Source organism: Cervus elaphus, chromosome 5 (genome assembly GCF_910594005.1).
Source record: "Cervus elaphus chromosome 5, mCerEla1.1, whole genome shotgun sequence".
Taxonomy (NCBI): Eukaryota; Metazoa; Chordata; class Mammalia; order Artiodactyla; family Cervidae; genus Cervus; species Cervus elaphus.
Window position 1 is genome coordinate 48144659 of NC_057819.1, and position 72089 is coordinate 48216747.

Here is a 72089-nt window from a genome sequence, read left to right on the forward strand (position 1 = left end):
AAATATCTTTTTATTTTCTATTACTGTATGAGACAAGTACATGCTCAACCAAAACAGTCCTTTGGGTTAAGTAAGTCTCCTCGAGTGATTTTTATCTTCTTAGTTATACACTGAGTCACACCATAAATAAGGTCCAGATAAAGAAATTTACCTAAACAACTTCCATTTACTCTCTATTTTAATGATCTAAAATAAATATATTAAATAATGAACCTGAATATTTTTTCTTTTGTATGACATCTTTACATAGTCTTAAAAATGTACATTTTTTGGATATTATTTATGTAAATGTTATTATTTATGTAAATATTTACATATTTACATTTACATATTATTTATGTAAATGTTATTTACATTTTTGGATATTAATATTCTGAAAAAGTATGTACTTTTCAGAAACACAAGTCAATTACAAAGCTAAAAGGTGTCAAACAATAGTAGTAATGAAATACGCTCTTTCCTATAGCCGATTTTTTTCTATCCTCTGAAAAGTAATTATGCAAAAAAAGTTTTTTTTGAATCACTGATTAAAGTAAAACAGATTGTAAGAGATTTATCTGACTTGAAAATAATTTTAGTGAAAAATTAACATTACTTTAAAATATAGATTAATAGAGGGGAACAATATGGAAGAGAAGTAGATGGACATAGAGTACATCTCTCTCCATGGATACATTAGGAATACACCTTCAGACATAGAAGCTCTTGCATAACACCAGCGGAGGCTGGGCAAGAGTACCTGAACACCAGAAAAGAATATACAGAACCACACAAAACCCGTGCTGTTTACAATGGCCAAGACATGGAAGCAATATAAATGTCCACCGACAGATGAATGGATGAAGAAGATGTAGTACATACATACAATAGAATATTACTCAACTATTAAAAAGAATGAAATAATGCCATTTGCAGCAACACGGATGAACCTAGAGATGCTCATACTAAGTCAGTTAGACAGAGAAAGACAAATATCATGTGATGTTGCTTATATGTGGAATCTGAAAAAAAAAAAAGGTGGAAGTGAATTTATTTATAAAGTGGAAACAGACTCACAGACTTAGAGAAAATCTTGCGGTTACCGGTGGGGGAAGGGTGATTCGGGGAGGGATAGATTGTGAGTTTGGGATCGACAAAAACACACAGCTATATTTAAAAGGGATAACCAACAAGGACCTACTGTATAGCACAGGGAATACTGCTCAATATTATGCAACAATCTAAATGTAAAAGAACTTGAAAAATAGATACATATATCCATAACTAATGCAACATTGTTAATCAACTATACTGAAATATAAAATAAAAATAATATCTGCCAAATAAAACAAAGAAATATATAGATTAACACAATGACAGCAGTATATCACATGAGTGTGCGTGTTAGTTGCTCAGTCATATCCAACTCTTTGTGACCCCATGGACTGACTGCGACCTCTGTTACAGCCTACATGGACAGGCTCCTCTGTCCATGGGGTTTTCCAAGAACACTGGAGTAGGTTGCCATTTCCTTCTCTAGGGCATCTTCCCAACCCAAGGACTGAACCTGGGTCTCCTGCATTGTAGGCAGATTCTTTACCATCTGAACCACCAGGGAAGCCCAGTGTATCACACATACGAACACAAAATACTTTTGTTTTCTTTATTATCACAGTTCATTAACTACATGTATTTGTTTTAATAATATATTTACTTTGAAATTCCATGATAAAGCTAATTTGAAATGCTCTGGAACTATAGTTAACACTTCCAATATACTTTATTGAATAACCAATAAATTACTTGATTATATCATACAATCAAATAACAACTATAATGTCTTAATGAAAGACATTTTCTAATTTCATCATTTTTCCACATGAAATAAACTTACAGTCATCACTTTCTATCTAAAGAGAGCACCTGTGGTTTGAAATCTGAAATGATACATTGAATTTCAATTGCTACTTTAATTTATTGTTTTTTCTTTTCAAAGCATGAAATACAAAGCATCAATACAGTATTCATACTGAGCTAAGATCCAATCATTCCAGGCTCAAGTAAGGGTCTCATCACGTTATCACAAGACTGCAAACAGCTTATCAGGCACTAGAGCAGTATGGACACTTTTTTAAAAAAAGCTTTTAAATGGTAACCATGCTGAGCTCAAATGAGACAATTATGGATTTAAGCAGATCTTAGTAGGAATAAGAAAATTATGAATATGACAAACAGTGAAACCAAAAAGGCTTTCAAAGGATTGAATATGAGAAGTGTGTATTTTACTGCTAATACATTTATATACTTTAGTCTTTCTCATATTAGAATTAGAAATTATTTGATAGGTTATTTCTCAAATATGGATAAACAAATGCATAACAATATTTTAAAGAGAATGTGAGAAAACATGTATTGTTGACTTATTGCTTGTTCTTCTTGGAATTTGAGTATTTTGCATTTAATGATATAGTTTATATATCTGTGATCTCCTATGTATGAACAGATTTTTCATTACTTACTTTACTAGCATGGTGAAAATATTCAAGCCTCTATATAGAAGGCTAGAGTTTGGGTTTCTCAACAGAGGAAAATGGGTTCCTTTGATGCTCATGAATTTTTCAGTTTTCCACTGTTTGGTCATATTGCATAGAATTTAATTACTGTTTTCTGAAACATGACCTTCAGAATGCTACACATTTTTAAAGTATGTTTTCTAATGAAGTTGACCTATAGGATATTCATTTCTTTTTAATTTAAAATGATTGAACAAGACTGGACTTTTTCTGACTTTTCTTACTAGAGTAACTAACATAAAAATTAGTTACTCTATCAGAGGAAATATAATTCAACTTTGGGCTCTTCTTCCTAACTTCTGTTTATTTCCTGTCTCTATTAAGTGTTTATCACAACAAACTATGGAAAATACTTAAAGAGAGGCAAATACCAGACCACCTGATCTGCCTCTTGAGAAACCTGTATGCAGGTCAGGAAGCAACAGTTAGAACTGGACTTGGAACAACAGACCGGTTCCAAATCAGGAAAGGAGTACATCAAGGCTGTATATTATCACCCTGCTTATTTAACTTACATGTGGAGTACATCGTGAGAAATGCTGGGCTGGATGAAGCACAAGCTGGAATCTAGATTTCTGGGAGAAATATCAATAACCTCACATATATAGATGACACCACCCTTATGGCAGAAAGTGAAGAACTAAAGAGCTTCTTGATGAAAGTGAAAGAGGAGAGTGAAAAAGTTGGCTTAAAACTCAACATTAAGAAAACTAAGATCATGGCATTTTAGTTTTCATCTTGGTGATCATCCTATCACTTCATGGCAAATAAATGGGGAAACAATGGAAACAGTGAGAGACTTTCTTTTCTTGGGCTCCAAAATCACTGCAGATGGCGATTGCAGCCATGAAATTAAAAGATGCTTACTCCTTGGAAGATAAGCTATGACCAACCTAGATAGCATATTAAAAAACAGAGACATTACTTAGCCAACAAAGGTCCATCTAGTCAAAGCTATGGTTTTTCCAGTAGTCATGTATGGATGTGAGAGTTGAACCATAAAGAAAGCTGAGTGCCAAATAATTGATGCTTCTGAACTGTGGTGTTGGAAGATACTCGAGAGTCCCATGGACTGCAAGGCGATTCAACCAAAGGAGATCAGTCCTGGGTGTTCTTTGGAAGGACTGATGCTGAAGCTGAAACTCCAATACTCTGGCCATCTGATGCAAAGAACTGACTCATTGGAAAAGACCCTGATGCTGGGAAAGATTGAAGGTGGGAGAACGGGATGACAGAGGATGAGATGGTTGGATGTCATCACCGACTCAATGGACATGAGTTTGAGTAAACTCTGGGAGTTGGTGATGGACAGGGAGGCCTGGTGTGCTGCAGTCCATGGGGTTGCAAAGGGCCGGAAACTATTGAGCGCCTGGACTGAACTGAATTAAGTGCTTCCCTGGAGGCTCAGACAGTAAAGAATCTGCCTACAAGGTGGAGAACTGAGTTCAATCCCCTGGGGAAAGGTATGGAGATTTTCATGGACCGAGGCACCTGGTGAGTGACAGTCCATGGGCTCAGAAAGAATCGGACATGAATGAGTGATTAAGTGCATATGAACTGTGAGCATTTCATAAAAGTCACTAGGGAAATTCAATACTTACGAGCAGATAAAATGCACTGGGGAGATTTGGGAAAGGGGGGAAAAATATGGTGCTTTGGTGTTTCTCAGCTAAAGAGAAGAGGAGATTCTGGAAAGGCTGAGGAGTTGTTGGCCCACTCATGTCTTGGGTCACTAGCAGGAGATTTATGGGCAGACGGGTTTCAGCAAGCTGTAGCATAGTTAATGTGACCAGAGAGAAAAGCAGATTATTTGTTCGTTTCGTTCTGCTTCAGGCCCTGTGTGCCCCAGATTGTACGTGGTGAGCCAACAGACCCTATCTCCAGTGAACAAAACAAGCAGAGCAGGAGCCTAAGCTAAATGTAAAAGGAGAAGGCTATGCTTCTGAAAGTGTTTCAAGTACCACTGGCTCTCTGAGCATCAAATGAAATGCTAACTTCTGAAACAGAGGTTGTAGTGTGTATAAAACTGCAATAATGCCACTTATGAATCATTTCTTAACTAAAAGTTATAGTCAGAGAGAATGACCCTGGAAGCCCCAATGTGCTGAATAGTCATTGCATTAATTAGTTAAGCAAGGAAAAATGTTGATTATGCTAGGAGTAGAACTGCCTAGGAATGACCCAGGTAGTCTGGACAACATGACATTTCCCAGCTATGGCTCATTTATGCAGGGATGCTAAGATGGATGGGCTGTGACATTCCCTGGGCAACCTGGATCTAGTTCTTCAGATGTACTATAGCTGGTGTTCCCAGGTAACTCCTATAAATAGCAAGAAATCCACACTAAATACCACCAAGCGGCCACATAGGCCATCTTTTTTTTTTTTTTCACACTCTAAAAATTAGACTCAGAGAGTGACAGGGTTTTTCCATGGCCAGTTGTAGCTGAGAATGTGGCCTTGGCACACTGCACCCTTCTTTGTCTTGCTGATTCTGTACTTGTGATTTTCTCCTATTTCAAAAAGTTCTACTCCTTAACCTATGTTTCTGACTTTGCAGAAGTCTTTCTGACTCCTGGTCCTAGCAGCAGCTCTTAAGGGACATGCTGAGAACAACACATTTTAAATCCCAACTAATAAAAGAAGTTTCTCTAAGTAGATGAATTACTGTTTCGGCCACTGAATTTTGCAAAAATCTATTTGAAGAACATTTTTTTGCAACTTTGCATCTGTTAGGGCTTATTAAAAAAGCAGAAGACTTTTAGAAAAGAGAAGAATTACGAGAGAAGAATTTTTAAAATTAGTTAATTCTACATTTCATTCTTTTCATTGTGTAGCAGTGTTTTGTAAAGAAAATACCCCACGAGGTAATTACTGACTAGTGGAAAGGCATATGTCAAAATGAACTTCACATTTATAAAATGTAGGCAAAACCACACACTGAGAGAACACATGCATGATAACAGACATAAAATAAACAATGTCCACCCAACTTTCCCCCTCTTTTTAAATATAACCTTTCTCCATATGCATTTGAATTTACAGGTTCCACACTTAAGAACAACATACCTTTCAGCAGTTGTTTTTACATAAGAAATAAGACATTTTAGCTAGGAAAAAAACCACATTATGTCCACAAATTAACCCTATGCTATCTACATACCTAAACCATTATTATATCAGTTAAAAAGTTTAGGTCTGTAAATTACAAGGATTAATGGAAAAAGCCTGAGGAATTAAAGTTTTATTCAGGATATTTTAAGCCTTTTAAGTTAGGCACATTTCTCTATTCCAGAAATGGCCTGAGCTTTTAGTGAAAGATGTGGTGTATTTAGATTTTTCTGATGGGAGTCAGGATAGAATAACATTATTTATGGTGTTCTCATGAGAAGGAAATGGCAACCCACTCCAGTGTTCTTGCCTGAAGAATCCCAGGGATGGGGGAGCCTGGTGGGCTGCCTTCTATGGGGTCACACAGTCGGACACGACTGAAGTGACTTAGCAGCATGATAACTACTCATCAGTATCTTATTTCAGTCCTTCTGGTATCTAATCATATTTTTTAGGATCACATAAAACACCTACAGAGCTCATATCATAAAGAGTAATTGCAGGTTACTTTAAAGATATTATCTATGTAAGTAACCATTACTTACATATATATATAATCTGACTTGTTTAGGGAGAAACTGATAGTGAAAATATGTGATGGAGAACTCTTTCTTTATAGCTTATTTTTGAAACATCAAAAATAAAACAAGGTAAAATAGGGTGAGTCTTAAAAATAATGTTAAATCACTTTATTTCATTTCAGTAACCCAATTTAACTGTGTTTCAAGACTAATTTTTAAAATTTAATTATTTTCAGGTCATACTATTAGATTTCCCACTTTAATATGTGTAAGATTAAAAATCAAGATTATGAATAGGAAAATACCTTTTTGACTATGACATTTGGAAAATAAGCAGTATTGTACAGTGACAGAAAAAGTGAATATTGACAGAAAAAGTGAATATTTTTCAATAAACAATACAATGTTTTTAAAAACAAAATAAAGCATAGGGTTGGTGCAAAAGTAATTGCAATTTTTGCACTGTTGAGATTTGCCATTTGGTATTAAAATACAGTCTAAATAAATGTTATGTTATACATCATTTTAATGCACATTTCTTGCTGTATGTTTTTTTGACAATGACATTATCTGCTGTATATATTTTAGACTTACGGAAATGGTGTTAGACAAAAAGCAAATCTGACCTATCTTTTTGAGTTCAAAATAGGTTGTAAAGTAGAGGAGACAACTGAAACATCAACAACACATTTGGACCAGGAACCGCTAATGAACAGTGCAGTACAGTGGTGGTTCAAGAAGTTTTGCAAAGAAGATGAGAGCCCTGAAGATGAGGAGTGCATCTGGAAGTTGACAACAATTGAGAGCCATCATCAAAGCTGATCCTCTTACAACTATCCTGAGAAGTTGCCAAAAAACTCACCGTCAACCACTCTATGGTCATTTGGCATTTGAAGCAAATTGGAAAGGTTCAGTAACTGGATGCTTCATGAGTTGACTGGAAATCAAAAATACTGTCATTTTGAAGTGACGTCTTCTCTTATTCTACGCAACAACAATGAACCATTTCCTTATATGACTGTGATGTGTAACAAAAAGTGGGTTTTATACAATTGGTGACAATCAATTCAGTGGTTGGCCCCAGAAGAAGCTCCAAAGCACTTCTCAAAGCCAAACCTGCACCAAAAAATGGTCATGGTCACTGTCTGGTGGTCTGCTGCCCGTCTATCCACTACAGCTTTCTGAATCCCAGTGAAACCATTACATCTGAGAAGTATGCTTAGGAAATCAATGAGATGCACTGAAAACTACAATGCCTGCAGCCAGCACTGGTCAACAGAAAGGGCCCAAATCCTTTCCAGGACAATGACCACACATTGTATATCAACACTTCAAAAGTTGAACAAACTGGGCTATGAAGTTTTGCCTCAGCCATCATATTCACCTCACCTCTCGCCAAATGACAACCACTTCTTCAAGCATCTCAGCAACTTTTTGCAAGGAAAATGCTTCCACACCCAGTAGGAGGCAGAAAATGCTTTCCAAGAGTTCATCGAATCCTGAAGCACTGATTTTCATGCTACAGAAATAAACACACTTATTTTGGTTGGCCAAAATGTGTTAATTGTAATGGTTCCTATTTTGATTAATAAAGATGTGTTTGAGCCTAGTTATAATGATTTAAAATTCACAGTCTGATACCGTAATTACATTTGCACCAACCTATTCAAGTTACAATTATTATATAATTATTGCTTACTTCAAGCTTATTACAGGATTAAACAAACAGCAATGAAGCAAAATCTCATCAAACTGTATTTATTTGTTTATCTACTTAATAAATAATATACTAATCAATACAGACAAGAGCATGTTTAGAGACAGTTATAGCGTCAAATTCAAAGAAAAATAAATCTCAAAAAGAAAATGAAACTTTGTTATACAAAGCATACATAGTAAATTTGATTTCATTACTATGTATAATTCACTGGAAATCCAAATCAGGTAATAAATAAATTATACATTTTCCACAAAATTTTTGAATATTTATTTTCTGATGCATTCAAACAAACAAGGCTTGGTGATGCCAAAATTATTTACTGATATTCTGCTGTGCAGAGCTTTTACTCCGTTAAAGTGAGCTTCATTCAGTTGGAAAATGCCTGTCAGCACTGTGTTTTGTGACACACAGTAATTACAAAGTTAATTTTGCAAATCTCATAAGCTTAGCGCTTTAAAGATTCATTTGAGTTCTTTAAATGATATGCCTAATAATATTTTGAGCATTTTAAACAACTTTATGAAAGTCAAGTAAAATATCATATTAAATAAAAATAACATTGAGGTTCTTTCAAGTCAATTTCTCCTTCTGTCATGATTCAAATGACAAATCTCTAATTTTAAAGGGAAGGTTTTAAAGGGAGGGTAAAATCTTAAAAGATCAGTAAAAAGAAAAAAATATTGTAACAGTCTAATTTCAAAAATGTATTCTTAAGTTTAGTGTTAGCCATCTTTCTTTAAAGATTGGATAATTTTCAGAGTCAATAGCTAATGTACAAAAGACCACTTTTTAAAAAAATTTTATCAATATCACTAGTGGTCTTTTAAAACTAGTTCACTATGGTAGTCATATACTCTCTAATATTATATTGTAATATCAATATTTTGAGGAAATAAAATTGCTTAAATGACTTTCAGGTAAGCAATTCCATTGATCATTGTTGTCACAATATTCTTGAGAGAAATAAAAACATATTAATGAACTATTGATGAGTAAGAAAGTGTTTCTTAAGACAAATTTGTTGACATAAGGAGTAAGGCTAATTTTGGAAATAAAAAATATATAATATAGATACTATGTATAATATACAAATATGTATTATGTCATATAGTCAAAAGAGTAACAAGCTATTGTTTTAGAAGATAAGGTTAAATAGATAAAATAACCTTAATTTTCTATAATTTCCATTTGCTATCAATTTAAAATATAGCACAAATAAGCCTTCTCAGTTTGTTTCAGGTCAGTTTAGTTGCTCAGTGGTGTCCAACTCTTTGCGAGCCCATGGACTGCAGCATACTAACCCTCCCTGTCCATACCAACTCCCTGAGCCTACTCAAACTCATGTCCATTGCATCGGTGATGGTATCCAACCATCTCATCCCCTTCTCCTCTCATCTTCAATCTTTCCCAGCATCAGGGTTTTTTTTTTTCCAATGAGTCAGTTCTTTGCAACAGGTGGCCAAAGTATGGAGTCTCAGTTTCAGCATCAGTCCTTCTAATAAACACCCAGGACTGATCTCCCTCAGGATGGACTATTTGTATCACCTTGCAGTCCAATGGACTCAAGAGTCTCCTCCAACACCACGTGTTCAAAAGCATCAATTCTTCAGTGCTCAGCTTTCTTTATAGTCCAGCTCTCACATACATACATGAATACAAGAAAAAAAATATCTTTGACTAGACAGACCTTTGTTGGCAAAGTAACGTCTCTGCTTTTTAATATGCTGTCTAGGTTTGTCATAGCTTTTCTTACAAGGACCAAGTATTTTTTAATTTCATGGCTGCAGTCACCATCTGCAGTGATTTTGGAGCCCAAAAAATAAAGTCTGACACCGTTTCCACTGTTCCCCCATCTATGTCCCATGAAGTGATGGAACCAGATGCCATGATCTTAGTTTTCTGAATGTTGAACTTTAAGCCAACTTTTTCACTCTCCTCTTTTACTTTCATCAAGAGGCTCTTTAGTTCTTCTTCACTTTCTGCCATAAGGGCGGTGTCATCTGTATATTTGAGGTTATTGATATTTCTCACAGCAATCTTGATTCCAGCTTGTGCTTCATCCAACCCGGCATTTCGCATGATGTACTCTGCATATAAGTTAAATAAGCAGGGTGACAATATACAGCCTTGATGTACCCCTTTCCCAATTTGGAACCAGTCTGTTGTTCCATGTCCAGTTCTGTTGCTTCCTGGCCTGCATACAGATTTCTCAGGAGGCAGGTCAGGTGATCTGGTATTCCCATCTCTTTCAGAATTTTCCAAAGTTTGATGTGATCCACACAATCAAAAGCTTTGGCATAGTCAAGACAGCAAAAGTAGACATTTTTCTGGAACTCTCTTGCTTTTTCGATGATCCAGTGGATGCTGGCAATTTAATCTCTGGTTCCTCTGCCTTTTCTAAATCCAGCTTGAATATCAGGCATTTCACAGGTAAGGTACTGTTGAAGCCGCACTTTGAGAATTTTGAGCATTACTTTGCCAGCGTGTGAGATGATTGCAATCGTGTGGTAGTTTGAACATTCTTTGGCATCGTCTTTCTTGGGATTGGGATGAAAACTGACCTTTTCCAGTCCTGTGGCCACTGCTTAGTTTTCCAGATTTGCTGGCATATTGACTGTAGCACTTTCACAGCATCATCTTTTAGAATTTGAAATAGCTCAAGTGGAATTATATCACCTCCACTAGCTTTGTTTGTAGTGATGCTTCCTAAGGCCCACTGACTTCACATTCCAGGATGTCTGGCTCTAGGTGAGTGATCACACTATTGTGGTTATCTGTGTCATGATCTTTTTTGTACAGTTCTTCCGTGTATTCTTGCCACCTCTTCTTAATATCTTCTGCTTCTGTTAGGTCCATAGCATTTCTGTCCTTTATTGTGCCCACCCTTGCATGAAATATTCCCTTGATATCTCTAATTTTCTTGAAGAAATCTATAGTCTTTCCCATTCTATTGTTTTCCTCTATTTTTCTGCATTGATCACTGAGGAAGGCTTTCTTATCTCTCCTTGCCATTCTTTGGAACTCTGCATTCAAATGGGTATATCTTTCCTTTTCTCCTTTGTCTTTTGCTTCTCTTCTTTTCTCAGCTATTTGTAAGGCCTCCTCAGACAACCATTTTGCCTTTTTGCATTTCTTTTTCTTGGGGATGGTCTTGATCACTGCCTCATGTACAATGTCACAAACCTCTGTCCATAGTTCTTCAGGCACTCTGTCTACCTGATCTAATCCTTCGAATCTATTTGCCACTTCCACTGTATAATCATAAGGCATTTGATTTAGGTCATACCTGAATGGTCTAGTGGTTTTCCCTACTTTCTTCAATTTAAGTCTGGATTTGGCAATAAAAAGTTCATGATTTGAACCACAGTAAGCTCTCGGTACTGTTTTTGCTTAATGTATAGAACTTCTCCATCTTTGGCTGCAAAGAACATAATACATCTGATTTCAGTGTTGACCATCTGGTGATGTCCATATGTAGAATCATCTCTTGTGCTGAATTTGAATAATCATGGTAAATTAGGTACTCATTCAGTTCAGTTCAGTTCAGTCGCTCAGTCGTGTCTGACTTTTTGCGACCCCATGAATCGCAGCATGCCAGGCCTCCCTGTCCATCACCAACTCCTGAAGTTTACTCAAACTCATGTCCATCGAGTCAGTGATGCCATCCAGCCATCTCATCCTCTGTTGGCCCCTTCTCCACCTGCCCCCAATCCCTCCCAGCATCAGGGTCTTTTCCAATGAGTCAACTCTTCACATGAGGTGGCCAAAGTATTGGAGTTTCAGCTTCAGCATCAGTCCTTCCAAAGAACACCCAGGACTGATCTCCTTAAGGATGGACTGGGTGGATCTCCTTGAAGTCCAAGGGACTCTCAAGAGTCTTCTCCAACACCACAGTTCAAAAGCATCAATTTTTCGGCGCTCAGCATTCTTCACAGTCCAACTCTCACATCCATACATGACCACTGGAAAAACCATAGTCTCGACTAGATGGACCTTTGTTGGCAAAGTAATGTCTCTGCTTTTTAATATGCTATCTAGGTTGCTCATCACTTTCCTTCCAAGGAGTAAGCGTCTCTTAATTTCATGGCTGCAATCACCATCTGTAGTGATTCTGGAGCCCAAAAAATAAAGTCTGACACTGTTTCCACTGTCTCCCCATCTATTTCCCATGAGGTGATGGGACCAGATGCCATGATTACATTTTATTAATTTTTCACATTTTATACATTACTAGTGACTACAAAATTGAAAGGGTTATTCATCCATTATTATTACTGGTGTTTATCAAAGGACCTTAGTCAGACATTGGATATCTGGAACATAGTGACATCATTAACTCCAGCATTTCCAATGATTTTGTTTGTGAGCTAAAGGCCTCTAAAACTGCAAGTTTTAGCATTTTCTAAGAAAGTTATTTTTCTTAGCATAGCACAGTGCAATCATTTTGTTCTCTGGTTATTTTTATCTTATATAGACTTTACTCTTTCAAGGAAAGCATTAAGTTCACAATAAAATTGGGCGGAAGCAGTGATTTTCCACATATTTCCTATTCTGCACACATGTACAACCTCTCCCATTATCAACATCGCTCACCAGAATAGTAAATTTTTTACACAAATAGGCCAACATTGACAGATTAGAAACATCCAAAGTCCATAGTTTACAATAGAGCTAACTCAATGTTTTATGGGTTTGGACAAATGTATAATGATATATAGCTATCACTGTAATATCATATGCAGTATTTTCAACTGCCCTTAAAGTTGACTGCTCTATGTATCCTAACCACCGCCTTCAATCTCTGGAACAACTGATCTTTTTACTGCCTTTTTAGTTTTGCCTTTTCCATTATGTCATATAGTTGAAACCATACAGTATGCAGATTTTTCAGACTGGCTTCTTTCACATAGGACTATGTATTTACAGTTCCTCTATGTCTTTTCATTTGTGAGATAGCTAATTTTTCTTTGTATTCAATAATATCCCATTGTCTGGTTGTACCACAATGTATACACTGACTGAATGACATCTTAATTACTTCCAGGCTTTGTCAATTATGAATATAACTGCTTTCAATATCTGTGTGCAGATTTTGTGTGGACAGAAGTATTCAATTTCTATGTATACATGCAATGGAGTGTGGTTGCTAGATCTTTCAGTAAGAGTATGACTAGTTTTTAAGAAAAGACCAAACTGTCTTCCAAAGTGGATACACTATTTTGTCTTCTCAACAGCAGTTCTTATTGCTCTATATCCTTGCCAGTACTTGGGTGTTGTCAGCATTCTGGATTTTAGCCATTCTAATGAAGGTTTAGCACTATCTTGGTGTTAGTCGCTCAGTCGTGTCTAACTCTTTGTGACCCCATGGACTGTAGCCTACCAGAGGCCTCTGTCCATGAGATTCTCCAGGCAAGAGTACTGGAGTGAGCTGCCATGCCCTTCACCAAGTGGTATCTTATTATTGTTTTAATTTGCATTTTAATGACACATGATGTAGAACATCTTTACATATGATTATTTGTCTTTAAATATTCTTCTATGCGGTATTTGTTAGTCTTTCGTCCATTTTTAAATGAGCTCTTTCTTATTTTGCAATTGAAGTATTCACTATTTTGAATAATGGTCTTTTATTAAATCTGTCTTTTGCAAATACTTTTTCCTCAACTTGTGGCTTATATTCTCTCGTTAATGTTTCTTGAAGAGTGGAAGTTACCAATTTCAGTTAAATATAGCTTATCAATTAATTATTTCATGGAGCATCCTTTTGGTATTGTATGTATTAACCCCTTTTGTAGGTTTGAAATAGTTTTGGTTTAAAAAAAATCGTATTTTCCCAACAGCTAACGATATTAAATATGTTTTTGTGTGTTTATTTACCATCCATGGATGGTCTTTGTTGAAATGTCTGTTCAAACCTTTTCCCCATTCTTTTATTTAGTTATCTGTATTTGAGTTAGGAGGGTTCTTTTTATATTATGGAAACAATTGTTTTCCCAGATACACATTCTGTAAATAATCTCAGTCTGTGGTTTGTATTTACATTTTCTTACCAGTGTCAGTTGAAGAGCAGCTTTGAATTTTGATTATGTCCAGTATGTATCATTTTTATGACATGCGTTTGGTGTCATATCTAAGAAATTATAACCTAAAGCAACAAAAATTTTGACAGATATTTTGAAATATATAAGTTCTGTATTTAACATTTGGGTCTATTATCAATTTGGGGGTATGTATCAAGGTTTTTAACATATTAAAGTCAAATAAATACAGCATCACTTTTAGAAAAGATTATTCTTTCTGTATTGAATTGCCTTTACGATTTTGTTGAGAATCAATTTACCATATATGTTTGGGTTCTATTTTTAAATGATATAGCCACATTTTATTGGTCACAGAAACCTTTTAAAAACTGTGTAAATCAGGTGGTTAGAATCCTCTAACTTTGTTACTTTCCAAAAACTATGGATGCATTTAGTTCTTTTAAATCTCTTAATTTGTTTTACTTTTTAAAAAACTTTTGATGTAATTTTAGAACTTACTTGTCTACTTCTAAAAGCAAAACCTGGGATGGCTATTGTAACTGCCTGCATCTACAGATCAATTTGAGAAGAATTAGCATCTTAACTATATTATGTCTTTCAATTACATCTGGGCATTTTTTATATTATGCTGAATTTGTTTTATCACTATTTATAAGTTTCTTTTTTCTTTTCACACATCTTTCACTTATTTTGTTAGATGTATACCTATTGATAAGTGTAAGTAGATTTCCTCTGAGTTCTGTGAGCCATTCTAGCAAATTATTGAACTCAAGGAAGGAGTTGTGGGAACACAGATTTAGCTAGTCAGTGAAAATTATAAGTGACAACCTAAGATTGTGACTGGCATCTGAAGTGGGGTTAGTGTCGTAGAACTGAACCCTTCCTTAACTTGTGGGATCTGATGCTAACTGCAGGTGGATAATGTCAGAACCAAAATAAATTGTAGGAGACCCAGATGGTATTAGAGAATTGGTCAGTATGGGGGAAAAAAACCAAAACCTACATCTGTTGATTTAGCTGCTTAAGAAGGAGAATTGACCAACTTCTGGTCAGAGACTCAAAACTATATACCAGAATGTATAATAAATAAATGTATACGTGTATATATATATATATATATATATATATATATATATATATGATGTTTTTTCTAAAAAAATTCATACATTGGAGGATTAGACTATTGATCTGACACTGTTATTCTCTTCTAAAATAAATACAGAGTGCTATGTATTGAGTGTTCAAGTTTTAGAATTCAAAATATATTATAATTTCCCCTGTGATTTTTTTCTTTTATTCATAAATATTTAAAAGTATGTCATTAGGTTTCCAAATATTTAAAGAATTTTCAGAATCTGATTATTATTAACATCTATACTAATTCTGTTATAACTAGAGAACATTGTATTATTTTTAAATAAATATTATTTTTGGAATGATTTTAGATTTACACAAAATGTGACTATAATAGAGTTTTCCTGTTTTGCACACTAATTTCTTCTATTATTAACATCTTGCATGAGGAAAGATAGTTTTTTACAATTGCTGAAATAATGTAGATACATTATTATTAACTTAAAGTGAAAGTGGCTCAGTCATGTCCAACTGTTTGTGACCCAAGAACATGATAAAACCTAATCTCCTTCAGGTAAATTGGGTACTTAAAGGATGTGTTCTAAGACCCCATCTGCGATGACGTATTATATTTATCATGAATTTTTAGGCAAGCAATTGTTGACTGCGACAGTTTCTCAGACTTTTTTTGTTTTTGATGATATTGACAGTTTTGAAGAATACTGGTCAGGTATTTTTCAGGATGACCCTCCACTGGAATTTGTCTAAAGCTTTTCTCATGTTCAGATCTAGGTTATAAACTTCAGAGAGAAGGACTTCAGAAATAAATTGTTGTCTTTATCATGTAAAATCAAGGGTATGTACTTTTCAACATCACTTATTATTATTAATGCTGACCTTAGTTATCTGGATGAAGTAGTATTTTCAGGTTTTCCACTGTAAAATTATTACTTTTATTCCCTTTTTCATAGTGAATCTTTTGAAGAGGATCACTATACACAGTCCACATTTAAGAACTGGGGAGTTAATGTTCCATTTCCTTGAAGGTAAATATCTCTATAAATTGTTTGGAATTCTTCTGACCAGGAAGTTTGCCTCTTCTCTCCCACTTAACTTATTCAATAATTTCTTTGTATCAGTATGAACTCATGATTATTCTACACTGAGGGGTTATGTTAAAGGGTCATAAAGCAGACAGCTGAGCAGAACTGCTAATGTCTACAGCCAGAAAAATATGAACAAAGGAATAAATATTCATTTATAAGCCAACGATAAAATGAATATTCATGAGTCCACACTGACATAAATAAATGATTGAATAAATAAATACATCACAGAAGAAGAGAAAATTGCCCATTCAGAAGAATTCTAAATAATTTATTTATTAACTTACTTTAAGGAGTTGGAGCATGACTGCTCATTCCACAAATTCAGGCTACACATAGTAACTTTCTTTTAAAAAGTACACTATGGTAATGAGACATTTAACTTTCCAGCGGAAGATGCAGAGTAATTTGACTCCACAGTAACTTCACAGTGGAAAAATCTGTCAATCCTTAGCCAGGTGACCAAGTCAGCATAAGTAGTGAAAATCATGTTGATAGTATTTACTCTCGATATGTTACAAAACTAAGGTTTTCTTTTGTTTTCTTTCTTCTAAAGACCGATGCTCCTGCTGCTGCTGCTGCTAAATCGCTTCAGTCGTGTCTGACTCTGTGCGACCCCATAGACGGCAGCCCATCAGGCTCCAGGCAAGAACACTGGAGTGGGTTGCCATTTCCTTCTCCAATGCATGCAAGTGAAAAGTGAAAGCAAAGTCGCTCAGTCGTGTCCGACTCTTAGCGACCCCATGGACTAGCAGCCTACCAGGCTCCTCTGTCCATGGGATTTTCCAGGCAAGAGTACTGGAGTGGGGTGCCATTATCTTCGCTGAAGACCGATAACCCTAGTCTAAATATGAGAAAAATAACAGACAAATTCTAACATAGGGCTAAACTACAAAATATCTGACCAGTATTCCTCGATACCATCAACATTATCAAAAGCAAGGGAAGTCTGAGAAACTATCACTGCCAAGAATACTTAGCATAAGGAGACATAATGACTACATGCAATGTGTTTCCTCGATGGGATCTTGAAACAGAAGAAGGATATTATGCAAAAGTAAAGGAAATCTGAAAAAAAATTATGGACTTTAATTTAAAAAAATCTTTCAACATTGGTTTAGTAATTGAAACAAATATGCTATACTAATATGTTAATAATAAGGAAAAATGAGTGTGAGGTAGATGGAAACCCTCTGTACTACCTTTACATTTTTCTGTAAATCTAAAACAATGCTAAACAATAAAGTTTATTTTAAACAAAATGACTTTCAAAATACACAGTAGAAATATTTCCTTAATAATAGTAAGTTACATACATGCTTATATGTATATGTATTGATCTACCTCAGAGAACAAAACCAGTATTTAACAACTAATTAAAACAAGATGGGGGCGGGGAATAGAGTGAGGCAGAAGATATGCATGCATCTCAAAGGTAGAGTGATGTATATGCTGTCCAACTGTAGCCTGAAGTTACGAATTCCTCAAGTTTCTGCAGATATGCTTAGTCTAGAACATATGGAAGCCCCAGGGTTTGGTGCCCTGCAGTCTGTCAGATTACAATTAAAATTGCAAGGGACTTCTACCTGCAGTAAATGTTTCCCCATTTTTTTAATTACCTTTCCTTGGTAAAATGTGCTTAATAATATTTGCCCTTAATAGTGGACCCTGCATTTCCATTGTGTTATATACATATATCTTCTTCCTCACGGAAAATGATAATGGGGCCAAACCTTTGTTAAAGATTCACGTGTCATTCAATTACACCAAGAGTGAATCTGTCCTTGAAAATTTCTTTTGGGGTTGCAATTTGCCATAATTATGCTGGTTGGGCAGCAACAGTTACATTAATTTTACATGAAATGAGAAATAAATACACTATGTATGTACAATTATAGAATTGTTATGCATAAAACATAGCATACTCTACAAAACAACTCAGGTTAACTACTTTAGATGCTCAACATCACTCATTATTAGAGAAATGCAAATCAAAACCACAATGAGGTACCATTACACGCCAGTCAGGATGGCTGCTATCCAAAAGTCTACAAGCAATAAATGCTGGAGAGGGTGTGGAGAAAACGGAACCCTCTTACACTGTTGGTGGGAATGCAAACTAGTACAACCACTATGGAAAACAGTGTGGAGATTTCTTAAAAAACTGGAAATAGAACTGCCATATGACCCAGCAATCCCACTTCTGGGCATACACACCGAGGAAACCAGATCTGAAAGAGACACATGCACCCCAATGTTCATTGCAGCACTGTTTATAATAGCCAGGACATGGAAGCAACCTAGATGCCCATCAGCAGATGAATGGATAAGGAAGCTGTGGTACATATACACCATGCAATATTACTCAGCCATTAAAAAGAATTCATTTGAATCAGTTCTAACGAGATGGATGAAACTGGAGCCCATTATACAGAGTGAAGTAAGCCAGAAAGATAAAGAACATTACAGCATACTAACACATATATATGGAATTTAGAAAGATGGTAACGATAACCCTATATGCAAAACAGAAAAAGAGACACAGAAGTACAGAACAGACTTTTGAACTCTGTGGGAGAAGGTGAGGGTGGGATGTTTCGAAAGAACAGTATGTATATTATCTATGGTGAAACAGATCACCAGCCCAGGTGGGAGCATGAGACAAGTGCTCGGGCCTGGTGCACTGGGAAGACCCAGAGGAATCCGGTGGAGAGGGAGGTGGGAGGGGGGATCGGGATGGGGAATACGTGTAACTCTATGGCTGATTCATATCAATGTATGACAAAACCCACTGAAATGTTGTGAAGTAATTAGCCTCCAACTAATAAAAAAAAATTAATCCCATTTTTGGTAGCTCTGGGAAACTACTAGTATTATTTGAACTACTATTCTTATATAGTACATAGATTCTGGTGTCTACAAAATAATCAAGTGTCAAAAAAGTGTTGTTTTTGTTTTTAATTTTTCTTAAGCTTGCTTGTTTATGTTTATCCTTAATGGCATTAAAAATAAAGATTTTAGAATTTAACATGAAAAATATTTTTTCTAACGATGAAGTTAAAATATGTTATTTTCAAGACAAAATAGCCACTTAAAAAAAACTATTTTCTATTTCAAATGAAAACACATTGAAAGAGTATACTTGAACTAATACACAAAGACACATGAAGATAGTAAAGAACATTTTTTTAATTTATTTCTGTCTATAAACATATATCCCTTTCAAATTTTTATATATAAATCTCTCTGAAACCTACCTGAAAATAATATATTAGTGCAATCCTTGTAATGAAACTTGCATTTGACAAACCATGAATCATTATAGATGAATGTAACTTAGATTCATGCAGAGGTAGAGTACTGATTGGTTCCCACAAATACGTTCTAAGGAAGACTAGTGAGTAAATTGCATCTAATTGTAGTGGTGTCCAATTAAATGATATTCTATGATGGTTTCATAACTTTACTGCTATCATTTCTGCATTTATTAATTTTACCAATAAATACTCAGTCTAAATGGAAAATTAATCAAATCAGTTATTTGAAAACATGTAGATGCAAAAATGGGCTTCCCTGTGGGTCCAGTGGTAAAGAATCTGCCTGTAGGAAATACAGGTTCAATCCCTGGGTCAGGAGGATCTCCTGGAGAAGGAAATGGCAACCACTCCAGTATTCAGACCTGGGAAATCCCACTGACAGAGAAGACTGGCAGGCTACAGTCTACAAGGCTGCAAAGAGTCAGACATGACTTAGTGACTAAACAGCAACAAGATGCAAAAGTATCTCAAAGTTATTTCAGTAGCTTAAAATATTTATTTAATTCAATTGAATAGTATTGACTATGTAAAATATACAAAACCAAAATCTAGATTATTTTCCATGAAAGATTATCAGTATAAAAATTGAGAGTTGGTCTAAAAAAATAAATTTGCGTTTAAATATTTATGCAATGGAATATTATGCCGCCATAAAAAAGAATGAACTAACACCATTTGCAGCAACATGGATGGACCTAGAGATTATCATACTTAAGTGAAATAAACCAGAAATAAACAAATATCATGATACTACTTATACAAAGAATCTAAAAAAATTTAAAAATGCTACAAATGAACTTATATACAAAACAGCAACAGATCTACAGATATAGAAAGCAAATTTATAGTTGCCTAAAGTGGAAAAGGAGGGCTAAATTAGGAGTTTGGGATTAACATATATACACTCCTATATATAAAAATAGATAACCAACAAGGACATATTGTATAGCACAGGGAACTATACTTAATATTTTATAATAACCTATAAAGGAAAATAATCTGAAAAAATAAATATGTATATATAACTGAATTACTTTCCTATACACCTAAAAAACAACAGTGTAAATCAACTATACTTCAATTTAAAAAAAAAAGCAAAAAAAAAAAAAATCTCGGTAATTCAAGGTAAACTCTTGTCTTAGAATTTTTTATTTAATTTCTAAAGTGAAAAAGATTTCCATGTAGATGCATTATCTTCTATTGAAATTAGTCAGTCTGAATCACTAAGGCACATTTTCCCTCAAGTTTCCAAATGATTCTAGGAGCCTATCTTATTCGCACAAAATATTTGGATGAAATATTTTGTAAAACTGAACCAATTTGTACGTTTTGAAATTAACACCCACTTCCATATGTTCATGTTAATTAATTTCCAAAGTGTTAGCTTGCTGTCATGCAGACAAATCCATAAAAGAGCATAGACCACTCCACCCCTGAGACAATGAATGAAAAGGCTCTGGCAGCACATGGTAACTAGGTCACTTATTTTTCCATCTGAAATTATACCTGACTAGATTAGAAAACACCAAAATACCACAAGAAATGATCTATATTCTTTGTGCTTAAGGCTGACCAACTCAAAGCAATATGCACAAATGTCTACAGAAAGTCACATATATGGCTAAAGAAGGTGATGGAAATCAATGAAATTACAATTCAACATTTTAAATTACTTCTATTGAAGCTACCATCAGCTTCTGTACCACATTTTAGTTGGGCCAACTGGTAAAAATCAGATTTACTTCCTAATACTGAGGAGAAAAATCACTTGAGATTTTACAGTAAATTAGGTGAAAATATAAACAATTTTCCCACTTTTTAAAAGGGAACTAATAAAATGAATGAACAGGAAAGGCAGAATTCCAGAAATTATTAACAGGTATATTAGTAACTTGATTCACAGAATAAATATGAGAGTTTCATACACATCTTGATGATCTAGATCAACAGTCAAAAATATTTATCTAAACATATAGTTAGTACAGCAGTGTTTGTTTATATCCAGTTCCACTAAAATAAAGGAACAAGTGAAAGGAGACATGGATATCATTTATATTGCATATAACTGAAGACAAAATAATTTTATGCATCAATCTCATTAAAATGAAAAGGGAGACATTACAACTGGTATCACAGAAATACAAAAGAACACTTATTGTTATGAACAACTATGCACCAACAAATTATACAACCTATAAAAATGAATAAATTTATAGAAACAGATGATTTACAAAGAATAAATCATTAAGAAGATAGGAAGATCTGAACACCAATTACCTACAAGGGCACTGAATCAATAATCAGAAACTTCCCCAAAATGAAAAGTTCAGGATTATATGGTTTTGCTGATGAGTTCTACCAAATATTTAAAGAACAATCAACACCAAACATTCTCAAACACTTCTAAAAACAAAAGAAAAGGAAAGACTCCCAAGTTCATTTTATGAGGCTAGCATTACTCTGATACCAAAATGAGGCAAGGAAGCCACAAGAAAAGAAAATTACAGGCTATTGTATCTGATAAATATAGATACAAAAATCCTCAACAATACTAGCACACCGAACTCGACAATACATTAAAAGAATCAAACACCATAATCAAGTGGGATTTATTCCAGGAATGCAAGGATGGTTCAACATCTGCAATTAATCAAAATGATATACCACATTAACAAAATAGAAGGATAAAAAGCCTGTTAGTATCTCAACAGATACAGAAAAAGCATCTGACAAAATCCAATCAGTCTTTCACGATAAAAACTCAACAAATTGGGAATTGATGGAACATAGCTCAATATATGACCCAGGCACAGCTAACATCATACTCAACAGTGAAAAACTGATGTTTTTTCCTCTAAGATCAGGAAACTGACAAGGATGTCTACACTCTCCTTTTTTACTGAACATAGTATTTGTTAGTCAAGGCAATTAGATAAGAAAAAGACCAAAAAAGAAAAAAAAAAAGCAATCTTCAAATTGAGAAGAAAAAATAAAACTGCCTTTATTTGCTGATGGTATAATATTATATATAGAAATCTTAAAATCTCCACCAAAAGAGGGCTAGAACTAATAAATTTAGTAAGTTTACAGGTTATAATATTAATATACAAAATCAGTTGAAGTCTATACACAAACAATAATATATCAGAAAAAGATTAATTTATAATTGCATCAAACAGAATAAAGTATCTCAGAATAAATGTAACCAGGAGATGAAGGATCTGTGCACTGAAAACTATTAATATGACATTAATAAAAAAAATTGAAAAACACAAATGGAAATACAACTGACCTTTGAACAACATGAGTTTGAAATGCAAAGATCCACTTAATGTGGATTCTTTTTCAATAAATACATACCCTAGTACTACCCAATCTGAAGTTGGTAGAATTTTCATAAGACTCCTAGAAGAAAAATAGGGGCTAAGCACCTTGACATTGGTCTTAACAATGATAGTTTGGATTTGAAACCAAAAGAAAAGTCAACAAGTGCAAGGATGTCTACTCTAATCCTTTCTAAAAAAAATTCTATATTTAGAAGTTTTTTTATCTACCAGCTAATAAAATAACATATATTAGTTTTGTTAATTTGAGCTGTAAAATAACTTGTTACAGACCTTTCCTCATTAACACAGATAAGGTTTTTTGAATGTCATGTAACCCAAGAATATGTGATTCAGCTTTTGTTTGATATAGTGGGGCTACCTCAAACTACAAAGATTCTGCACAATAAAGGAAACCATCAAAAGTGAAAAAACAACTTATGGAATAAGAGAAAGTATTTACAAATCACATTTATGATAAAGGGTTAATTTCCAAAATAACTAAGTACTCATAATATCAAAAGGAAGACAAGCTGATTGAAAAATAGGCAGAGGAACTGAATAGACATTTACTGATGAAGACATACAAATGGCCAATAGGGACCTGAAAAGATGCTCAGTACCATTAATCACCAGAGAAATGGAAATCAGAACTACAGTGAGTTATTCCCTTATATTGTTTCACTGACTATCACTGAAAAGAAGAGGGATAACAAGTGTTGCGGGGGACGTACAGGAAAAGAAGTTAACACGCACTCTTGTTTGGGAGGTATATTAGTGCAACCACTATGGAAAACAATATGGATGGATAGCCCTCAAAACTTTAAAAATAGAACATGTGATCCAGCAATTCTACTTCTGAGTATATACCCAAAAAAAGGAAAACCAGGATATCAAGAGACATCTATACACTCAAGTTCATATCAGATGATATGGAAACAACCTAAGTAGTCACCAACAAATGAATGAATAAGGAAAACAGTAAAATAATAATTCATATTTCTTGATAGTAACAAAAGTTCACAACCTAATTTGGCTGTATTCTTTATCTTGGATGTTCTTAAAAATTTGAAACAAAAATGATCTGATATAACTTCATAATTTTTAGTATCATTTTAAATGGACTACATTTGCGTGTCTAAGATTTAAACAGGTCGTCAACCTCAGTGAAATCATAAGAAATTTGTCCCATTTTAATGAAAAATTCCACCATTATAAACACGCATTGATTACATTTAGAAAAGAATTATCTACCAGCTAATAAAATAGCATGTATTAGTCTTGTTACTTTGAAATGTAAAATAACTTATTACAGACCTTTCCCCATTAACACAGATAAGGATTTTTGAATGTTATATAACCCAAGAATATGTGATCAGCTTTTGTTTTTAAACGGTTTGGTTCTACTTTCCTGAATTCAAGAGAAAATCATTTTGTCTCTGAAAATCTCCTACTTCTCCTGTAATTATCTAAGAAGATTGCAATGATATTTTAATCAGTGGTTCTATATACAATAAAGTGTAAAATTATGGTGGAGTTTAATTTTTCTATATCACTTAATCAGGGCCATTAAGGTACATCATTGCTCTTTAATTGCTAATGTATCAAGATTTCAAATGATTTTCATACTCTGGCAATAATACAGATCATGTTCGAAAGATAGCTGTAATTATTACAGGTAATTTTATGGTTTAATTCATATACCTACCTGACCTTCAAAACATACTACATATATATTAAGATGGATATTATTTTAATAATGTTTTCCCATTACTATTTTTGGGGGAAGAGTAAACTTCATAATAAAAATAAATAATGTGTTACAACAATAATTTATTTACATAAATTTCTCTTATAGTAACTCTAGAAGATCACCTAATGATAAAGGCACAACAGCAGTAAACTTGCTGATTTTGTGTTCTAACCTCAGAAAAGCAGCTTGAGAGATTATTATGCAAATCATAAAATCTGAATTCACTAAAATGAAAAACAAGATGGAAATTTTATGCTAACTTTTGGAATTACTTCAGTACTTTCATACTTTTTCCCCTTCACATATGCATGATATTATTATGTATTTCTTTAAAAGTATCTCACAGTTTTTCTTAAAGAGAAATAAATACCATAACTCTGTTGGTTATCATCACTTTACATTAAAAAGTAATACACTTCAAGATTTCTAAAGTTTTTCATTCACTTGATGGGAATCTTATTCTTCAAAGTTACATTTCAAAGAATGTAACTAAAAATAATTTACATGACAAAATCTTTGATGAATTCTGAAATATTCTCATGCAATTTTTACTTTTTAAAAATTTTCTTAAAATTTGCCATAACATAAGTCAGTCTTTCCACCAGAAAATCAAGGTTCCTTCAGTTATAGCTACCAATCAAATCAAGTATGTAAAGCTGTGAAGCAGAGAGGAGCTTTCCACCCTGAAACCACATGGTATCCATTCTGTTATACAACGTATGAATTCTTCTAGATTATTTATAAATGCCTCTCAAATTAAGGTTTTGATTTGCATATGTACTTTATTTGTTTAAGAAAGGATATGATGGCCTCTAGTGGTACAGAAAAAAACACCAATGTTTAATTCTTCCAACAGTAACTAAAAATATTTTTAATGAAAATAAAATTTATGATGCATGCTACACTGCAATTTTTTAATTACCTTCATTTAAATTATGCAAATAAACAGTAAAATACACTCAATTGTTACATACATAAAGTGCCTACTTAAGTATAGGTTATAAAGTTACTGAACATGTTTCACTGTAGAGGATATGAATTATTGTTGAAATAATGATAATCTAATAATTTGAGTATTTATTCATATTTTAAAGTATGTATTGACTATAGATGTATTTGTGAACAGTCAAAATAATAACTGGTAATTTATTATGTACAAAGGACAGTGCTGTTTTATTTGGTTGGCCAACAAAATTCGTTTCGGTTTTTCTGTAAGATGTTCTAGAAAAACTCGAATGAACTTTGTTGGCCAACCATACATATATACTGGAGAAAGGAATGGCAACCTATTCTAGCATTCTTGCCTGGGAAATCCCATGGACAGAGGAGCCTGGTGGGCTACAGTCCATGGTGTCCCAAGAGTTGGACATGACTTAGCGATTAATCACCATACATTTATACAGTAGCATTTTTAACTCTATGGCAACCAGATCAATTCACATTATTGTAACTCAAAATGACCTCTACTACTAGAGCTTTTCCTATCCTAAAATATGTAACTCATATTTCATAACAAAGAAATCTAACTTCACACCAAGTTTTCTGTCTCCTGAGCATAAAATCTCAATACCTATCTCATAATATATTAACACTCAATATAATGGCATGCCATATAAATGTAGAATGTAAAGAACTAGCTCATCAATAAAAATGGTGAAGATGTTTTATGAGAATAAATAATATTATGTATTATAATGGCACGAAATTTTAAAATAAAAGCTCATGTAATTTTTAAGGTTATAATATTAAAAATCTGTTACTGTATTTATAATTTAACAATGTACATCAGTCAATTTCAAACTATTTTGATAAAATTCAAAACTTATTTGTTAATTTTTATATTGGACTTAGTTGAAACATACTTTAGGTTTCATCAGATACATAAAGTAAAAATGGAGATTCTGTTGCTATCTTCTTCAGAAGACTGAACTATTTTAACCACTGGATATTGCAAATGAAGCAAGCTGGTGCTCATTTTCTTAGAAATTTTCTTAGGAATAGCTAAAGATTTCCACAACTTTGTCAAATTAGCATGAAACTATTCCTTCCCATTTTCCCCTTTCTTCTTCATCTCTTTCCTTCTCCCTCTGTTTATGTCCATTCATTCCTTTCTTTTGTGTTATGTCTAATATTAAAGTATAAGCATCAAAAATTCACTGACTTTGGTGTACAAGTCTATGAGTTTTAGTACATGTATAAGTTTGTCTAATGACCACTACAATAAGGATACAGAAGAAGCCCATCATCCCCAAAACCCATTTGTGCTCCCTCTGTAGTCAACACTCCCTCCAAACCTAACCTCTGACATCCACTGATCTCTGTTCATATAGTGCTTCCCTTCGCTAAAACATCATATAAAATAGCATCCTATAGTATGTAAGGTTTGGGAAATGACTTCTTCATTCAGCAAAATGCCTTAGAGTCACCTCTAATGCTGGGTTTACCAATAGTTCGTTCCTTTTTCTTGCTTCGTATTATTCCATTGAATGGATGTACTCTAGTTCATCCATTCACCTATTAAAAGACTGGTGTGAGTAGTTTACAGTGATTTAAAGATATATTCCTGCCCAGTTTCATGTGAACAGAAGTTTTCATTTCTCTAAAGTAAACAGCCAGCTGGATATAGAGTAATTCTGATTCACTTGCTGTGTCACACCGATCTGTTTCTAACTTCCAGATTCCCCACTGAAAATAAATTCTTCAATCTATATTATTTTTCATTTTCAGTTCATTTTTCCTATGCACCTCTCCCAAAATTTTCAGATTATATTTTGGAGATTGTTTACTTTAATGAAATTTCTAAACCTCCATCTTTTTCTCATCATGGCTTTGAGACAGTCTCTTTCTATGTTCTTAGTTTTCTCTTGTATCAAGAGGAAACAGCACTGCTGTTTTTCATGCTGAGCATAGAAAATTAATATATATGTGCTTTATTGGAGAAGGAAATGGCAAGCCACTCCAGTACTCTTGCCTGGAAAATTCCATGGATGGAGGAGCCCGATAGGCTACAGTCCATGGGGTCGCAAAGAGTCAGACAGGACTGAGCAACTTCACTTTTCATATGTGCTTTATATATATATACATATATAATGTAGCTTTTTTCTAAATTGAATTTGGTTTTCATTAGTTTATTGGGTAGGGACAAACATGGGACCATGCAGAGAAGGAACATATAGATTATTTTGACATATTTATTGAATGGTTCTTTTGATTAGTCTCACAGGTTATAAAAGGGGCCACTGTGGGGGAAGGGGGGACACATACTGTTAAACTGGCTAGAATGACAGCATTCATTGGAGAAGCTGTCGTAAACAGCCTTCAGTATAGCAGTGATGATATACACAATATGATGCCCTAATAACCATCCCATTGGCTACTAAAATGTAGCATCACATAGTTAAATTACTTTACTACTCACTACTCTTTCAGATATACTCAAAAAATATGCAGTTCCTCAACAGTTTTCTGATGGTTAGTGGTAACCTGTGATTTTCATATGAGTTCTAATTTTTCAAAAATCCTGCCCAAAAAATTCTTCCCCATCTATCATTTATCAATTTCATTTGCTAATAATTATCAATAGACTTTTTTTTATTATGAATCCTGTTAGATGACTTGAAATATAATGAAACCAACAGCATAGTAACACAGTAATCTGTGCTCATTATGCTGGAATTCAGAATATTAAATTACACTGAGAAAATTGTTTTACCCCTATATGTGGTAAGTTATAGCCTATAGCTCTGAGCTTTAATAGCCTACAAAAACTACTATGAATTTCTGGATGCTATTAGTCTATGATCAGTTCCTTAGTTTTTCCCTCATTCAAGTCTCTGATTCTCAAGGACAACAACATCTTGGAACTGGAATAATGCTTATTTTCACTAATGACTATTAAAACCTTTAAAATAACAAATATGAATATTATAGAGTCAGACATGACTGACTGACTGAACTGAACTGATTATACTGACCTAAAATATCATACGGGTTTCCCAGGTGGCATTGCTAAGTCACTTGAGTTGTGCCCGACTCTGTGCGACCCCATAGAGGGCAGCCCACCAAGCTCCCCCCTCCCTGGGATCCTCCAGGCAAGAATACTGCAGTGGGGTGCCATTGCCTTCTCCGTCCCAGGTGGCATTAGTGGTAAAGAATCCACCTACCAATGCAGGAGACACAAGAGACCCGAAAGACGCAGGTTTGATCCTTGGGTTGGGATGATTCCTTAGAGTAGGAAATGGCACCCCATTCCACTATTCTTGCCTGAGGAAGTCCATGGACAGAGGAGCCTGGCAGACTATATACCATGAGGGCACAAAGAGTTGGACACAACTGAGCACAAATTACTATATAAGGTCAAGTAAATCCTCAGAGTCTCCAAAATTCATATACAAAATTAAGTCATTGCTGAGAAAGCAAAATGAGTCACATGTGAAAACCTTCAAAGTTCAAGGTTAAACTATGAATCAGTTCAGTTCAGTCACTCAATCGTGTCTGACTCTTTGTGACCCCATGGACTGCAGCACGCCAGGCCTCCCTGTCCATCACCAACTCCCGGAGTTTACCCAAATTCATGTCCATTGAGTTGGTGATACCATCCAACCATCTCATCCTTTGTTGTCCCTTCCCTTCCTGCTTTCAATCTTTTCCAGTATTAGGGTCTTTTCAAATGAGTCAGCTCTTTGCATCAGGTGGCCAAAGTACTGGAGTTTCAGCTTCAACATCAGTCCTTCCAATGAACATTCAGGACTGATCTCCTTTAGGATGGACTGCTTGGATCTCCTTGCAGTCCAAGGGACTCTCAAGAGTCTTCTCCAACACCACAGTTCAAAAGCATCAATTCTTCAGCGCTGTTTTCTTTATAGTTCAACTCTCACATCCATACATGACCACTGGAAAAACCATAGCCTTGACTAGATGGACCTTTGTTGGCAAAGTAATGTCTCTGCTTTTTAACATGCTGTCTAGGTTGGTCATAACTTTTCTCCCAAGGAGTAAGCGTCTTTTTATTTCATGTCTGCATTCACCATCTGCAGAGATTTTGGAGCCCAAAAAAATAGTCTGACACTGTTTCCACTTTTCTCCATCTATTTGCCATGAAGTGATGGGACTAGATGCCATGATTTTTGTTTTCTGAATGTTGAGCTTTAAGCCAACTTCCTCACTCTCCTCTTTCACTTTTATCAAGAGGTTCTTTAGTTCTTCTTCACTTTCTGCCATAAGGGTGGTGTCATCTGCATATCTGAGGTTATTGATATTTCTCCCGGCAATCTTGATTCCAGCTTATGCTTCTCCAGCCCAGTGTTTCTCATGATGTACTCTGCATATAAGTTAAATAAGCAGGGTGACAATATACAGCCTTGACATACTCCTTTTCCTATTTGGAACCAGTCTGTTGTTCTATGGATAAACAGATTAAACTATGGATGAATAGATTAAAACCTTTATATAATGTCTGAATTGTAGTTATTAAAGGAAATTTGCATTAAAACTTTTAAGAGGTCCACTTTCACATAGAATTTATGCTCCATGTCAAAGAGTTAACAACGTTGATTATATATACAATCACACAAAATAGAACTAGGAAGGTATTAATTGTGTTCTCCTCAAATTCATACTCTGAAGTCCTAACTCCCAGTGTCACTGTATTTAGAGATATAGATTTTAAGGAAATAATCTAGGTTAAATGAGGCCCAATGAGTGGAACTTATGAGGGAGACATACCTATGATGTGCATGCAGAGAAAAGGTCACATGAGGACACTTACAAGCTAAGGAGAGAGGCCTCAGGAGAAACCAAACCTTCTCTCACTTTGATCTTGGACTTCCAGCCTCCAGAACTATAAAAAAAATTAATTTCTGTTGTTCAAGCCACCCAATCTTCTGGTATTTTATTATAACAACCTTAGACTGATACAGAACAAATATCAGTACAGTGGATTCTAAATCATATCATGAATAGACCACAGTGTCAGGGCATTTATGTTTGGGACTCTGGAAGGATTAAAGCTTTTTGTAGGGGTTTGGGTAAATGGTCTCTGTCATTAACAAAGGAACTAGTGTTGGTGTTCTAAGTAGACTATTTGTTCCTAACTTTTCTGCTGAAAGCTGTTTCTCAAGACTTCTGTTTAATTTATTCCTTTTGAATACTTTATTTTCCAATTTAAGAAAAATTTTGTTGAAAAAGAAATTCTGACTAGTGTAAAGAAAATTATTATAAATAATCTGTATATTGGAAAGTAAAGGTTGTTATCTTTGGAATGACTTTTGGTTACTGCATCTCACACTTTAATCTGTATGTTTAAACATACAATATATGTTTAACATAGACTATATGTTTAATAATTTATACTATTTCCTAATATTTACTTGTTTCCATTATTTCATGTGCATTAACTGGTCATTAACAATTTTAAAATTTACTCCATAATTATTTAATAATTGCTTATAACAATTCAGGCATTGTGTCAGATTGTGTACTTCTGTTATGAATAAACATAGAAGACCCTCTTCATATAACCTGAAGCTCAGTATGAAATTTACACTTGACAATTCATTGCAAATAATACAAATGTATTTTCCTGAGATATCTTTTTAAATATTTTATTATATTTATTATTGCATACCTGAATCCATAAACTATGATAATTATTTTTTATTAATCTCTAAAGATTTTCAACAACAACAAAAAAAACAGTTGGGATAAAGGGTATGAATAATTTTTAGTTCTTGACAAATGCAAGAAAATATTAATGAGAAAGTACAATCTGATAAATATTATGAGAATGCCCATCTCACTGCATGATAGCCAGATATAAAAGTCAATAAATGAACTGTTTGTCAACAAATTGTCTCTTGACCTTTTCATTATTTCTCTAATTATCGCTAATGCATTGAATTGGTTCCCCCATAATTAAAAGTCTATTTCCTTTATTGTCTACTTAGAAATTTTTTCCCTTTGTTTCCTTTATTGTCTACTTAGAAAATTTACACACTTTAATTGTAGTTCTCATAATATTTACATAGATTACTTAATAACAATGTTTTTAGTTGGTTGTTACCCTTGTGGCAAACACAGTTCTCATTAATTTGTCATTTTCACAATTGTAGTGACCTTGCTTAACTCACTTGTAACAAATTTTCATCAACATATGAAAGGAAATTGCTTTTATTAGCACAATTAATCCCATATTGCCTGGTCTAATCATTTCACCAGTAAAAGTCATACAATATAATATAGTTTTTGATTAACATACATGTAAGTCAGTGTCTTCTAAGAAGCAGATGTCAAGACAGGATTAAAATGCACAGGTTTTGTTAGGAGCAAAGACTGTGTGAGACAAACTAGGTAAAGAACCAGGTGAGACTGAGAGAGCCTCCGACAGTGACAGAAGTGTGATTCCAGGTGGAGATAGGGACAGATGGCTGCGAAGAATCTTCCTAGACCGTCACGCAATTTTAAGTTCTAGCAAAGCACTTTGGGAGTCCTAGAACCCAAAAAAGGCCTACCAGGCACTGTGCGTCTTTCTTTGTGATAGGGAATGCAAGATTTAGCCCTTTTCTTTCAATTTGGAGGGGAAATCTTCACATACTCCTGATCACTAGAACCGTAAAAGTTCATGGGAATGGCTTGCTACTTTTTTTTTTTTTAATGTGCAAGGATTTTACTAGGGAAAATGTCTGTGTGAGAGCCACTAGTAAGATTGCAAAGCAAGTCACACCCTGAGAAAAGGAGAGGAAGAGAAGAAGTGGATGTGTGTGTCCTAGGCTGCTGTACAGTCTAAAAAAGGTCCAACAAGGAAGGCAGTGGGGAATGTTCAAGCCAAGATCGGCCTTCAGAAAAGACCTGTGCTCCTAGGAATGGATTCACCTTGGTATCCTTGCTGTACTCATTCTTAGACTGGCCTTAGTGTAAATGGTTTTCAGAGTGCAGTGACTGGAACCCTTGGTCAATGACGCTGCTTGTAATTAAGGTCTGCCAGGCTCATTCCCATGGACACCACAATCTACTTTATAGTAGTAGTAATGTGCTTAATATCAAAACATATATAACATGAATTATGATGTCAGACAGAAATAAGATTAAATTCTACTTCTACTAATTTTAGTGGCAGGACCATAAGTTAGATAATTACCCTCTGAGACTGCCTCCTCAGCTGAAAAAATGGATATAACAACAATGTGGTACATAACAAATAAATAAATAACAAGTGAAGTACCTGGCCCTGACTAGGTAAGCATAATAAATGTTATGCAATGTTAGGTCTAAGATTTTCTCCATCTATAGAATAAGGCTAAGATAATGATCAACCACGAATTTCAATGCGGTCCAAGTATTTAAGAAAATCACCAGGACATGGAAGCAACCTAGACATCCACTGACAGATGAATGAATAAAGAAGATGTGGTACATATATACAATGGAATAGTACTCACTCATAAAAATAAATGCATTTGACTCAGATCTAATGAAGTGGATGAATCTAGAACCTATTATACAGAGTGAACAGACTTTTGAACACAGGAGGGGAAAGAAAGGGTGGGATGATTTGAGATAGCAGCACTGAAACATATACACTACCATATGTAAAATAGATATCCAATGGGAATTTGCTTTATGACACAAGGAATAAAATCCAGTGCTCTGTGACAATCTAGAGGTGTAGGATGGGGTCTGAGGACGGAGGGAGGTTTAAGAGGGAGGGAGCCTATGGCTGATTCCTGTTGATGTATGGCAGAAACCAATACAATATTATAAAAGACTTATCCTCCAATTAAAAATAAAACTAAATTAAAAAAAAAGAAAATGGCACCTTAGAAATCACATGCATAAATATTAAAAATAAGGGCTTTGATTTCTATAATTAGGAGTCCAGGCCTCAGAAAGAGATGCATATTATTGTCTTTGTCTATGGATGTGAAGAATTCACTGATGACAAAGAGTTTTGGCTTTGGGAAGAGCTCTAAGATGATGAGTTAAATCACTCAGGGAATTAAGAGAAATGTCAAGGCATTCTGAGCCTATTCAGATATTAAAGCATTCTTAGAACAAAATGAAAAAGAAAAGCATTTCATATAAGCATATTTATCAATGATGTCTGAATTAAGATAAACTCATAGAGATTTGCTTCCACTTCAGGTGGCATGGCTTCCATTCCTGGTCAGGGAACTAAGATCCTGTAAGCTCTACAGAAAGGCCAAAAAAGAAAAAAAAACACAAACTAATAAATTATGTCGATATCTGTGATTTTAACTCTAAACTTTATCTTACAGTTAACTATGGACTTGTAAAAACTTCTTCTACATACATTCTATTTCAGTATATGAAATAACATAGGGAAATATCTATTGCATATTCACTTATGCATCTACTTATATCTAGATCCACTCGGACTAAAAAGCAAAGAAAATAACTAACCTCATCCACTACACGTAACAGTTACAATAAAGAAAAGATTAGATAAAATAAAAATTACAGTGCCCAAGTACCTGAAATATAGGAGGAATTTATCAAGAGGATTAATTCTCTCTGATGAAAAAACACTTTTCTTGAATAGCCAACTCTTAATGGTAACAAGTATGAATGGTTTAGAATGAAACATGTAGATATTCTGATTAGAATGTTTAGTAGCCTACAGTGATTTGGTCAGTATAATTTTCAAATCATTTACCATTTAAAATTGATACTCCTACTAAAACAATTTGTGTGGGGAAAATGCCTGTGCTTTAGCTACAATTGGATTTTCATAGCTATTATTAACTAATTTATATAGAACTGAATCAGAGTTAATTATATTCATCTAGTTGTTTACTAAATGTTCTTTAGTGTCTCTTGACTCTAGTAAGCTCTTATTATATGCAATAAATTGAGTATTATGAAAGCTGTTGGAACAGAGATTTTATAAAGAAAGATAGAGTATTTCTCTCGTGGCTCAGTGGATAAGAATCTGCCTGCCAATGCAGGGGACACAGGTTCAATCCCTGGTCCAGAAAATTCCACATGCCGTGGAGCAAATAAGCCCATGTGCCACAACCACTGAGCCCACACTCAAGGGCCCACCAGCTCCTGTGCTGCAGCCCCTGCAGCCTTTGCACCCGCAGCCTGTGATTTGCAACAGGAAAAGCCGCCACAGTGAGAAGTCCGTGCACTGCAGTTAAGAGTAGCCACCACGTGTCGCAACTAAGGAAAGCCTGCACAAAGCAATGGAGACCCAGTCCAGCCAAAAGTAAACAAATTAAAAAGTTCTTTGAAAAAGAATGATAGAATTGTTGTTATGAAGTTAAAAAGAAAAGGTAAAAATGCGCTACATTTCAACAGTTACTGAAGAAACAGGCAGAGGTATAGTCTTCTTCAGGCATGTACCCCTTCCCTTATTTGGGGACACAGAACTGTATTATGCTCATTTACAAATCCATTCCTATGATGAGTTGTAATGTTTATTATCTGTGGATTATATTTTAGTTTTTCAGTGTTTTGTTTTTATTTTTCCTCACAACTGAAAAACATGACTTCTGATTATAAGCTTTTATAAATGTCTGAATTTTGTTCTCTAAATATTTAACTTTTTATACATTTATTGATTGTGATATTTATTTGCTGGTAAAAAGTTTTTAGTATTTTTCAAAGTACACATATGGGGTCCTCTTTTAATGGAGAAAACACAATAAATGATTTTTTATCTTCCATAAAAAAGACAGTAAGTTTGAGTAGGTTCTGATATCCCTACATCCATTGTCTGCTGCTGCTGCTAAGTCGCTTCAGTCGTGTCCGACTCTGTGCGACCCCATAGACGGGAGCCCACCAGGCTCCCCCATCCCTGGGATTCTCCAGGCAAGAATACTGGAGGGGGTTGCCATTTCCTTCTCCAATGCATGAAAGTGAAAAGTGAAAGTGAAGTCGCTCAGTTGTGTCCAACTCTTAGCGACCCCATGGACTGCAGCCTACAAGGCTCCTAAGTCCATGGGATTTGCCAGGCAAGAGTACTGGAGTGGGTTGCCATTGTCTTCTACGCGTCCATTGTCAGATTCCCCTAATTCATTTTTTAAAAAATTATATGACATACAACATTGAGTCAATATAAGGTTGTACTGTGTACGTTGTGCTTTGTCTCTCAGTCATGTCTGATTCTTGGCGAACCCATGGACTGTAGCCGTCAGGCCCCTCTGTCCATGGGGATTCTCCAGGCAAGAATACTGGAGTGGATTGCCATGCCTTCCCTTCCAGGGGATCTTCCCAACCCAGGGATCAAACCCAGGTCTCCTGCATTGAAGGCAGATTCTTTACCATCTGAGCCACCAAGGAAGACCCCCACCAGCTGTATAAGGTTACAGCGTGTTAAATTTATACATTAACACATTGTAATGTGATTACCACTGGAATGATAATTAGAATCTCTACTGAATTACACAAGTATCATATCTTTTTAGTGGTTGAAATCATTAACTTCCAGTTTCTTAGCAAATTTGGTGACTATAATACTGTTCTCTATATTCACATACTATGCATTAGACTTCCAGGATATATTTACCACTCACTGCCAAGTTTGTACACTTAAACAGCATCTGTCCAATACATCTACCCTCAATCCCTGGAAATACCATTTTACTCTCTGCTTTTATGAGTCCGGCATTTTTAGATCCACGCATAAGTGATATCGTATAGTATGTGTATTTCTTTGTCCGACAGATCTCATTTTCCATAATGTGTTCAAGGTCCACCCAGAATACTAGGAAAGGCAGGATATCTTTCCTTCTCATGGCTGAATATGATTCGAGTGTACAGTCTATAAAGTAAACACTTAAACAACATGGATTTGAAATGCCTGGGTCCACTTGTAAGCACTTCTTTCACTAAATATATTCAAGTTTGGTTGAACCTGAGGACATAGAACCATGAAAATCTGTAAAGTTACACTCCATTTTTCCACTGTGGGGAGGGTTAGGACCTCTAACCCCTATTTTTTAAGCATCAAATACATACATACACAAACATCTTTGATCCATTCATCTGTTGATGGGCATTTAGGTTGCTTGCTTATCTTGGGCATTGTAAAAATACTACAATAAACACGGAGATTATTGTATCTCTTAGATATCCTGCTTCCATTTTCTTTGAGTATATACCCAGAAGTGAACCTACTAGACCACATGGCAGTTCTACTTTTAATTCTTGAGGAACCTCCATAGTATTTTCCATAGTAACTGTACCAATTTACATTCCCACCAACAGTATATGAAGAGTTCTCTTTTTTTCCACATCCTCACCAACACTTGCTATCTCTTATCTTCTTGATGATAGTCATCCTAAGAGGTATGAGGTGATATCTTACTGATGCTTTGATATGCATTTCCCAACAATTAATAGTGTTGATCATCTTTTCATGTACCCACTGGCCATCTGAATGCCTTCTTTGGAAATATGTCTATTTAGTTTCACTGCTTGGTTTTTAATTGGATTTTTTGTTGCCACTGAGTTGTGTAAGTGCTTTATATATTTTGATTATCAATCCCTTAACTGAAATATGATTTGCCAAAGATTTCTCCCATTCTGCAGGTTGCTTTTCATTTTGTTGTTTCTTTTACTGTGCAGAAGTTTTTAAGTCTGACATAGTCACATTCGTTAATTTTTGCATTTGTTGTGTTTGCTTTCAGAGTCGTATCCAAAAAATCATTGCCAAGATAATATCAAGGAGCTTATTCCCATTCCCTGTATTCTTGTAAACAAGTCAGCTCTATGACTTTTGCCAAGATTGACTACTCCTATGGGGACAGGAGAGATGAAAAAAATTAAAAAAGGAGGAAAAGAGGGTGCAAAAAACAATGTAAGGCCCAAATGTCCATGACAAAACACAATAAGACTTGCAACAATATTTCATACTCTTTCAGGAAGGACAGACACACGGTCCTTCACTTTCTTATTGAGAAAAGGTAAACTTGGTGAGAAGTTGAAAAGACTGAGTTTCTGTATAGTGTGTATTCACCCAGTCAATTTGATGAAATAAGCAAAACATGATAAATTGGACAGCTTTGTGCTTCAAAGTTCAGCCTAGTGAAAACAATTGTAAGCATCACGTGGAGCAAGGCTGTCATTCTCTAGGAGAGAACAGATAGCTTTGTCAGACCTGAACAGTGAGTGCTCTGATGTGATTGGGTCATTAGAGTGATCAGAGGGCAGCTGCCCTTAATCAGAAATTTAGCTTATTTAACAAACAAACAGAAACAGTATCACTGAACACTAACTATATATGAGCAGCTCTTTTGTACTTTTTCAAGGTATGATTTATTCCAAAGTAGAATCTACAGAGTGCAAGCCACATGTGAACACTCATGGCAGATCCACAGAGTATCAAACAAAGTAATAACTAAGACATATATAAGAATGGCCTCATGCTGGATTCCACAGCACACAAACTAAAAATTAGAATGATACAGAAAAGATGAGTATGGCCCCTGAGTAAGGATAATGTGCAAATTTATGAACTGTTTCATATTTTGGAGTTTGGGATTAACTTATACACACTACTATACATAAAGTAGATAACCAACAAGGACCATTGTATAGCACACAGAACTATATTCAATATTTTGTAAAAACCTATAAGGAAAAAGAATCTGAAAATGAATACATACATAAGTATGTGTGTATATACATATATATACATACACACATACATACACACACAGAAATAACTGAATCACTTTGCTGTACATCTGAAATTAACACAATATTGTAAACCAACTTCAACTACAAAAGTTCAACTACCAACTTCAACTACAAAAATGTCCTCAATATTTATCTTTTAAGAACTGACTCATAATAAGCACTGCAAATTAAATGGATAATCTGTTCATAGATAACAGCATGTTTTATTTTAATTATTTTAAGTTTACATCCAGGACAGTTGCAAGATAACCATTTAATTCAAAAAAATACCCCCTTTTGGGCTTAAATATATTCACTTTTCATTTGTTAGTTCTGGAAGTGAATAGAAATAACAAAAGTGTTTACTTCTCTTGATTTCATTCACATGGTCAGTCGCATTTGTAAAAATGAAACTTACCAAATCAAAAAATCCTGCACTGACAAGCTGTGAGCAATGACAATAATTCCACTAATGTGGTTGCCGAGTACACTAATTATCCTAATGATGATTCAGTCTTCTGATAATCACATCCCCCAAGGACCTTATACAGTCAATCCACACAGCTGCAGAGTTCTCTCCAGGCTCATTTTGCTTATTCCTGTCTCAGTTTAAAACTACATAATATTACTTTATTAGCATAAAATAATCATCATAGCTGAACATGAACTGAACACACAGACAGCTAGACTGCTGAAGGGTAATCGAGGAGACTCCTACATGAGGTGCTTAGTCCTGTCATTCATTTCTCCAATGCCTGATAGAGGCATAATTTATACCAGAAATCTGCTTCCATCTAAAGCAATGGTGTGGATTTTGAAGGAATCAAAATACTTAAGTGATCTATTCACCTAAATCAATGGGCACACTGTTTGACAAAAATATTTTGAAATCCTAATTAAGTGATTTCTTTATAGGGTTTTGGGAACTTGTTTTTCTTTCCTGAATTCTCAAGTAGCAAATCAAAATAACTTTCACAAGTCTACAGAATTTTAAGGTCTAATTTTCAATAAAAGAGTATTTAACTTATCAGAGAATTAAGATAGCAAAACCTGTGTTTGGGAAAAAAGACAACAGTTATTTACTCTGCATTCAATAATTTTGTAAAATATTGTTTTACATTTTAAATTTAAAATAGATTTCTTGAGTAGATTTTTACATTAGTTCCCTTTGTACTCTGTTTCATGGGGCAATGTGGAGCCACCCAGGTGGGTGGATGCTGTCCACACAGGTCATTTGCATCCCAAGTGAGAAATACAAACTGAGAAGACTCCAGTCTTTTATTATTTTTTTTAATTTTTTTAAATTTTTGACTCCAGTCTTTTGAAGAATCTACTAGAAACCCGTCAAATGTTTGCCCTGGAGGGACAGATTATTACCCTGGACAGCAGTCAAACCTGCTATCTGCCTCCACAGGAAGAAACAATCCCTGTTTCAGCCTTGAAAAATGTTCAGGAAAATATAAGAGTCAATTCCCTACTTATAAGATATGTAGAAACACAAGAGGCTAATGGAAATTACCTCCCAACAAGTCTTCCAAGTTATAATCTGATAAATAATTTCCAGAAACTACCACTCTACATATATGCCTTATTTTGATATTACTTTCTTTCTTTTTTGATATTATTTTTTTTATATAACTTTATTTTTGTCTTCATTTATTCATTTGTTTTGAGTGGAATGATAACATATGACAAATGGAAAAGAACAGAACAAGTAAGTTTGGCTCTCCAAAAATAGATGCCAAGACAGAATTACATATTCAACATATTTGTTGGGAATAAAGGCTTTTTAGATAAAAGACAAAGAAAGCAAGGTTGGGTAGAAAAACATTTCAGAAGACAATGCACCTCTGGCTCCTGTAAAAGGGCCGAGGGAGGTATAAAGGGCTGGGTAGAAAGTGACTCAGACTGCAGTGAAATTCTGGCAAGCACCCATCAACCCCAAGAGGAGTCCCAGAGGACTCAGGTGAGTTCAGCCACTGATGAAGAAAACATAGGCTTGGCTTGTATCCTGTATCAGGTCCCAGATATTAGCAGGTATAATGTGTCAGCTAAATACACTCCTAGAAAGAAGTTCTCTCTTGAGAGATCTCATCAGAATGTTCACAGAACTGCTGTAACAAGGACAATAAAACTTGCAAGTGTAGATAAAAGTCACAGTTTATTTCTGTTTGGAATGTCCTCTGTCTCATACATGTTTTAAAGGTTTCCATCCTGGAAATTATTATTAAAGATAAGTGATCTTATGTTTTGCAATTGGAGAGTAAGATACAAATTCACAGCCTCTGTTGATAAAACATAAGAAACTGACAGGTAGACACAAAATGAAGAACAAAAGAGATTTCAGAATTCTAGTGTAAAACAGACACCAGCAAACGTTTTCTTTAAAAAACTGGATAGTAAATGTTTGGCTTTCATGCCACGCCATCTCTGTTACAACTACCCCATTCTGCCCTTGTGGTGTGAAAGCAGCCAGAGACAATACATCAGTATAATCAAATGGGACTGACTATACACTAATAAAAGTTTTCCCCAAAACAGTAGTGGGCCATATTTGGTCCATAGACCATAGTTCGCCAACTGCTAATGTAGAATAATATATTTATGTAATCTGCATGGTTGTCACCTGTGTACATGACCAATGGCAGAAACTGACCAAGAGATGACAATTCCCATCTAAGAATTACAGAAGCCAAAATTGGAAAACATACGTTTTCTTTGAAAAGTTATAATGTCTATTGAAGAAAGCATCTTTAGGACAACACAAACATGTCCACTGTGGTACAAAATTGTTCTCTGCTTTAAGGCACACAAGAAGGTTCAGATGAAGGCCATATAGTCATTTATGCTTAAGTGGAACAAGTAAGCATATGAAGAGGTGGCAAAGAGGTGGAGAAATAAAGAGGTTATATATAAATATATCCCAATATTTTCTATTTTTATCACATAATCTATTGAAATGAGGAGAAGGAAATGGCAACCCATTTCAGTAGTTTTGCCTGGAGAATCCCATGGACAGAGGAGCTTGGCTGGCTAAGGTCCATAGGCATGCATAGGATTGGACATGACTGAAGAGATCATATTGAAATGAAGATATTTAATAGAAAAAAGATTGCAATGTACATTTTGGTGTTCAGTCGCTAAGTCACGTCTGACTCTTTGCAACCCCAAGGAAGTAGCACAGCAGGCTTCCCTGTCCTTCACTATCTCCCTGAGTTCGCTCACACTCCTGTCTGTTGATTCAATGTTACCAATCAAGCATCTCATTCTCTGTCAATATACTTAATGATGTACAAATTTTAGATAGAAACTAGAAAACAATAACAGTGATAATAAGGTATGACAGTTTTCTTTAAATGAAAAACAAATTTATAAGAGTCATTGGTTATTCAAGCAAATGTATAATACTTTGATTTGTGTTCTCCTTAAACAGCACCTTATTTGGGAAATGATCCCAAGAAGCAGGAATAAAGAGGACCAATAAGAAAATCTGCTTACAAGGTTGTAGTTGTCAAAACCGCATTGGTAGATTATACAGATTCAATTCCTCTGTGATTATGGCAGGTCATTGCTTGACCCCAAAATTGTCTGACTGTCCGAAAAAAAAAAATCTTATTTTCTAGGCATAGATACTATTGATTGGCTCTTTTTTTTTCCTTCTAGTTCTTTTAACTAGGACTAGTAAAAATTCCATAAACATTCTACCTTTTTTTAAAAAAAACTATTTTGACTTTGTTTTTTCCTACCAGAAACCCTCCTAACTCAAAAATGATCATGGGATACATCAGCTTCACCTCAAATCAATGACTAGAGAGAAATTTTTTGTAAAATATGAGATTACTGATCCTACTGCCCTTATGCATAACCAAACTGACCCTTTCATTTACCATTCCACGTGCAGTTTGATAATAAAATCCCACCTTGAACAAGTCCAAATGCAGAAGACAAATGGGATTGACTGGAGTGAGTGGGCTAGTTACAAGTTAGACAAAAATGATAGATGCCAGATGATAAACATATTTCAAATTAAATACAAACTCTGATTAATTGGTAATGGCTTCCTGGAGGTCTAGGTTGAGAAGATTTCCACTTGAAGGCTAAATGAATAAGCACTCCTTGGCTAATTATTGATATATGCAAGATCACTAAGTAGAGTAATGGCTATTCCTGAGCTAGATATTCACACATCGTGGCCTGAAGAAATTTTAATGAGGGCTATCATGGAACCCATCTACCCTATTAACTAGCTATGTAAACTTGGCCAATTAACACAGATGTGCCTGCTTATTTATACAGAGTATGGGGCTAAATATTAGTACCTACCTAAGGATTTGTGTTTGCTTTATGTTTATTCAGGGACGGGATGGTGCATAAATGAAACTAACTTAATAAGTTGCTTAGCAGAGTATCTAACAAAAATTAAGGAATCAATAAATGCTAATTGTTGTAATTATAACAACCATGACCATGCAAGTCATCAGGATCATTCACCTGTGTCAGACACTATGCTAAGAATCTTATATCTTTTCTTTCCTCTCAACAATAAAATAAATAATTTTACTAATGATAGACAAATGATGACAGTTAACTGTTGAGAACTGGGGGGTAGCTGAAATAATCCAGATTTGTGATTTATTGACTGTGGCAACCTCTAGAATGCATATATTTTTACTTGTAATAATAACTTGTATTAGTCGTATATATAAAATTGATATATTTTGTTCAAATAAGATATTTCTGAAAGCTCTATTTGTAATTATCCAAAAAGGGATATAGGTATTAATCTATGAGCTAAAATTTTCTTAGGAGAAACATTTATAGGAAATTTCTTTTAGAAAAAAAGGGAACAAAGCCATGTTGACCATTCAGAGAGATAGATATTAAGCATGCTCACATTAACATTTGTAACTAGTCAGAAATACTTTATTTTGTTATTTTTGGGCAATAATACAAATTGTAATACAATAATTAAGTAAATTTTTTTCTTCCAAAAAGCTGATAAATAAATAACTCTAATCTTCCTAAGAGCTTCCCTGGGGACTCAGCAGGAAAAAATTCACCTGCCAATGCAGAAGACGTGGGTTCAATCTCTTGGACAGAAAGATCCCCTAGAGAAGAGAATGGTAACCCATTTAATATTCTTGCCTGGGAAATTCCATGGACAGAGGAGCCTGGTGAGCTCCATTCCGTGGGGTTGCTAAAGAGTCAGATATGACTCACTGACTAAACAACAATAGAACTGCCATATGACCCAGCAATCCCACTCCTGGGCATACACACCGAGGAAACCAGATCTGAAAGAGACACGTGCACCCCAATGTTCATCACAGCATTGTTTATAATAGCCAGGACGTGGAAGCAACCTATATGCCCGTCAGCAGACGAATGGATAAGGAAGCTGTGGTACATATATACCATGCAATATTACTCAGCCATTAAAAAGAATTCATTTGAATCAGTTCTAATGAGATGGATGAAACTGGAGCCCATTATACAGAGTGAAGTAAGCCAGAAAGAGAAAGACCAACAGTATACTAACACATATATATGGAATTTAGAAAGATGGTAACAATAACCCTATATGCAAAACAGGAAAAGAGACACAGATGTACAGAACAGACTTTTGGACTCTGTGGGAGAAGGTGAGGGTGGGATGTTTCGAGAGAACAGCATCAAAACATGTATATTATCTATGGTGAAACAGATCACCAGCCCAGGTTGGATGCATGAGACAAGTGCTTGGGCCTGGTGCACTGGGAAGACCCAGAGGGATCGGGTGGAGAGGGAGGTGGGAGGGGGGATCAGGATGGGGAATACATGTAAATCCATGGCTGATTCATGTCAATGTATGACAGAAACCACTACAATACTGTAAAGTAATTAGCCTCCAACTAATAAAAATAAATGGAAAAAAAAAAATCTTCCTGAACAGGTCTTGGGAGTAAATAAGCTAATCATATGAGAGTTTCTCCTGAAATTTCAACCTTCAGAGAGACATAAAAACAAGTGTCACAATAAAATGTATAGGCTACTCATTGTTAAAAGGAAACCCCTCAAACCCATATTCTATTTGAAGATAGACTAAATAGTAATTCACCAAGGATGCCTTTGAACCACCATGGAAGGAGTATTATTTTCTACAATGTTATCTGACTTGACCTTGTGATTGGCTTTCATCAACAACATGCAGCCAGAAGTGGCAGTGTGCATATTCTTGTGATTTCAGAAAAGAAACAAGTTAGCCTTGGCAAAAGCAGGGTAGTAATGGGGACAGTGGCCAGAGATGAGGTCATAGAATTAGATCTCACAGACAATTCTTTACTATTTGAAATCCCTACTAGTTAAAATTCTCTTTAACTATAAATGTTCTTTAGAATTGAAGTTTCTTTTACACCTATTCTACAACCTCATTCCAGAATGTCCTAACTGAAAGATAAAGAATATACAACGGGGAAACACCAATACCCCCAATTTTGAACGTATCTGAGCAGCTTCTTAATGAATCTTTACTCAAAATTATTCAGAAACAAAAATGATTATTTGTACTCAGTGCAGATTTAAAACTGTAGGACAATATCACTTCTCTCATCTCCATAAGACCCTTGCTTTATTTTTTAATGGAAGCCTTTTTCTTTTTGGTGGGGGGACTTCCCTGGTAGCTCAGTTGGTAAAGAATCCGCCTGCAATGCAGGAGATTCCAGTTCGATTCCTGGGTCGGCAAGATCCCCTGGAGAAGGGATAGGCTATGCACTCCATTATTCTTGGGCTTCCCTTGTGGCTCAGCTGGTAAAGAATCCACCTGCAATGCAGGAGACTTGGGTTTGATCCCCGGGTTGGGAAGGTCAAGATCCCCAATCCAGGGATTCTTCTTCTGGAGAAGAGAAAAGCTACCCACTCCAGTATTCTGGCCTGGTGAATTCCGTGGACTGTATAGTCCATGGGGTTGCAAAGAGTCAGACACGACTGAGCGACCTTCACTTCACTTCTTATTTTTCAGTATTTTAAAGGATATTCAAAGTATTTATTTTTCTCAGTTACTGTAGTTTACTTCCAGACGTGCTAAGTCTTTGTCACTTCTTTGTGCCAATGGAAACCACTCTGGATTCAGTCCTGAAAACAAAACTTCTAAAGCTTATTTTCTGTGGAAAATTTTGCTCAAGATTAAGGGCTGAACTCAAGGGTTATATTATCAAAACAGCTGATATAAAAAATATAAAACTGAATAATATTTATCCTTGTTCTTAAAGTCTCATGGCCCTCCCAACTACAAGGTATGTCTGATGTGGAATTTCTTTTTGTTTTTCTTTAGATCTGTTTTGCTCTGGTTGTGTCCACAGTTGAAAGTTCCTCCTAGTTTTACTAATTTATTCTGGTCTCTCTTTGCTGTTAGACACACACAGGTCCAGATCTTCCTTTACATATCTCAAACACTATTAAAGAGCTTAACTATACTTTATTTCTTTACTCATGATCATAGGTAGTTTATCTATTAGTAATACCAAAAAACTGGCAGAAACTTTGAAATAAATGTCTTTTAGTGTGAAGAGTGTGGCTTCTTTTCCCATCCATGTTTATAAGCATAAGAGAGCATGTCATAGATTTATTTTGCCTGGTATAAAGCTATCCTCTTATTTCTTTTTTGACAGCAGACAGATATACAGAAAGGTTTTGTTTACACATTAATACTGAAATTTGCTTTTCCTTTTTTTGAATTTCAGGTTTGCAAGGGACGTTAAAGAGCTAATCTAAAATGACGTCTTTCTCTTCCAAAAGAGCATTGCCAAGTCTTATTAAAGAGGATGATAAATATCACAGTTCTAAGTTTTTCAGTTGCCTTACATACTGGCTTAATGTTCAAGTACTTCCCATTTTAACAGATGTTTTAATTCTACTTTTGTATTTTAGTAATATGCATAAGTGGCCTCTACTTATGCTTCCAAAGCAAAAATCAAATGTAAACTAAACACATCTTTATTTCAGAAGTTATAAAATCTTATTCAAATCCTGCTTGATTTCTCAGTAGAATAACAGTGGCTTTTCTACTTCCTCACTGGCTCAGAAGGGAAAGCGTCTGCCTACAGTGCGGGAGACCCAGGTTCAATCTCTGTGTTGGGAAGATCTCCTGGAGAAGGAAGTGGCAATCCACTCCAGTATTCTTGCCTGGAAAAATCCCATGGACAGAGAGCCTGGTAGGCCATAGTCCATGGGGTCACAAAGAGTCGGACACAACTGAGTGATTTCACTTTCACTTTTTCTATGTAGGGTAGGTGAAAAATAATTACAAAGAAGAAAAATGTGTGCATATAGTGTAAAATTACACTGAAAACTGACAAAGATATAAATAAGCCATATTCAGAAATGATATGTGATGATTGGCAAAGATGTATTACAGTAGGATTAGTCACAGATGCAAACAATTTAGAAGATAATTAGAATTACTCTTTGGCATGTTGACTGACCATCAGAGACTAAATTCATTTTAAATAAGTCTATAATTACAGTACTGTGCTATGATGGATTTGTTTATGAGCCTCCCTCTTTTTCATCTCCACATCTATCCACACATGTCCTTCACAGATAGAAAAACACAAAGGTGCTTTTAATTTTAGGGACTTCTTGTTTTTGATAATGCTGTTGCTTGTTACTGTCAACGTTCTAATCATTATGAGAAAAACTGGGTCATGATATGTATTCACAAGAGCGTTGACTAATATTTGAAGGGAATAAAACTGTCTAAAATGTTATAGGTCATTTAAAATTCATATTCATTTAAACATTTTCAGATAAGATCTATTTAAATGATATAAAATATGCAACATTAGTCAAAATAGTCAAATATGCAGAGATTTTTAACATTTTAACCTTATAATTTATTTGTTGGTCTTTTTTACAGTTCACAATAACATTTTTGCTTTAAAATTTAGAGATAAGTTTAGAGTGTTCACCAGAAAACTGATTCTTCCATATTTTGGTTACTACTATACTTTTTGGGAGGCCTGGCGTGCTGCGATTCATGGGGTCGCAAAGAGTTGGACACGACTGAGCAACTGAACTGAACTGAACTGACTGATACTTTCTGAAATTTAAAAGAATTAGTTGGTCAGTTGACTATGTGATATATCTAATATGCTTAGCATAATATCCAATTACATTCAATTTCTATCTCTTTATGCCAATTTGTGAATTTGTAGAACTGGTATATCAGAAACATTTTGAAATTTCATTCATTTAAAAATATTTTGACACTGACTTTAAAGAGCAATATTAGTACATTTTTGAGGAATATTCAGATATGGGAACACATGTCAGAAAGCATTATGATAATTTAACATTTTTGCTTAACTAGAAATTCTAATTATTTTGCACGAATCTGTAGACTCTGTATCCTCTGAATATAAAATATACCCTAATTCTTATCATACTATTTCTGGTGTTCAGAAGTGTTTGTGTCCACTTAAGGACTTATTTGACATATTTGAAGGTAGAATTATATTTGAAGAAATATTGGGGAAATTATTGATTATTGATATAAAACTTCATTACATTTTCCAGGAAAGAGTTTCTTCCAGAAGAATCACAAATGATAATTTTAAAGTGCATAATGAGTAACTTTATTTTTAATGGCAACTTTTTATTTTGGAATGTGGATAAGGATAAGAGTGGATGATGAAAACACTAACATTCATAATACAAAGAGTTATGACTCAGAAATACACACTGCTTTGTGTGTGTACACTGTTATCATTTCTAAGTAATTTTATATCAGACAAGTTTTCAGATATTAAAACACTTATTGATGCCAAATGCTGCCCAGATTTAGTATTCAAAAATTTAGAGCACTCACTGTTATATTAAAGAAAAATACAAAAGAAATGGAAAAGATGACAATTTTGCTCAAAGCAATTGCACTAAATTATAAAACAGCAACCATGCAAAAGAGCCTTTGAACTGGTTCAGAAATGTTTCAGAAAGATACATTAATAAAACATTTTTTCTGCTAGTAAATTAACGAAACCAGTATTCCATTGGAGGGACTCATATCCACTGAAACCATTTTATTACAGTGATCTTAATTGTAAACATCATATATTGGGTATTAAAATGTTTAATTATAAGCACTTGGTAGCTAAATGCAAAATATTAGAACTTTATAGCTAGAAGAAATCTTAGCAGTCTTTTAAAAAACATGTACATTCACATCAGTATTACTAAACAGAAGCTTCAAGTAGGGCACATCTATTCCAGAGCTTCCTTTCCCTCCCCCTCTCTTCATAGCAATCCAACTGTGTTAAATCATGCAAAGAGAAAACGAACAAATAATTCACTCCAAGGCTGGAAATCAATGTTGCAGAATACCTGAGAGATAGAGGCCACTCATCAGCAAGCCCAACCAGGCATTAAGAAATTAATGCTGAATAACCAAGAGGATAGGAACCTGCTGTGGTTGTTTGGTTCAACGCTTCATGGGGCTTGGCTCACACAGAGCACATACACTTCAGAAATGTGAGGTAGATGATACTTTCTTACTTAGTCTTCGTTGGGTGTTTGAAGCAGTAATTGGTTGTTGAAATGAGTTGCTCACAATACACTTAGAATTTAATATCCCAAAGTGTAGGCTAGAGAGGGCTGGCTGTTATTTTTGCTTTAAAATTGGTGGCTTAGTTTATGTTGTTAACATTTAAAGCTCTTGGAAAAAGAGAAAATTCTAGGACTGGAACAAAGAATTACAATTTCCCTAAGAACATTTTGGGGCCAGGGGAGGAGAGATCTAAAACTTGCAACTTGAAAAGGGTTAAAGCAGACAGTGAATCTGAAAAAACTCAGATGACTTCTTTTATTCTCTCTCCAAAACATCCCTTTTGTTTTGATTGAGCTAAGAGTCCCAGATGGGTAGAAGCTCGGCATGAATTCAAAAGAAACCACTGCTCTATTTATTTTTCAATCACTACGCAGATGCTTTTGGATTTCTTCTGAGTATGGGCATCCTTCCACAGAATGTAGAAATATTTTTAATAAGATTCTTCACAATGTAAGTATCCAGAAAGAAATCCAATGCCACTAGTATTTACAAATTGTGTGTTCTTATTTCAGCATGCCTAAACCAAATTCACCACTGTAATGCAATTTCCTTGCAGAGACCACAAGATGAATATTATTAATCTGCAGAAATTTTTTCTCAAATAATAATATGTATGTCAGGAATGATAGTATGTATGCCAGTCAATACATGGTATTTATTCATCATTAGTATTTATTTTATCTAGCTAAATTTTGTTTCAAAAATGAAAATCTTCATGATGATAAGTGTTCAACTGTGATAAGATCTGAGTTATATAATACAAAAAAAGTAAACTAAATTCCTCTTCAGTGTTTTTGAACATTAGAAATGTCAATTTAGATCAATGCAAAATCAACATAATTGATTGGGGATGATATTAAACCACATTCAAATATTCATTGAGCATCTTTCAGACACACTGACTTCTTCGATAATTCACAGACATCTAAAAAACCCTTCTGTCTTAAACAAGACATCTGTGTCCTCTGCCTAGAATTCTCTTCTTTCTCACCTAACTTCTTCCAGTCTTTGCAGGGGACTATTGAGGGCCACAGAGCCAGCACAACTCAGGAGGCACCATTCATATAGATTACAGTGAAGGATGCTCTGGAGTTGTGTGGTACTGCAACCCTTGTGTTTATATTACATACAGCACCTTGTAAAAGAGGCCTTCCCTAAGAAATGCTTAAACCAATATTCCCCTCCCCGATATTCCCTACCCCCTTCCCTTCCTTGAATTTATGTTTGCAGTACATGCAACCTATAGGCACATGCAACATAATGCTTTTGCTTATTCCCCTTTTAGAACATAACCTGTTGGGCTACAATCCACAGGTTTGCAAAGAGTTGGACACAATTAAAGCGACTGAGCAGAGCACTTTAAGAATATATACTCCATGAAGATATGGTTATTGTCTATTTTCCTATGGATGCATTTCTAGCATCTAGAACAGTGGTAAGCAATCAATAAATAGCATTTGTTGGATAAACAATCTGTGCCATATCTTTTACTGATTAACTGAGAGAAGGAGCCGGGAGGCAGACAGAAGCTGAACAGAAAGAGATAGCAAGAGAGTTTGAGAGCAAATTTAACATAAAGGATCTTACGGTTCAGGGGAAAAGAGATTTAAAAATAAACCTCTTCAAACTAGGAGGACAAAGACAACAATGGAATGAAATACATGATATAAATAAATTGTTATTGATGTACAACAACAACAAAAAAACAAAAACATATGTGCTAATTTGGAGTTCACAAATAGAGATGCAGTGCAGAAAAAATGAGTATAATAATTTAGGTCATTCACCTCCTTCTTAACAGAGTCACTGCAAAAAGATTTTGTTAAAATTATGGTAAAAGAGGAGGCTTGTATTTGCACAAGAGTGGCAAGTTCCTTCCTTGGTCAACCCAAGTATGTGCTAAAAATCTATCCAAGCATAAGTATGTTTACCATAGTGGAGTCTATAGTCATGCAATTATAAGGGATCAGTGCATAAGGACAAGTTTTAAAAAATTATTAAATTTTTTATTTCACTGATAAAAATCATTTTAGATAAAATTCTTTGCCATAGATACCTTAATGTTTAAATAATAATGCAAATTTCTATTGTTTTTCCTGGTTTCTACTCACAGGGCACAACAGAATAATAATATCAACATCATTTATACCTCAAATTAAAATTATTCATATGTGGTAATTTTTGTAGATTTTATAACTTGGGGATAGTAGAATAAAAAAATAATTAAAAAAATTTTGATCTGTAACATGATGCCTAAATGCTGAATTAGACAAAAGATAACAGAACTCTTAAAGTAGCAGATTGTCCTTTAAAGCAATGAAGATAAACTAGATGCAAAATATAGTCTAATACTTCAGCAAAAATGCTTATAAGCTGTAAAAATTATCATTTTAGCATTTTAATTCTTGATCTCTTTCATGCACTGTTATAATAAAAATGGTCTTAGATGATTTCAATATGCCGTTTTGCCTATTATAAGTTTTTAATATACCAAGACCAGTAAACTGCTTTCATAAAACAAAGGATCAAAATACAATCTTATGAAAACTTGCTTATATAAAATGATCAGCAAGATTTTCTAATAGTTTTGTGTAGTAGCTGGTTCCATAATAAAGAGCTAACATGATCATAGTCATTTGCTTGCATTTTAATGGTCATTATGGGAATTAAATAGGGCACATAATCATGGTTACTACAAATTGCCCATAGTAATTCTCTAAGGGGCTCTAAAAACATAGAAGGAAATGTTAATATCACTCACATGAGATTTTATGTTTAAAAAATTTCTGTCTTTTCCTATATGCTTCTGCTTTAATTTTCTAATATTTTCTGTTTGATACCAAAAGAAATCTGTAACTCTCAACCACAACACATAATTTTGCCTAGAAAAATACTATCATTGTACCAAGATAACTCTAATAATCTCCTTATGCATAATATAGATACAGCTATCTATACAGATAGATATATCTTAATATAGATACAGCTTATGTGTACTTATTGATTGCACAATTAATATTTCTTTAATCACATCATTTCCCATTGTTTAATTTTTTGAGTTGCATTTCCATCAAAAGCCTCTTTCAACATATGCATTCAACCATATCATATATTTGATTGTGGTTTAATATACTGAATCTATTTTAATTACTACAAGTCCTCCCTACCTATTGCCATTAGTTATTTACTTAATGATGCATATCAGACAGCACACAAATGTATCCACTATTAAAATGGCTTTTAAAAGTCAGGACATATCTAATTCTTCGAGAAATTTTATAAAATCAAAATGTATGTGCTTGAAGATGCTTGATTCACCAAGTCTAGGATGAGTCTATTGATTTGGGGTTTGGTTATAGATAGGTACTCCTATGGGATTCAAAAGATGTTATTAGAGTGTTGTTTTGCACTTAATAAATATCTGTTGAACTATGACACTTTGTAGGCCTTCAACTTTTAAAAGTGTTTAAATATAAAAGCACAGTGAGAAAAAGAAACAGAACAGAAATAAACTTGTCTAATAAAATACAAAAGAAATTTACGGATGCAGTAAGCATTAACTGAAACTGATATTTCTCCAAAAATTTGAGACATATATAACTATTTGGTAAAGATTCAAGTAAATACACACTTTATAAACTTTGGTGGGATTTAAACTTATATTTCCTGGTAGACAACCAATATGAATTAAAGATCCTACAAATTCCAAACCTTTTATCAAAGTTATTATATAGCTTTCTGATAAAACTCAACATTCATGATGAAAATTCTCAACAAAGAGGATATAGAGGGAACATAGCTCATCATAATAAAAGTCATATATGACGAGTCCACAGCTAATCATACTCAAAGGTGAAAAACTGAAAGCATTTTACTCTAAGAACAGGAAAAAGTGTCCATTTGTGCCACTTTTATTCAATACAGTATTAGAAGTCCTAGCCACGCAATCACACAAGAAAAAGAGGTAAAAGGAATCCAAATTGAGAAAGAAAGAAAGCTGTCACTACTTGCAGATGTCATGATGCTATACATAGAAAATCCTAAAGATACTACTAGGAAACCACTAGAGTTCATCAATGGATTTGGTAAGGTTGCAGAATACAGAATTAACATACAGTAATCTGTTGTGTTTCTATTCATTAACAATAAACTATCAGAAAGAGAATTTAAGACAACAAATCCATTTACCATCACATCAAAAAGAATAAAATACTCAGGAATAAATCTAACTGAGGAGGTAAAATATCTGTGCTCAGAAAACTCTAAGACATTGATGAAAGAAATTAAAGATGATACAAGCTGAAGATGGAAAGATACACTGTCATGGATTTGAAGAATTAATATTGTTAATATGAGCATACTATCCAGGGCAATCTACAGATTTAACGCAATCCTTTTCAAAATAGCAATGGCACTTTCTTACGCAATTAGAATAAATAATTCTAAAATTTATTTTAGAACACAAATTTAATTTAAAGGAACACAAAAGATCCTAAGTTTTCCAAATGATTTTAAGAAAAAAGTAAAACAGAAGATACTAAACTCCTTGATTTCAAAATACACTACAAAGTTACAGTAATCAAAATAGCATGGCAAGAAAACAGACAGATATATGAAACTAAATAGTCCAGAAATGAAACCATTTCTATATGGGCAATTCATCTATGACAATATATACAAGAATACACAATGGGGAAAAGATAGTCTTTTCAATAAATGGTGCTGGGAACACTGGGCATTTGCATAGGCAAGAATTAAAGTGGGCAACTTTCTTACACCATATACAAAATCAAATTCACAACAGATTAAAGACTTAAGTGTAAGACATGAAACTATAAAAATCCTAGAGGAAAACATTGGCACTATGATCTTTGACATTAGTTTTAGCAATATTTTGGAGGGACATATGTTCTAAGGCAAGTTTCCTTTCATTTTCATGAAAGCAAAAACAAGCAAATGGATTACATCAAACTAAAACTTTTGCACAGCAAAGGACACTCAACATAAGTAAAATGTGCCTACTGAATGAGAAGAGATACTTGCAAATAATATATCTGATAAAGGTTTATTATCCAAGATATATGAAAAATTCATACAACTCAAGGGCAAAAAACAAAGAACCTGATTAAAACATGGGCAGAGGACCTGTGTAGAAATTTGCTAAAGAAGACATATGGATGACCAACAGGCATGAAAAGATTTTCAACATCACCAATCATCATGGAAATGAAAAACAAAACCACAATGAAATGAGATCACTTTACATCTGTCCGAATGGCTGTTATCAAAAATATAAGAAATACATGTTGATTAGAATGTAGAAAAAAGGGACCCCTTGTACACTGGGGATGTAAATTGTTACAGGCACTATGGAAAACAATATAGAGATTTCACAAAAAATTAAAAATAGAACTACCATACAATCCAACAATTCCACTCCTGGTATTTAAAAGAAATAAAAGCACTAATTTGAAAAGACATATGCATCCCCTATGTTAATTATAGCATTATGAACAATAGTGAAGATATAGAAGCAACTTAACTGCCCATCAATAGATGAATGGGTAAAGAAGACGTGAGATATATACAAACACAGACACACACACAAATATATACCATTTATATACACACAATGGGTTTCCCTGGTGGTTTAGTCATAAAGAATATATCTGTCAATGCAAGAGACATGACTTTGATCCCTGGGTTGAGAAGATCCCCTGGAAAAGGAACAGCAACCTACTCCAGTTTTCCTGCTTGGGAAATTCCACGGACAGAGGAGCCTGCAGGCTACAGTCCATGGGGCCACAAAAGAGCTGGACATCACTTAGCAACTAAAGAACAACAAATGTCAATTATACCTCCATAAAACTAGAGAAAAAAAAAGGAAATAAGTTTGAATAGTAAAATTAGTACATAATCCTTTAATATCATTGACATCAGTGGAATTTCCTCAAAATCATACTTACACTGCATAAAAAGGGTATTTCCAATCAATGTATCTCTAAAAAATGAACAGTTAAAATGATCTTAAAGACTTACCATGTTCTGTGAGACTAAATCAACTTTAAGGACATGGGATGTTTACAAACAGAATACAAAATTCACTGTTAGGTGACTTTATTAAATTCTTTACATTAGTACTGTGAGAAAGAAGTGTTCAGAATGCTGTAAAAGTTGGCAATGATCATAAAATAAGAAATAACACAGAAATGCGTTTGTCCTATTTGGACAATACCACAAGAAAAAAATAGCATTTTAGAAGTGCATCAATATATTCAACTTTTAAAATATAGTAATAGATCTAGGATAAAATGACATAATACAGAACTAGAAGTGGCCATGTAGAAGTCAAAACATTATTAAATTAGAATGCAACAAATTACTTGTAAGACTGTAAATGTAGAATTTGGTTGAAAAAATTTTCTAGAGTGAGAAGAACAATTGTTTCTTTGCACATATTAAATAGCGAATGTCTGGTTCAGTTGTGAGTTGATCCTTCCCTTTGATTATTCCTCAGTGTAAATGGTAAATATCAGTAACTTTTTGTTAGGAATTCGCAGGAATATTATTTTTTAAGTTGAAGATATTGCAGTCATTGTATAAGAAATTGCTTTATCTTAATCTTAAAGAACAATGTTGTCACTTTTGGCTTCTACTATTCAAACTTACCTAAAGCAGTATTGCTCATATTTTTTTCCATTTTATACTTAAACATTTATACAGACCATGGAGAATTAATGATAGTCTGAGGGCTGTTAAACACAATGTTGATAATGAATACTTTGTTGTTGTTGTTGTTGTTGTTGTTGTTAGGCACTAATAATCAACTTGAGAATGGTAGTAGGACCCTTAGCAATTTTTTACAAACTTCCCTGGCAACTTAATTTCCTACCAGTAATTTAACTGTATTTTATTAAGCAAGAAACCATGTGTGCTGTATGCTAAGTATCAAGCCAAATATCATGAGAACACATAATTAGACAACTCTTTTAGGGCTTTCTTGGTGGCTCTCATGGTAAAGAGTCTGCCTTCAATGCAGGAGACCTGGATTGGTCTTTGTCCCTGGGTCAGGAAAATCCCCTGGAGAAGAAAATGGCTAACCACTCCAGTATTCTTTCCTGGAGGATTCCATGGACAGAGGAGCCTGGCAGGCTATATATAGTCCATGGGGTCGGACAGGACTGAGTGACTCACACTTTCACATGATGACATTTACCAAAGCAATCATAGGCCTATTTGTGAGAACTGGATTACTTCATATCTAGACTCAAAGCCTAACTGTGTGGCCATTAGCCCAAGTTAATTTTAGTACAGGTATTCCTCCCTTTTCAAAAGTCACTTTACAATACAATACAACAAAGTTCACTGTTACCAAAGACCTACATTAGTACCTGCTTTTACTTACGGAGGAAAATCTGGAGTTTTTTATACTTTGGTGGAAAGGGAAAATATTGTTCAGCATTTGTTTTGCAGCAACTATTACAGAGGTAACATGCACCCTGAGTGGTGAGAGTGACACCACCAGATTCCTCTGGGAACTACACTCAACATCAACTGCTATAGCCCTGACCTGTGCCTGTGGGCATATGTGGTTTATCTCAGTTTATCTTGTGCATCTGTTATCAGCATGTGGTCAAAGGTAATTTCTTCTTTGCTTCATGCCATATATGCCAAAAGGTTTCACAGGAGAACTCTTGCTTCCTGAAAACATGGGAAATCTGTGTAAGATTTGTGAAATTTCTCTAAGCTTCAATCAAAAATGCTACATTTTATTTCCCAATGATGATTTTCCTAATGCTTCATAAAGGACTGGCTTAGTAAATAGGTAGTCAGCCTATGTGGTATATACTTTTATGAATTTTATGAGTTTTGGGAAGACCACTGCCTAAAAAGTTAACTACCTGTTTAATACTTTCCTGGATTATACTAAAGTGAGGCATATCTTTTAATTTGATTTAAAATGGCAAGCTAAACTTTTAAATATCCTTGAAAAACTAAAACAACATGAAAATAATGTATGCTGAATTATAGACGACAGTAAGAGAGTAGAGCCATAGGATTGCCTAATGAATACAGATTTCTTCAAGGGATAATTCATTTTGAAAAATTAAACTTTATCTTAAATTATATTATGTCCTTTTTTAAGAATGCTCAAGATTTTGTTGAATATAAAACAGTAAATTCATACCAATCAGGAGAGTGTGTCTTCTTCCTCAGATTCAACTATTCTGCTCAATGAATCCTTTTAGTAACAAAGCAATTTTATAGTTTATGAAGTAGTTAAAATTTATTCTAATCAAAAGAAGTGTGGACATAGATAATGTTGGTTCATTGCATTCACTCTCTTCAGGGAGCATATATGAAGTCTCTGAGGGCATATAGTATCTGGATAGATTTTGCATTGTGAAACATCAGTCAGCTAACTTCAATATAGGCAAAAACTATTTGAAAACACTATACATTTAGAACATTGTAAGATATCTTCAGTAAATGCACATGTGTATGACTTATCATGTCTCACAATTTACAAATACTTGACAGTGAGTATAAACTGTTTACAAATGTATAAGCTTATATGGCATGATACTGGAGGCAATCATTTTAAACAATTTAAATAGTTCTGAATAAAATTTGATAGCAGTGATATTTATTTTGAAAATTAGAATATACTCCAGCTTTTTTTGGGGGGACAGAGTAAATTGAGGGTTCTCTTTGGAAACTTATTTTGTTTTAGTTTAATGCAGTTGATCAAAAGTTAAAGCACAATTATTCTATATATATATATATTTTTTTTTTTTTGGAGAGATGCTAAAAGTATATGAAGTATATAGGAATATGTGGAGTCATTAAAAAACTTAAGAACCTAAGGTTGAACATTCTGTAATCTTAGCATTTGCTACAATTTATTTTTTAGCAACTTTACAATTTAGCAAGGAGAGATAAGAAACCCTTCCTCAGTGACCAATGCAAAGAAATAGAGGAAAACAGTAGAATAGGAAAGACTAGAGATCTCTTCAAGAAAATTAGAGATACCAAGGGAAAATTTCATGCAAAGATGGGCACAATAAAGGACAGAAATGGTATGGACCTAACAGAAGCAGAGGATATTAAGAAGAAGTGGCAAGAATACACAGAAGAACTGTACAAAAAAGATCTTCATGACCCAGATAACCACAATGGTGTTATCACTCACCTAGGGCCAGACATCCTGGAATGTGAAGTCAAGTGGGCCTTAGGAAGTATCACTATAAACAAAGCTAGGGAAGGTGATGGAATTCCTGTTGAGCTATTTCAAATTCTAAAAGATGATGCTATGAAAAGTGCTGCACTCAAAATGCCAGCAAATCTGGAAAACTCAGCCATGGCCACAAGACTGGAAAAGGTCAGTTTTCATTCCAATCCCAAAGAAAGGCAATGCCAAATAATGTTCAGACCACCGCACAATTGCACTCATCTCACACACTAGCAAAGTAATGCTTGAAATCCTCCAATTCAGGCTTCAACAGTACGTGAACCGTGAACGTCCATATGTTCAAGCTGGATTTAGAAAAGGCAGAGGAACTAGAGATCAAATTGCCAAGATCTGCTAGATCATCAAAAAAGCAAGAGAGTTCCAGAAAAACATCTACTTCTGCTTTATTGACTATGCCAAAGCCTTTGACTGTGTGGATCACAATAAACTGTGGAAAATTCTTAAAGAGATGGGAATACCAGACCACCTTACCTGCCTTCTGTGAAACCTGTATGCAGGTCAAGAAAGAACAGTAAGAACTGGACATGGGACAACAGACTGGTTTCAAATTGGGAAGGAGTACATCAAGGCTGTATATAATCACCCTGCTTATTTAACTTATAAGCAGAGTACATCATGTGAAATGCCAGGCTGGATGAACCACAAGCTGGAATCAAGATTTCAAGGGGAAATATCAATAACCTCAGATACACAGATAACACCACCCTTATGGCAGAAAGTGAAGAGTAACTAAAGAGCCTCTCAATGAAAGTGAAACAGGAGAGTGAAAAAGCTGGCTTAAAACTCAACATTCAGAAAACTAAGATCATGGTATCCAGTCCCATCACTTCAAGGCAAATAGGTGGGGAAACAATGGAAACAGTGACAGACTTTATTTTGGGGGGCTCCAAAATCACTACACATGGTGACTGCAGCCATGAAATTAAAAGACGCTTGCTCCTTGGAAGAAAAACTATTACCAACCTCGACAGCATATTAAAAAGCAGAGACATTAGTTTGCCAACAAAGGTCCATCTAGTCAAAGCTATGGTTTTTCCAATAGTCATGTATGGATGTGAGAGTTGGACTATAAAGAAAGCTGAGTGTAGAAGAATTGATGCTTTTAAACTGTGATGTTGGAGAAGACTCTTGAGAGTCCCTTGGACTGCAACGAGATCCATCCAGTCCATCCTAAAGGAAATCAGTCCTGAATAATTCATTGGAAGGACTGATGCTGAAGCTGAAACTCCAATACTTTGGCTACCTTATGCAAAAGACCAACTCATGGGAAAAGACCCTGGTGCTGGGAAGTATGGAAAACAGTAGGAGAAGGGAATGACAGAGGATGAGATGGTTGGATGGCATCACCAATGCAATAGACATGACTCTGTGTGGGCTCCAGGAGCTGGTGATGAACAGGGAAGCCTGGTGAGCTTGCTGCTGGGCATGGTTTCGCAAAGAATCAGACACAACTGAGTGACTGAACTGAACTGCACTGAACAATTTACTTAAATTTAGAAGCAAAAATAAAAGTTTACTTCAAACAGTGTGTCTTCTCTTTTACCTTTTAAATGTATTTGAAAAAATAAATACATTTGTAGAGCAATACACATTATTTCTTCTATTTTAGATACAGATTTTCCTAGTATGTTAAATGAGGATACAAGTTTTTAAAATCCTCACTCTTACTTGAAGAAACACTTGTACTGCTTTAAACCTCTCAAAAGACTTTAATCATGATATTTGGTTAAATTACTCTTCAGTGTTTACAAAGCACAATTCTTCAGATACTCATGTTTGTACATACACACACAAGTTTTCCACTAAGAAATACTCTTGACCCTGTTCTATTCTAAATTTCCTTCTCAGAATCACATAAGTTCTTTTTTCTTATTTTTTCAATAAAATTTCTTTCTTATTTCTTTCTTTTTTCTTATTTCTTTTAGTAAAACCCTTCAGTAATTTTCAATGAACAGAAGTATGAAGCATTTTCTATGGCTGAGAATATCTTCAATCTTATCCTCCTATTTGCAAGTAACTTTCAGTTATTATTGTGATTTTTCAAAAGTATTAATATCACAAGTAGTTTTCAAGCAGTATTTATTTCATGAAATTTCTCTTTCCTTTTTATAGAGTGTTGTTTTTATTCATGGTTACAGTATCAACCCATAACTCTAATATGAATTATAGTTTTTTTGAAGTTAAAACTCTGCATATGGAATTTTATTTTTGTTTTGCTCTCTGTTAATTTATGTTAAACTCCTCCTGTTTTCTCATTACTTTTTAAAAAAATTTTAAGTTGAGAGCCTTAAAAACTGTTTCAAAGCATGAGAAGGACACAATGGCTAGGGGGTTGCAATCTAGTTTTTCAAAAAAGTAGTGACTATTTCATTGGAATTCACTATAGCAGTGTGTCCTCTTAATTGGCCAATTTGAACTGGCTGCTCATTTCTGGGGGCCAGTGGAAAGAAAGGGAATAAGTATGTAGATTTCAATTTACTAAATAATAAATTTAACTTACTAAAGGTATTTAAAATGTTACTTAGATCTAGCTTCCCCTTTTTCTCAGTATTCTTACATCTAAAATATTGTTTTAACTTTTTATGGGTTAGTATCTCCAGAAATGTCTTACCTTAAACCAAAATTGGCACAAAAGAAAATCTAAAGATCTAAGTGTTCCTGGTAATTTCAACTCTGCCTCTAACTAACTCCATAGATCATTCACTTTTAAAGCTACACTGTACCTTCATATTCTAAGCCTTCTCGGCATTTTTGACTCCAGTTTAAATCTTCTTGGTTTCTTTCTGTAGTAGATAAAGTCACTTTTTTTTCATTCTGCAAAATTACTATTTGTTCCTCCAAATTGTTTCTAACAATTATTGATGCTATTCATCTCCTGTAATTTTCTCTTCAATTTTCTTAATATTTGTGGGTTTCATGTATTTTCATTCTTGGTGTATTATCAGGTATTATATTGTTGTATAATCAGTTGATTATACAAATGTATTATCAGCTGATTAATCAGGTAACTGGGGATAACCAAATCTACTCCACATGCTAAATGACTTTTCCATATTTCATTGAATTTTACAGAGGAAGTAGAGATAAGCAAATGTGTTCAACACACAAGTTTTTAAACATTTCTTTGGATTCTTTTTTGCAATATGATCTTTCCTTTAACTTTATGCATTTGTGTATTTGTATACTATGTGTGCCTGTGTATGCTTCTCTTTTGAAACCTACAAGTTTGGCTTTCAAGATAATCGTGTTGATCTTTTGCCTTTAGGTCTATATCTTAAATATCATATTTCATTTATAAGTTTCTTAAAGTATCTATTGATTCCCATAGTGAAAACCTGAGGCAATCAGCTTGTCTCCATTTCTTTCACCTCTTTCCCCAAATATGCATTTTGTTAATTTTATTCTTCTAATTAAAAGTTCAAACAATCTTTATCTTTACTCCTCTTGCTCTTTCTACATTGGCTGATTATTATCTATTTTTTTAAGTGAAAGTTTCTCAGTTGTGTCTGACTCTTTGGGACCCCATGAATTATACAGTCCATGGAATTCTCCAGGCCAGAATACTGGAGTGGCTAACCTTCCCTTCTCCAGGGGATCTTCCCAACCCAGAGATTGAGACCAGGGTGCCCTGCATTGCAGGGGGACTCTTTACCAACTGAGCGATCAGGGAAGCCCATTTTTTTAATGTGGATTATTTGTCTGCTTCTTCAGACTTTTCATTGTGATACATGCAAGACAGTCTCATATCTCCAAATGATTAAAATAAGAAATTGTGGGAAATAGCTGAATTCTTGTCATTGATGTAATTTAAAAGTCATTCATACAGTTTCATAATTGGCCTGATCTAGGTTGCTTTCCCATTTATTTGACAAGAACGTTAGAGAAGGTTGTGATTGATAAACCTATACGTATCATAAGGAGAAGGAGGTCTCAACTCAAAAAGAATGTGATGTATAGTCTCACAAACATTATTTGTGTTCACTGTTTTTAATAATGCACTTTTCTTTTACATTGTCAAGATTTATTGCATAAACTATATAGTGTGACTGGGGTCCTGAAAATTAACTGTAGGTTTGATGATTCACTAGAAGGATTCAGAGGACTCAGCATATAGTTATCCTCACAGCTAAGAATCATTAAAGTGAAATGATATTAATATAAAGCCAAATCAGCAAAGACAGATGGGACAAAGTCCACAGGAAATTAGTGCCAGCTTCCTCCAGCTGAGTCACAAAGGAAATGCTTACTTCTGCCAGCTAGAAGTAGTGACAACACAACAAGTGTCTGAAAGTCCAAGGTTTTTCTTGAGATCTGATCACATAGGCAATCTGCCTAGCAAGAACCTAAAATCAAGCCTCCTAGAAGGAAAGCCGGTGTTCACTATAAAATCGTATTGCTTATGAACAGGTTAGGCAGAGTTCAAGTATATTTCTCTTTTTGGAGAATAGTTGGAATCCTTCTGAAATGCAAGTTTCCATTTGCCAGCCAAGGGTCAAACTGGCAAGCAGACTTTTCTAAGACTAGTAGTCTTAAGCCTGCTATAGTAACTTGTTTCTACATAATAGTTTTCAGCTATGAGTCTTAGTTCTATATGTAAACATATTTAATACTATTGGTCATTTCAAATCTCTCCAATCTTGAGCTATTTCAATTCAATTTTTTATTGGATGAATTTTATCAAGTTGTTTCATCAGAAAAAAATTGGATTAATCTCTCCAGAACAGTGATTCAGAGCACTGGCTGTGGACTTTCAACTTCATAAGATAAAATCCACCCTTTTTGTGCAATATTGGTTACCTATCCTAAAGTGTTTCCTTACTTATGGTATGAGGTTAGCTAGTGATTTTTCTTTCATTTCTTTTTTGACTGTACCATGTCCATGAACTAACAAATCACAATATTTCCTTGAGAATACCAAGGATTTTTGTCTGAAAAATTTTCTGCATTTTTAAGACCTTCTTTTGTGTGTGTGTGTGTGTTTTAACCAACATTGTTTGCTATATTCTTTTATAACTTTAATTTCCTGTTTATGGATCTATGCATGTGGCCCTTGCTACCCTTCACCTTGCCTGAGGTCAAGTCTTCCTGGGCCTCTGGTTTGCTCATCGTGAAATGCAGGATGGGGGATTGGGGGTTGAGGCAGGGAAGTAGTCTCCACAGACACTTTTAGATACTTTCTAAATTTCTCTACCACAGCTGCTGAGACCTCTCTTTCAAGGGCATTATTTCTGCTCTTCTCAGTGTTTCTCCTGTTAATAATTGTTAAAACCTGCATCCCACCTCCCTACCACTGACCAAGCCGGCCTTAAGGTTTTCCTCAGCTTGACCAAATTTTACACAATTTTGTTCCAGACTAGAGGCTCTAACCTCCCTTTTCTTTTGAGCATAGAAAAACTTCATTTGTAAATTCTTTCTCTGCTCCTTTGAGATATAAATTTTCACCCAGACTCTCCCTAGTTTCACAGCCCAGAAATATCTTTCTCAAGGACCTGGGAGCCATCCCTTTGAAAAGTGGTGATCAAGAAACACAGTGCCTCTATCTACCAGTCCCTGTGGGAGAGCAGGAACCTGACTTCAATCAGTGCCAATTAGCAAACACAGATGGCTTAATCACTGTGACCAACTTCCCCCCTAATATCCTCCAGCACTTTTCCACTAGCTCATCTCAGCTCTTAAAAACTCATGCGTTTTTGATGCAAACTATTACATACAGCATGGATAAACAACAAGGCCCTACTGCATAGCACAAAGAACCATATTCAGTATCGTGTGATAAACCATAATGGAAACAAATATGAGGAAGAACACATATGTGTAACTGAATCACTTTGATGTATAGCAGAAATTAACAACACTGTAAATTAACTATACTTCAATTAAAAAAAAACCCTCTCCCACTTTTTATTTCAGCACAGTTCAGTTCAATTTCCTATCACTATGAGGGATGTAATGCACAGAAATAGTTTTGAATAAAGTCTTCCTTGACCATTTTACTCCATCAGGTACAATTTCTCTTTGACACAGTTAGGAATCCCCATCCAGTTTTACCCAGCTATATTTTCTGTTTCACATCATTAATCATTTTATATTTTATATAATTTACTTATGTATATGTTTACTGTGCATTGATGTCTAGCTTCAATTAAAATGCAAGCTTTGCAAGCATAGGAATCAACCTACTTTTCTTCCCCCATACCATCCTAGAAAAGTATCTCAAAGTACTGCATTATTAAATAGAAAGTATTGTATTTAAAGTATTTTTAATTTGGAATCTGAGATGCTCTAGTTTCACTGAAGCTAGCCTTAGCCTTTACTTTTCTATGATATTCTTGTCTTCAATTGGTTTCAGAGAAGAGATTGAATAACAAATATTTTTAATATTACATTCTCAACCCAAAGACTGTTATTGCATTTTAAAATAATTTTATTAAACATGTTTAAGGGAAATGTGTCTAATTTACTTATTATCCATTTGTTACTTACTCCTACATAATAGTACTCACTCTAAATGAACACATTTTTTCACTCTTCCTTTAAAGTTTGCATAAAATGCATATGATGCAAGAATCTTATTTATTATTCTTCATAGTCTGAATCCAAGCAACTGAATATTCAAAATAATCAACAGAATTTTTCACATTTACTTAAGGTGATGCTCTTTCATCCCTACTTTCCAATCCCCACCAACAAATCAATGTCCAGGTTTAAGAATGCCCAAGAAATCCCACCAGCTAAGGTCAGCTAAAACTGCCACTCCAGACCAGTATCACCACAGGAATGCATTCAACTCCAGAAGTGGTTATGCTTTACCTCTACATGAAAAGTATTATTCTTAGTGATACAGACAGAGTATATTCCAGTCTTTACAGCAATAAAGTCTGTTTATCAGCTGGAGAAATATATATCTCATCATAAAACTTTATTAAGAGCTACTAAAGTGATACAACTAGGAAGAATGTTGTATGTCTTATGTTCTGAGACTTGTATCATTCCAGAAGGAAAGCATGAGGTACCATGATAGGTAGTCAACAAAAGAGTCTGAAATGCAGTACTAGGATCCAATCTTAAAAACAACAGAATGATCTCTGTTCATTTCTAAGGCAAACCATTCAATATCACCGTAATCGAAGTCTATGCCCTGACCAGTTATGCTGAAGTAACTGAAGTTTTATGAAGACCTATAAGACCTTCTAGAACAAACACCCAAAAAAGATGTCACTTTCATTATAGGGGCCTGGAATGCAAAAGTAAGAAGTCATGAGATACCTGGAGTAACAGGAAAATTTGGCCTGAATGCAGAGTTCCAAAGAACAGCATGGAGAAATAAAAAAGACTTCCTCAGTGAAGTCAAAGAAATAGAGGAAATTCTATTGTTTAACAGAATGGGAAAGACTAGAGATCTCTTCAAGAAAATTAGAGATACCAAGGGAACATTTCTTACAAAGATGGGCTCAATAAAGGACAGAAATGGTATGGACCTAACAGAAGCAGAAGATATTAAGAAGAGGTGGCAAGAATACACAGAAGAACTGTATGAAAAAGATCTTCATGACCCAGAAAACCACAATGGTGTGAACACTCACCTAGAGCCAGACATCCTGGAATGGCAAGTCAAGTGGGCCTTAGGAAGCATCACTACAAACAAAGTTAGTGGTGGTGATGGAATTCCAGTTGAGCTATTTCAAATCCTAAGATATGATGCTATGAAAGTGCTGCACTCAATATGCCAGCAAATCTGGAAAACTCAGCAGTGGCCACAGGACTGAAAAAGGTCAGTTTTTATTCCAATCCCAAAGAAAGGCAATGCCAAAGAATGTTCAAACTACTGCACAATTGTACTCATCTCAAACGCTAGCAAAGTAATGCTCAAAATTCTCCAAGCATGGCTGCAATAGTATGTAAACCATGAACTTCCAGATGTTAAAGTTGGATTTAGAAAAGGCAGAGGAACCAGAGATCAAATTGCCAACATCTGTTGGATCACTGAAGAAGCAAGAAAGTTCCAAAAAAACATCTACTTCTGCTTTATTGACTATGCCAAAGCCTTTGATTGTGTAGATCACAACAAACTGTGGAAAATTCTTAGAGATGGGAATACCAGACCATCTGACCTGCCTCCTGAGAAATCTGTATGCAGGTCAAGAAGCAACAGTTAGAACTGGACATGAAACAACAGATTGATTCGAAATCGGGAAAGGAGTAAGTCAAGGCTGTATATTGTCACTCTGCTTATTTAACTTATATGCAGAGTACATCATGAGAAACCCTGGGTGGATGAAGCCCAAGCTGGAATCAAGACTGCTGGGAGAAATATCAATAACCTCAGATATGCGGATGATGCCATCCTTATGGCAGAAAGCAAAGAACTAAAGAGCCTCTTGATGAAAGTGAAAGAGGAGAGTGGAAAAGTTGGCTTAAAATTCAACATTCAGAAAACTAAGATCATGGCCTCCGGTCCTATCACTTCATGGCAAATAGATGGGGAAACAATGGAAACAGTGACAGACTTTATTTGGGGGCGGGGGGGGGGGGGGGGGGAGGGGGGCGGGGAGGGGGCGGCTCCAAAATCATTGTAGATGGTGACTGAAGCCATGAATTTAAAAGACACTTGCTCCTTGGAAGAAAAGCTATAACCAACCTAGATAGCATATTAAAAAGCAGAGTCATTACTTTGCCAACAAAGGTCCATCTAGTCAAAGCTATGATTTTTCCAGTAGCCGGATGGATATGAGAGTTGGACTATATATTTAGCTGAGGGCGAAAGAATTGATGCTTTTGAACTGTGGTGTTGGAGAAGACTCTTGAGAGTTCCTTGGACTGCAAAGAGATCCAACCAGTCCATCCTAAAGAAATCAGTCCTGAATATTCACTGGAAGGACTGATGTTGAAGCTGAAACTCCAATACCTTGGCCACTTGATGTAAAGAACTTACTTATTGGAAAAGATCCTGATGCCTGGGAAAGATCGAACACAGGAGGAGAAGGAGACAACAGAGGATGAGATGGTTGGATGGCATCACCGACTGGATGGACGTGAGTTTCATTAGGCTTCCGGAGTTGGTAATGGACAGTGAATCCTGGCGTGCTGCAGTCCGTGGAGTCGCAAAGAGTCTGATAGACTGAGCTGTAGCTCACTGTCTTAAGCCCTCAGGAACTGCCACACTGGTTTGTATTCCAGAAAGGACACGGCTTTTTTCAGGTTTACCTTGTAATAGCTAAAGTACTGACATTCCAGAAGTTTCAGAAGTCTTAGGGAAACCGTCTAATCATTTAATCTATCCATGGTTTCAACAACACAGGTACAATTGTCCATGTAACCACTTACCTGGCAGAAGCGCCTCTGCGCCGCTGTCTCGGAGCGCTGCTGCCTGCCTTGACGCAAGCCCAGTAGACCCGTGGCGCCCAGGATGCCGGTCATGAAACCCCAACGCACTCTGGCCCCATGCCAGCGCTTCAGAGGCTCCAGACCCGAGAGGGATGACTGCGCAGGCGTGGCCAAATAGGAAGCCGGAAGAGGCGCCTCCGGCTACGCCCCACCTTCCGGGGCCTCTCAGACCTGCTCGCCTGCTCTTCTGCCTCTCTGCTGATTCCTCCGCCTCACACAGCTTGTTCATTGGCAGGGCAGCTGCCGGCTGCCTGGGGCCTGCGTCTTTCTCTGCCACATGTGAGCTGCTTCCCTTTCTTATTCTTCGTGATTTATAAAGTGAAACTGAAGTGAAAATTAGTCCTCAGTCGTCATACTCTTTGAAACCCCAGGGGCTGTAGCCCGCCAGGCTCCTCTGTCCATGAAATTCTCCAGGCAATAATACTGGAGTGGGTAACCATTCCCTTCTCCAGGGGAATCATCCCAACCCAGGGATGGAACCTGGGTCTCCCGTCTGGCAGGCAGATTCTTTACCGCCTGGGCCAATAGGGAGCCCAGTTTCTAAAGACCCAATTCAAATTAAACTTCCTTTACTGCAGCTACATTCAGCTCTTTTACATTCCCCAAGCATGGTGGGCTTCCCTGGTGCCTCGGTGGATAAAGAATCTGTCTGCAATGCAGGAAACGCGGGATCCATCCCTGGGTCTAGAAGATCCCCTGGAGAAGGGACTGGCCACCCACTTTTTTCTTGCTTGGAGGTTTCCATGGACAGAGGAGCCTGGCAGGCTACAGTCCATGGGGTTGCAAAGGATACAACTAAGCGACTAATACATACATACGTGATGAGTTTTAGCAGTACCCTGTGAGACCCTCCAGGGCCCCAAAGGCTTCTCAGGGCCCCCATTTCTTTCTTGTAACGTAAAAGTTTTAGCTTCCCAGACCGTCCCTGAGGACCAAAACACAGATGCAAACAGTTAGTAGTCAGGGACTTAAAAGAATGCAGAAACAAAGGCAGGGCCAGTCAAGAAACAGCAGTGCAGCATTTAAAGCAGGATTCTAGTTCTTGTTCAAAGGATATAAATAACATTATCTTTTAATTCTTTTGCAGGAACTAAGCCCCCCTCTACCTTCACTACCCCAAGTGGAGGACGGTAACCTCAGACTGAGCACAAAATTCCTGGAACATGGCCGTATTAACCCCACTACCAACCAATTGGAAGAAAGTCATACTTTCTGCAGCCCTCACTCCAAATTTTACCTTTAAAACCTCTCTGAAAACCATCTGGGAGTTCAATTTTTTTTTTTTTTTTCCAGCATAAGCTACACATTCTCCTTGCTTGACCCTACACTAAAACCTTTCTCTGCTCCAGACTCTGGTATTTCAGTTTGTTGGCCTTACTGTGAGTTGGGGACATGAACTTGTATTCCATAACTATTTCATGCTGAATAACTTCTTTATACCTCTGGAAACTAAGTTTGTCTGCCTGCTAACACCTACTACTCTGTAAAGATAAAAATTCAAATATCAACTTAACAGTAAATTATTTTCTAATTCAAAGGACTATAAGTTCTGCTCTATTTTCCAAATTTCTCTGAAAATACATTTTACCACCTGATGCCTTTTAATATAATTAAATGTTTATGTATGCTCAGTCGTGTCCAACTCTTTGCAACCCCATGTACTGTAGCCTTCTAATCTCTTCTCTCCTTGGGATTTTTGAGGCAAGAATACTGGAGTGCGTTGCCATTTCTCCTTCCAGGAGATCCTCCCGGCCCAAGAATCAAACCCCATCTCCAGGATTGGCAGGCAGATTCTTTACCACTGAGCCTGCTGGGAAGTCCATAGAAAGATGTAGAACTGAGTAAACCTGGCTTGTGGCTGAGCTTCTTTTTTTAAAAGTTGAAGGACTGAGTTTAACTACAATTACTTGGTACTATTGTAGAGTCTGTCACAAGTTCTAAGTCTAAGATATTGTGTAATCCTTGACAAGGAGGGGCTATAATAATTTTAAAATGAGAACACCATGTTCTGTCAGATTTCTGTAAGTGTCCATTCTATGCCCTGTTTGAAGCATGGTTTTATTTGTAATTAATATTGGGCTATTTTATTCTGATAGCTGAAGTCAGAAGACAACTATAACTCAGCAAACTGAGAGAAGTAAAATATGGGATCGTTGATGTGCATCATTGAACTCAACTCTGATTTTACTCAAAGCACCAGTTTTCTAAGTGATGTGCATGTGTATAGTTTTCAAGTCAACTATTTGAGGGTAGGTAATATGACTATTATTTTATAACTCTCTGAGAACAGAAAGATTTATTTTCAGCATATAAAATAGTGCCTCGCTCACAGAAAACACTTTTCTGAAAGTATGTTTTGGATGAAAAAATAAAGTAAACTATATCTGTTCCTTATTTGTTTTATAGTAGTATTTGTTTTATAGTAGGTAGTTATAAATAATTATGTACTACTTGTTGAGATTTTCTGGGTTCGATCAATGGGTTGGGAAGATACCCTGGAGAAGGAAATGGCAACCCACTCCAGTTTTCCTGCCTGGAAAATCCCATGGACAGAAGAGCCTGGTGGGCTAAAGTCCATGGGGTCGCAAAGAGTTGGCCACAACTGAGCAACTTCACTTTCACTTTCATTTTATTGAGATTTATTTCTGTAAACATAGTACATAATTTCTATTTTGACTTAAGTGAGTGGAGCTGCACGTACAGTTGACCAAATTCAGAAAAAATCAGGTACAATATCAATTTATCACAATCCCATTTTTTGGCTCTTAAATAAATGAGCATGCCATTTTTTTCTTTATACCCATTTTTGTATAGCAAAATAACTCAAATTTGTAAATGCAAAAAACACTTGAATAATTAATATTACTCCTTTCTATATGAGAAAGCATTAATTGGATATTCATTATGAGATTTGGCAGTATTTTTTAAAATGTGCTATAGACTGAATGTCTGTACACACCCAAAATTCATATTTCAAAATTCACAATTTGAGGATATAAAAGAGGTCATTAGGTCGTATGAGTGGAGCCCACCTGAATGAATAGTGCCCTTATAAAAGAGGCCCCACAGAGTTCCCTTTTCCCATTTGCCATGTGAGAACAAGATGACTGTTTATGAACCAGGAAATGGAGCTTCATCAAACACTGACCCTACCACCATCGTGATATTGGACTTCCAGCCTACAGAACAGTGGAAAATGCATTTCTGTTGTTTATAAGCCATCAGTTTGTAGTATTCTGTTATAGCAGCCTGGATGGCCTAGTTAGAATGTGTAAATATGTTTAAAAAGGACTCTGGATAAGATTATATACAAATACAAGGAACTTTTACAATATTTGGAACAAACATATGCTTTAAAAAAGTCTTTCATCATTTATAACAAATTCAAATTAATCAACATTCTGTAACTATTTATTTATGTAAACATAAATTTATTTAGTAAACATTTTGTAAATATTTATTTGCTAAATCTGACGACCCTAATTCTGGAGCTAAAAAGCTAATTCATATCTTCACAATTGGTAGTATATATGAACTTGAGTATGTTATTTAAGCTCTGCACCTCAGATTTCTCATTTGTAAAACTTAGCTTATAATAATAGCTACCTCATAACAGGTTGAAAATGTGTGCATATATTTATATATATATACACACACACACACATACATACGAGTGTTATGTATATATATGAGTTATATATATGTGTGTGTATAATATTCATATATATGTTAAATATGTGATGGATTATTAGCAGTATCTTCTTTATAGGAAGTATTATATGTATGAATTATGGTATTTTTCAGCCTTTGGCATAGTAATGCCATGAAATAACCAACCCCAAAACTCACTGACTGACACGACAAATATTTATTTCTTGTTCATTGTCCTATGAATCAGTTAAAATCTCTTTTAGAATGGGCTAGCCAGCCATCTACTCACATTCTTTTGGCCAAAGCAAATCATGTAACTAAACCCTGTCCCAGGAAGTAAGGAAGTATAATTTTCCTACAAAGGATGTGCTGTGGGAAAAGTGAATGATCTACCACAGTTATTATTTTAATTGTTGAGCATACCCTATTTCTAGGCATTAAGAACTCAGAAGGGAACAAAACAAAGCCCCTGTTTTATAGAGTTCAGTGTAGAGGAGATGGACAATAAGCTAGACCACAATCAAGTGGTGTTCTTTACTATGGGGAAAATTAACGGACACGAAGAAAGAGGGAGAACTTAGACACATAGAAAAAGACACCATCCACAAGGAAAATCACACTGTGAGGCCATATCACATTTCTCTCCACAATAAACATAATCATAATTCCATCTACCGTAACTACTGTCTACTCAACTCTCTTTACTGTCACTTTGAAATTTCCATTCTATAACGATTTTTTAAAACATACAGGTGCTCTAAATTTAGCCATTCTTGATGAAATGAAGCTAGTGGAGGTGATGGAATTCCAGTTGAGCTATTTCAAATCCTGCAAGATGATTCTGTGAAAGTGCTGCACTCAATATGTCATCAAATTTGGAAAACTCAGCAGTGGCCATAGGACTGGAAAAGGTCAGTTTTCATTTCAGTCCCAAAGGAAGGCAATGCCAAAGAATGCTCAAACTACTACACAATTGAACTCATCTCACACGCTAGTAAAGTAATGCTCAAAATTCTCCAAGCCAGGCTTCAGCAGTACATGAACCATGAAATTCCAGATGTTG

The 72089-nt window shown here is 35.1% G+C and overlaps 1 protein-coding gene and 1 non-coding gene across 2 annotated transcripts in view; both read left to right on the plus strand.

The window, feature by feature from the left end:
* Positions 1-37903: 37903 nt before the first annotated feature.
* Positions 37904-38011, plus strand: LOC122695837. Its single transcript, XR_006341586.1, has one exon. It is a non-coding gene; the product is annotated as a U6 spliceosomal RNA (small nuclear RNA).
* A 29456-nt stretch (positions 38012-67467) lies between these two features.
* LOC122693154 (eukaryotic translation initiation factor 4 gamma 2-like) overlaps positions 67468-72089 on the plus strand; it is a 19561-nt gene continuing 14939 nt past the window's right edge. The window contains 1 exon segment of the mRNA XM_043900742.1: positions 67468-67654. Coding sequence (XP_043756677.1) covers positions 67468-67654 — 187 coding nt within the window.